General features: G+C 38.0%; 6 protein-coding genes across 6 annotated transcripts; all 6 read right to left on the bottom strand.

The window, feature by feature from the left end:
• Positions 1–2,024: 2,024 nt before the first annotated feature.
• Positions 2,025–6,858, bottom strand: LOC146392316 (uncharacterized). Its single transcript, XM_084945248.1, has 6 exons — positions 6,681–6,858; positions 3,856–4,173; positions 3,430–3,687; positions 3,172–3,321; positions 2,930–3,043; positions 2,025–2,566 (listed from the first exon to the last, which is right to left on the bottom strand). The coding sequence occupies exons 1-6, from the start codon at positions 6,727–6,729 to the stop codon at positions 2,391–2,393; spliced, it is 1,065 nt and encodes a 354-aa protein (XP_084801374.1). The 5' UTR covers positions 6,730–6,858; the 3' UTR covers positions 2,025–2,390.
• A 6,427-nt stretch (positions 6,859–13,285) lies between these two features.
• On the bottom strand, positions 13,286–21,982 carry LOC146392317 (uncharacterized). Its single transcript, XM_084945312.1, has 4 exons — positions 19,939–21,982; positions 15,729–16,049; positions 14,910–15,167; positions 13,286–14,821 (listed from the first exon to the last, which is right to left on the bottom strand). Exons 1-4 carry the CDS (start codon positions 19,958–19,960, stop codon positions 14,676–14,678), a joined length of 747 nt encoding a protein of 248 aa, XP_084801438.1. The 5' UTR covers positions 19,961–21,982; the 3' UTR covers positions 13,286–14,675.
• Positions 21,983–28,496: 6,514 nt separating this feature from the next.
• On the bottom strand, positions 28,497–37,796 carry LOC146392318 (T-cell surface antigen CD2-like). The gene is made up of 6 exons (XM_084945281.1): positions 37,751–37,796; positions 35,849–36,163; positions 35,439–35,696; positions 29,211–29,360; positions 29,026–29,139; positions 28,497–28,860 (listed from the first exon to the last, which is right to left on the bottom strand). Exons 1-6 carry the CDS (start codon positions 37,794–37,796, stop codon positions 28,745–28,747), a joined length of 999 nt encoding a protein of 332 aa, XP_084801407.1. The 3' UTR covers positions 28,497–28,744.
• Positions 37,797–44,126: 6,330 nt separating this feature from the next.
• On the bottom strand, positions 44,127–47,404 carry LOC146392319 (pregnancy-specific glycoprotein 22-like). Its single transcript, XM_084945197.1, has 5 exons — positions 47,275–47,404; positions 46,560–46,880; positions 45,907–46,227; positions 45,058–45,378; positions 44,127–44,860 (listed from the first exon to the last, which is right to left on the bottom strand). The coding sequence occupies exons 1-5, from the start codon at positions 47,321–47,323 to the stop codon at positions 44,595–44,597; spliced, it is 1,278 nt and encodes a 425-aa protein (XP_084801323.1). The 5' UTR covers positions 47,324–47,404; the 3' UTR covers positions 44,127–44,594.
• Positions 47,405–52,855: 5,451 nt separating this feature from the next.
• Positions 52,856–58,211, bottom strand: LOC146392320 (uncharacterized). The gene is made up of 7 exons (XM_084948311.1): positions 58,163–58,211; positions 57,709–58,074; positions 56,296–56,616; positions 55,692–55,949; positions 55,102–55,221; positions 54,544–54,684; positions 52,856–52,863 (listed from the first exon to the last, which is right to left on the bottom strand). The coding sequence occupies exons 1-7, from the start codon at positions 58,206–58,208 to the stop codon at positions 52,856–52,858; spliced, it is 1,260 nt and encodes a 419-aa protein (XP_084804437.1). The 5' UTR covers positions 58,209–58,211.
• Positions 58,212–63,789: 5,578 nt separating this feature from the next.
• Positions 63,790–70,905, bottom strand: LOC146392321 (uncharacterized). Its single transcript, XM_084945301.1, has 5 exons — positions 70,607–70,905; positions 67,910–67,917; positions 64,471–64,760; positions 64,263–64,388; positions 63,790–64,043 (listed from the first exon to the last, which is right to left on the bottom strand). Exons 1-5 carry the CDS (start codon positions 70,871–70,873, stop codon positions 63,862–63,864), a joined length of 873 nt encoding a protein of 290 aa, XP_084801427.1. The 5' UTR covers positions 70,874–70,905; the 3' UTR covers positions 63,790–63,861.
• Between the last annotated feature and the right edge of the window lie 320 nt (positions 70,906–71,225).

Below are 71,225 nucleotides of genomic sequence, written 5' to 3' on the forward strand. Positions count from 1 at the left end.
ATGTTAGTGCTGACTAGGTTATATTACATTAGTTGACCATAATGCTTAGTATTGTCATTGCTTTATCATGACTAGATCGCACAAATCATAGAAAAAGAACTAGAATATTATTAAAAACGTCTTTCTTCCTTTATGTTTTTGCATTTGCGGGGGATGCTGTGATGTCTGCCTTTTGCAACAGGGGGTGCTACAGCACCTGCAGCAATGTGAAGTAGACTAAACTTTTGACACTGGTCTAAAACTCATGCTTTTACGCTTTTCCTTCTCTGAAGCAAAACCTGAATTTATCATTACCATTATTATTTTTTAAAAATGTGCACTTTTTTAAACTAGACGTTTTACTGAATACTAAATATCTTTAAGCTACAACATCCAGTGAATCAGGAAGGGAAACTTCATGCACCCTCTTTTTGATGACAAGGCTGAAATGTATGCTTACTTTCCAGTGGGGAGTATTTTTGTATTCATGTGTGTGTGGGTGTGTGTGTGTGTGTGTGGGTTTGTGAGTGTGTGTTTGGGAGTTTCCCACTAAGTTAATAGAAACAGAAGTAGGTCACATGGTGATGTTGGCCATGTCAAAAGCAGTTGTCACTTTTTCACCCCCCCTCCCTTCAGATTGTTTTAAGTAAGCAAATACAATGCTTCACATTAATACATGTTTAAAACCTGTGAAGAATTCCGAGTCCCCACCATAACAAACAGGAGAGGGCTGATCCACTGCATCATGCCCTAAAAGAAGACAGGACAAGACCTTGAGGAGGAGTGTGTATGAGGGGATTACTAGTTAGATGATATTCTTTTGTTGGTTGAAGATAGGAACAGTGGCCCTACAGTGTCTCTTTTTCATTAGTAGTGTAAGTTGTATTAGTGGTAGTGACACAGCAGGCCATGATGCTGTCACATGAAGCTAAACAGGTAAATAAAACTGAATTAATTTAATTGACTTTTTTCCAGTTATAATATTTAGCTGTTCTTTAGTGTTGTTAGCTGAACCCTAAATGTGTTTCAGACACAGACTTGCATAAAGCACCTTTGCATAGCATGGACTAAGACAGATGGGTGCAACCAAATGCTTTTTTCTGTTTTTGGTTAACATTTACAAATTGTGGTCAGAGTCCTTCTGGTTGGGACTGAAAACTCAAAATAGTGATGTTTGCAGGTGAGGAAACCTTTTGTGAAGGCAGGGTGCACTATAAAGCTTTGGGGTGATCTGTGGCAATTTAAGTAATTTATTTAGATAGCATATTTAGATTCTAGCTGTTAAAGGATCAATCAAAAGTACTCACTGGAAAAAAGAATAAGGTTCTACTTTATAACATAGAAACGGGTTTCTGGTCCCACTAATGCAATGATTAGGATCAATAACCTGAGAAGGACAGCTAGTGGTGAATATATCACTAAAAGCTTTTGTTCAAGTGGACACATATCAGGCAAGCGGACTCCACACCCTAATACCCACTGCCATGTGTCAACTGCTATAAACCACCATCTTAATAGATCTTAATAGGTCTTTAAATGTCCCACAAGTTTTTCACACAGGGCTATGTAGGTTTGGATTTTTTCCCCCTATTTTCTGTTTATTTGTGTTATCATTGTCTTTTATTTAAATTTGTTTGATGATCTGATCTTTGCTGTTCCTAGGACTGTGCTCTTCTGGACACAGATCTCGGATGTTGTTCATGGAATCTCTGAGCCGCTTGCCCATTTTGGGAGTCACAGCCTCAAGTGTTTTGATTACCACTGGGACCACTGCTGGCCTAACCTTCCAAATCTTCTCTAGCTCCCCTCTCACCCCTAGGTATTTCTTAAGCTTCCTGTGTTCCTTCTTCCAGATGTTGCTATCACTTTGTATAGCCACATCTGTCACTACAGTCTTTCTCTTCTGCTTGTCCACCACCACTATGCACTCACTCTCGGGGGCATATCCCATTTATATTCTACAAGTACACTGTTATAGTGTATCTGTGCAAAAGCAAAAATATATGAAAAGCTACAGTTTTTTTCACATAACAAGTGTGGTACAAAAGACGCTTTATTTACAGTCATAAATAAACGTTAAAATGCTTTCTCTTTATCATGTTTCCATTTACATGTTGGTTGAACCTTTACCAAGTGAAGAACTAGTCAAAGGCTTCCATAGAGTACAGATGCAGAAAACACTCAGTGTTTGTAATTAAATCAAGAGGTCATGTAACAATAGTTGTGTTAATCACCTGATATATTACAAAAGTGACAGTTAGTTAGTCCAATACATTAACACTTATAAGCTATGGTTTGTATTTTATACGGGGAATTTACATTAAATGAAGGACCTTTAGGCATCTTAACATCAGCTCCTCACTCCAGCTACTTTCAGTGGAGCTGTCTGTCCAAAAGCACTGAGCACTTCTTCACCTGACTCTATGGACGTTAGCATACACGCAATCAGTTCCTGTTGGTTCAGGCCTCCGAGGTCGCTTTGCAGACTTGACTTGGCCGTACTCCACAGCCGCTTTTTTCTCAGCGTGGTTTGCCTGCCTTTTGACAAACTTGACATCAGCAAAGACTTCCTGGTCATCTTCTTCCTCTGCAAAGTAGCAAGAAGGGATGGTTCAAATATAGTATTAAAATAAGTGAATGGTTAAAGGAATACAAAGACAGTAGATAACATAAAATGAGTCACACAAAACATGACTTTTAAAATGGGTTCTTTAGCGAGCTTTAGAGTTTATAGTTTGTGGATTTTGCTTCGTTTAGACAGAGCTGTTTTACAGGTTTTTGTGTTAATTGTAGCAGGATAGCAGTATCTGCATATTTAACTGATATATGACAGAGTTATCAATAAACTCTTGACAAGAAATCAAAAATGTATTTAAAAAGCTTACTATTCTGTATATCCTAAAAAACAAAAAAGCAATCTGAGCAAAATAAGTGATGAAATAAAGTGTACCCTTTTTTGTAGGTTTGCTGTTTTGCTTTTTCCTCCAAGCACATATGACTGCTACACCAACAACCAAGAAAATTACCAGCGCTGAGAGAACACTACCGATCAGTGGCAAATTTCCTGTTTCAAAAATAAAAGGCACAAACAGATAGCAGGTTGAATCAGAAAACATGTTGGTTTCTTATCAAGACAGAGAATGAGCAAAGGAGAAAATTACATCAATGGATCTGAAGTTACTTTTTACTTACTAATGTACCATGGCTCATCACTGATGGTAGTTCCATAATCCGTACCCACAGAAGTCTGTTTTGGTGGAGTACACAGGGTGTTATTAGCTTTATACACCCACCGTGATATCTGTGTCCCATTGACTGAAGTACAGTTAATGAAAATAAAGCCTATGAGCAAAAAAACACATAATTCGTTAAAGATGTGCAAAGTTACCGTATTAAATAATGAATTAGTAATTATCATATATATATCAGATTATTTATATTCTCACTCACCACAGGTAGATATTCTCTCCTCTTTGGAGACATTACTGACATTATTACTGACTGAGCAGACCAGATGTCCTGAGACGTGCTGTTTCAGAGTGATGATGTTACTCTCATGATTTCCAGAAAGGAGCTCAGTATCTGTCAGTGTGCGTCCATCCAGAGTCCAGCTGTACTGAGGACTGTCCCCTCCCTCAGAGGAGCAGGACACCCTCATCTCTCCCTGGGACAGACACTCAGAGAGCAGCACCACAGAGGACACAGGAGCTGAGAGAAACACACACACAGATCAGTTTTTTAAAATGGTATTTGGTCATTCTTTATAGTCTCTAATGAAAAACAGGGAACGCACAAAACACATGTATCTGAAATTTTGTGAGATGTATTATATGGATTACCAAAAATCTATTAATGGCTTAATTTGCCAACATTTACCTTGAATGAACAACTGTAAAGTCCACCCGCCTGATGATCTTCCATCTGAGTCAAAGGTTTGAAGGGTATATTTACCACTGTCTGTGCTGCTCAGGTTATTGATCCTAAATGTTCCTCTACTGGGAAAAAGAGCTCCCACTCTTATGGTATTAGAAATAACCTTATTATTTCTCACATCTAATATTTTTGATGCATTTTTTAACAAATGGTATCTATTAATTTCTGAAGTGTTGTCCATCAGCTGGATTTTCACAGTTCCTCCCAAAGGTCCATAACACTGAGCTCCGTCCCGTCTGCCATCACAGTGAGTTTCCACACCTGCAAACAAAAAAGGAAACACAGTTTGTTTGTTTGTTTGTTTGTTTGTTTTTAAGTTACAAATTTGAGTTTGGCAAAATCTGCAAATGTCTACCTAAACCAAAAATGACGGTTTTGTGCCCGCTGTCTGTCACAGATGAACATTATACAGGTCTGTGAATCACAATTAAGGTTCAGCTAGCAGCACTATTTTCCCTGTGCTGATGAACAGTTACAAACTAAAACTAGAAAATTACAAATTCATATTATACAATTATACATTATACTTTATTAGATATAAAGCAGAGTTCAGCTTCTACACCTTTTTTCAACAGATAGCTCTCCTTCTTCTGCTCTTTTCAGATTCCACTACACGGCATTCACACTGCATTTTCGCAGGAAATGCAACTTTTTCTAGTTGAATATGATTTAGCTGCTGTAGCTTTAGGGTTTTGTTGATGAAACATGTTGCCTTATTGTTATACCATCATAGTCTTATTTCATTTTTATTGCTATAGATAGCCGGAGCTTTTTTTTTTTCTTTTTCTTTTTTTTTGCCTGTCCTGTCTGGCAGTGTAGCAATCAGAACTGATGTTAAAAGGACAAAAGAAAATGCCCAACACATTTATTTTTCCAAGTGTATCATTACAGCTTTTGCTATACTGGTACACTTGTCATATTTTATTAGGATTTTGGGGGGTTACTACAATCAGATTGGACAAGACTGGGACAGGAAAGAAGAAAGAAAGAGAAGTTGGCGATAAAGTTAACAGAAGAAGAGAAAGAGAAAAATAGAGAAGAAGAGGGCTAGAGAGAGAGGGAGACAGAGAGATAAAAACACTGAAAATCTGCTTCACCACCTGCTGAAAAAAAACAAGCATAAAGGAGGGAACCCACAGCAACAACCAACATTATCATAAGTAGCAGTAAATAATAAATATTACTGAGCAGCACACAGTATTAATGATACATGACATGTTTAGAGGCAGCAGCCGACCAAGAAAATTGTGCATTTCTGAGTACCTGTTTGGACACCTGTGTACCCTGTGCTTTTCTACAAAAATGGAAATATGCCACCTGTGAAATATGATAATTTTGACATTTTTGTCTTTAAACCACATTAAAATGGATTCAAGTTTTTCACTGAAGAGAGGAACGTGGAAAAGGACAGATCTTTCAACCTAATTTATTTATTTTTCACACATTTAATGAAATGACCTGTTATAGCTGACTCAGTTGAAGGTAAAGACTTATGGATGTTTAAAAGACTGATAGCTAATCTGGAAGATGTGGCCCAACATAAGGCCATTCTTATTTAAGAGCATAAATGGAATGATACAGAAAGCCTCCACAAAGCCAGCAAACTTATTTGGCATGTGGGATGCCCTGACACTTATGTGAACATGAAAAAGTATGCTTTTGTAGTTCTGCATATCTTTAGTGCTCTGAACAGGAGAAGCTCTCCAGTGAAGTTCAGAAACAGAAATTACACTAAAAAAGGGAGAACAGTATGATTAAATGTGTTTTTTTTAATTAACTTATGATGAGAGCTGAAGGAGCTTACTACTGTGAAAAAGAAAAAGTAAATTGTGTAATAGGAGGACAAATGACTTTTCCCCCCACTGAATATGGCATTAAAATAAAAATGAGAAACTAATTTAGGTCCAATATAACCCCCAGATCAAACTAAATAGAATACCTTCATCATGTCACAAGATGTGTCTTCCACAGTAGTATATAGCACATGTAAATAAAGGAAAGTTTCTTCATGCTCTGCAACCACTGCACAGACGTGTTTGCATACAGTAGATGCACCTATCAGTTGTACTTGGTAAGAATTCATCTATGATAAATTAAAACATTTAAGAAAAGAAAAAACATTTAGTACCTGAAAATAAAACCTAAGAAAACAGTTCTCTGGAGCAGTCAGAACAGACCCCTTGTTGAAGTGGGTGGGCCCAGGACACTAAGGCTTGTAATTAAGTGCAGTTTAGTTCATCTTGAAGCAGATGTGTCGTAGTAAGTTTAGAGTACTTGAAGTTCATACAATAGAGCTTCACTCCCTACATCTGATTTCACCAAATAAACCAAAAAACTGTCACAATCAAAACTTCATATTAAATGCACACCTGTGTCAATATAACCTCTAATATTACAAAACAAATATTTCTTCAAAAGTAAATATGCTTAATGTAGCTTGTTGATCATACTCATACCTCAGTAATATAGTTTCCATATAGGTATAGCCTATATGGCCTGTTAATGAAGGTATAGCCTTCATTAACAGGCCACTCAAATGAGTATGTTTTGTCACAAATATCAATAGTATTGATACCAGCACTGTTATTGGTATTGGATCGATACTAGTACGACAGGATCTATAGTTTGTGTTCAACATATGTTGAACAAAATATCTTAAGCTAAATATAGCTTTTTCTTCTCTCTCTCCTTTTTAATCATGGCTGGAAACATATTATCGATTATGAAATTAATAAGTAGAGATGACATGACAAAAATAAGTTACTCACCATGAGAGACTCTAAGCAACACCAGCAACAGTCCAACTGCAGCTTCCATGTCTGTTCAGCCTGTGTTGATCAAGTCAGCAGCTTTTGCATCAAAAACAAAGGTGGGTGTGGTGCTCTGAACGGACTCCAATGTGTTAGTAAGCAGCCTCAGAGGCGAGTGAAGGTTTTGAGGCGTCCGGTTTTGAAGTTGTACTTGTATATTCATGCACTGAGGGGATAAAAGGAAGTGGTGTCGGTTTTCCTTCCTCTTTTAGCTTTCAAGAAAAAAGATTCATGTGAGATGGATTGCGAGGAAGGGAGGGGAAGCATTTATTATTTATTACTAAGTGATGTTTTGAGCATGCCTAAAATATAAATTGGCCCATAAAAAAATAATCTATTCATCTATAAACACTGTAAAAAACAAACAAACAGGTCAACCAGCACATTTTGTGTTTACACACACTGTGTAGTATAGCAGTTAATTCCATGTTTAAAATCTAAGATTACTGAATAAAATATACAGTTCTAAAATGTATTCTTGAAATTAAATAATGGTTCATTCATTCATCTTTAAAGCTGAACAAGGGGTCATTTCAGATTTTATAATCCACCAAAATACGTCACCCATATACTGTAACAACTGCAATGAAGTTGGATTTCAGTTTTTATGATTTCATTTTAAAACCTGAACGCTGAAGGAATAACACGACAACTGTTCTTTCATTTAATGGCACTCTCTCCTGGAACAGAATAATAATACTGCTTCAAACTTTTCATTGCCTAGTTACACCTTTGTTTCCATGAACACTGACAACAATTAGTTATGTGAGATTCTTTTTTCTTTCTTTTGTCCATGCCCTCTGTCCATGCTAAATTATATTTGGGCATTTTTACACTGGTTAACATAGTGATGATAATAATATTGATATTATTCTGTTATTATTCTCTCAATCTGAGAACCCCTTATTACCTAGTATATTATACTTGATACATACAGGTTTTTTTTTTAGTTTTTTCTAAAATTCTATATCATCTGTGTGATTTTTTTCCTGTGAAACCCCTAAATAAATTGCACAATACACTTTTAAGCAACTGAAACTCTCAACTTTCAAACAATTAGAATTTTCTGGCACTTATCTCATGGTTCAGTTTTTAAAGGGTTAACATTTTGTCAGCTCTCTTGTGTTGACTTCTTGTACTGACCCGTTTGTATATGATGGCTTCACAGTGGTCAGATGCACTGAGATGTATTACAATCAGTGTCAGATCCCATCACAATGTCATTCTGTTTAGTTAAAGCAAGGGCATAGATTTGGTTTTGGCATTGGTGGGGACCGAACCCTGCCCTGTTTCTTTTTTTTTGTCCTTTTTGTCTTTGCTTCTTGATTAAAAAAAAAAAAAGGAGAAATATACTTGCCTACATATGCTATTCTGCATGCTTTTAAACCATTTAAAATTACAATTCATAGTTTTATATGTGAATTATATAATGTTAAATTACTATTAAACAAATGACTGACTAAGTATGTTAGGCTTTAGTTTACTTCAGCCATAATCCATATAAATCAGGTATCATACAAATATAAAAATGGCTTCAAATACAGTCATGACAATAAAAGAATATGACTGTGAGGACTTAACAGCATTACTTCAGTTATAGTACACCAACATCTCTGATACATTAGCACTAAGGCAACACTGAATGACCTGGTGGTTTTTGTCCATAAAACTACTCATCTAAGATTACCACAAAGTAAAAGATCTCTCAGCAAAATTAGCAACATTTTAGGCACTATTGCTCCTATCAAATCACTGAGCTGGTATGTTTTACTCTAAACATGAACTACTGTTACAGCAACAGACATGGACTACTGGTGCCCCACACAACAACTCAATGTCCACTATGTGAAGGAGCCAAACACATGCCTGCTCCTCTCGTTAACTGAGATAAACTGCTGGCATATTTGTTTTACATCTATGCTGTCCAGTCTCTGCTGGTGGACCTTAGCCATCTTTTTAGTCTTCTGAGAGCACTGAAGCTTCTTTCAGCCTCAGTACATGCATTTTATCCTCAGATTAAAATTATTATTCTGTGCCTGATGTGCCTCACCTTTAGCCCTGGCTCTTCCCCTCTGACTGCACTAGGACATATTGCCACCTGATAAAATAACACATGGATTCGTGCCATATAAAAAGTGAGACATGTCAATTCAGATTCTTTGTCAAATATACTCTAATGAATCAATTTACATCAGCAGCCTAACAATTGTCATGATAATAAATACTAGTTAATCTATCATCAGTCAGTCACCGGTGACCTCGCCTCTTCACCTCTGTCCGAGCTACAACATGGCAGAGCTGCCTCTGTCACCTGATAAATAACAGTGAGACAATCCAAATACATGCAGTCACACATGTGCTTCAAATACAGTAATGAACCAACAAGTCATCATCCAATTTCACCTGTGATCTTGTGTCACCATTACTCTCTGAGCTTTGTGTTGGTTCTTCTGTCACCTGACAAATAGGACATACATGACAATAAGAATAAAATGAGTAGCTGCTTCAGTGTTTCTGTCAATTTGTGCAGATCTTGACTCATCAGTAATGTTTGTAGGGTGAGTGCATTTTTAAAACAATTTGTGCAAACTGCACTGCAAGGTGGAATATTTGCAAAATCATGACTACCTCATGATATTTTGTCTCAAAAATGAACCCTATGAATACGTCAGTGCCATTAGGATGAAATTATTGTGTCACCAACATTTTAACGTTAGACATATAATTTTAACAGCCTCTGTAAACTAATATCCTGGCTTGCTCAAAGCTGCCGTTTTCTCTGACAGTTTCAATCAAAATTAGAAATGCTACTCTGGGAGACTGAGATAACTAATACTGCTTCCTGTTGTGCAGTTAGTTTCCAAAACACGTTATTCATGGTTACATACAATTTTAGACTGATGTGGGCCAAAGCCTAGCATAGCCTGTAACATTATTATGACGGACACATTTTATGAGTGAACTTGACTTTAAGTGACTAACAGGTTTCTTTGAAAAACACTTTCTTATATCCAGGTTCTTCCTCTTTGCTGCCGTCCTCCTCTCCTCCTGGCAGCACAGGTTTGCCGCTGCTAAAACTAAACAGAGCTCACTGAAAGGCACAGCCAATCACACTGGCCATATTTGTCACATGAGGTAGGACTACAGAGAACGTAATTTAACTCTTTCTGCACCGCTGGGTGAATGAGACATTGACAGATCGTTTATTTTTCTTTCTATCGGGTTGTTTTTCTTTACTCGAAGAGATCAAATTATTGGTGGGGACAATTCAATAATCGCTGAATATTGGTGGTGACATGTCCCTTCCGTACATGCCAAATCTACGCCCTTGAGTTAAAGACTCGAGTTTCACAATGTTTTGTTACTGAAGATGCTTGTCATAATGTTCACAGCAATGCAAAGGAAGTACACATAATGTACAAGCTGATAAAATATGTGCAGCCACACTGTGCTATTCACACTTTTCTAAGCATGCTTTTTCACTGTAATGTTCCTGTTCTCAAGCTAACTTAAGTTTCTCATGTTATCATGGTCACTTGGAAAAAAAAGTGAAAAAAACTTAGAGCAAATGTATTTAATTGGTGTCTAGATATTTCTGAAGTGCTGTGCATCACTTGGTAGACCACAGTTAGTGCACTAATTTATTCAAGCTTTCTTCAAGCAGTTATCTAAGTTATCTCTAAAATTATAAACACACAGTGAGCTCACTAACACTGTCAGAGAAAAGTTAAGGGCTTCTCTCTTTACCTGACAGAGGATAAATTATCACCAGTCAGCCCTTCAGAGTCCACAGCCTGTGATCAGAACACAGTTAATGCTATCTGTAAGTCTTCCATTACTTATGTCAATGGATCCCAGAGGAAAGCCAAGAAAGCTGATGCTACACTTGCTAAATGTTTTATAGAAGTAACAGAAACAACAAGTGAGAAAAAAGGCATCTTCTTGAAAGATGACCTGTTTATGCACAAATGGCCCTAAGTTAAAGCAGGAAAATCAAGATGAGGACTAGGGTGTGGTATGGCAGATGGTAGTTCCCAAGGGGTACAGCCAAGGTGTGTTGCAGCTAGCCCACGAACATTCACAGTCTGGTCATTTAGAAGTTAAAAAAACACGACCGCATCCATCTCCAGAGCATATCTCCACCACTCCAGACATTATTCCACAATGTGTTTCTACACCAATCTGCATTTAATTATTAGTTATTGTTAATCTCTGGCTCTCTTCTACAGTGTGTTTTTGTCCTGTCTTCATCTGCTCGCCCTCAACTGGTTGCGGCAGATGGCCGCCCCTCTCTAAGCCTTAATCTGCTGGTTTCTTCCAGTTAACTTAACACAAATCTAACCAACCAACATGACAGTAGACATGATTACGATTACCTGCTGAAGTTCAAACTGAGCATTCGAATACGGAAGAAAGATGATTTTGTGATTGTGAACGTGGCATGGTTGTTGGAATTTTCAGAAACTGACGATCTACTGGGATTTTCCCAAACAATCATCTTTAGGGTTTACAGAGTATGGTCCAAAAAACAGAGAATGCCCATTGAGTTCATTAGGTGAAAATTACTTGTTCATGTAAAGAGTCAGACAGATACATCAAACTTGTAAGAAGATGGACTGGAGCAGCAGGAGACCACTTCTCTCAGCTAAAAACAGGAAACCGAGGCTTAATTTCACAGGTGGCTCATCAAAATCGGACAACAGAGTGCACTCAAATGGCCTCCACAGTGACAAGATGTCAGTCCAATAGAGCACCTTTGGGACGTAGTGAAAACAGGTGATTCTCATCATGGATGTATAAGCTCTTGATATGGACTACAATCTCTGAGGCATATTTCGAGTACGTGGTTTTGCCATGAAAAATTAAGGCAGTTCTAAAGTCCCACTGGTTTCAAATCTAGCACTAGCAAAGTGTGTCTAACAAAGTGTCAAGTGATTGGAGAGCTGAATATTGCTGCAAAGTTGTTAAGCACAGAACCTTCACCTGATATACTGGGATGCAAAACCCAGCCAAAACCTATCATTCACATATTTTCACCCCTTTTAAGCATGCATATGCTCTTGTGGTCACAGTAAATGCATCAAGTGACTTTCCGCACTGTAGCCCAAGAAACTGAAGGAGTTTCCTATTGTAAAAATAAAAAATAAGCAATGAACAGTGAGCAATTCTCACAACAACTGACCTTTTACACTGTTAAAACCGGTGAAAACACACATGAGAAAGTCATGCAGGTTCAGTATAAGCAAATCCCCAGATAAAACTAAATAAAACATCATGCTCCTGTCACAAGGTGTGGCTTTCATGGTAGTATATAGTATATGCAAATATCAAAAGTTTCTTCATGCTCTGCTGAACAACAACTGCATGTTTTTGACAAAGAGTAATAACAACCATAGAATCAAACACAAGTCACGGTCACAGAACATTAAACACAAAAGATAACTAGAACAGGCAAGTTATCAATAAAGTAAACTTTGTTTCACCACTTGTCCTGACAACCCAAGAGAGTGAACATTATTGCCACAAACTGTCACCTTCAAGCATGAGCTCTGTGGTATGTGTTTCTCCTGTGCCTCCACCCAGACCCCCCACACCATTGTTGTCAGGTGTGCTAGGCTATGCAAGAAAGGTTGGAGTTGGCTTAGGTTTCTCATTACTCAGCTTGTTGCTTGTGAAACCTCCAATGGTGAATGTGCTGTGGTTGATAAGTCACTAAAAATCCTCCATTACCACGTTCCCTCCATCTTATCTTCATTTTATTCCTGTACAGGTGGCGTGGGCACCCGCAATTAGGTTGTACATGTACAATCACAATAAAGGTCTACTCTATTCCATTTTATTGTACTACAAACTTTTCAAAAACATTTAAAGGAATAAATGTAAACAAATTGAGTACAATACTATTCCTTTCAAAGTAAATGTCTTAGTAGAGGTTTGCATACTCTGAGTGCTTCTCGTTTCATTTTAAGACCTGAACATTGAAGGCATAACACCAACACAACTATTGTAAATATCTCGCATAATGGCTCCCTCCATTGACACATAAATAATGCTGCTTTCATTGTTTTTCTTGGCCATTTAAAGCTTTGTCTGACCATATTCTGTTTAAAGTGATTTTATTGAATCTAGTTTTTATTGCACTACCTCAAAGGCCCTAAAGGTATTAGAGGAACCCAAAATAAACAGCTCTCTGATCTATTTAATAGTTAACAGTTTTACAGTAGTCATCTAAGTTTGAAATCTATTGCAGTGTCTGACCTCATCACAGTATCAGTCCATGTATCCATTTAAAAACAAAGGTTTTGAGATGTTTTGTTTACAAAATTGCTGGTTGAATTTAACAAAACATGGCTAAGCAAGTGGACAGATCTGCTTATAAGCAGAAGCTCTCAAACTGTACATCTTGATAAAATATGGACAGTCACACTGTGCTACTGTTTCACACTCTAAACATCATTCTTCCTGTGTCACATGTCACTGGCTGTGTAGCAGGAAGGTTAGGACGCAAAGACAGAAGTTAAACTCAAAACAGCTTTATTGCTAAATGAACAAAAACTAAAATACAGAATACAAAATAATTTAAGGTGGAAACAGGAACTAATGAACTAGGTTTACTTGGTAGGACACATGAACCGCAGAACACACAGCAAGAGGCACACTGTCTAGAGGAAGAACAGAACGAAAAACTAAATGAGACTGAGGCCATACATGAACATATAGGAAGATGAGGGAACAGGCAAGAGGTGGGAGTACAGCTGACACTTATCCCAGGCTAATGAAAAAAGAGAAACAAAACAGAACACAAAGCACAAGGGACGACAGAATATCAAATTAAAACAGGAAATGACTAACATTGATACCTAGACTACGACATATGAGCTTGACACAAAGACAGAAAGGTAAACAAACACAGAAAAGGCAGAACCAGACAGATACACAAGGGAAGCAAGAAAACACAGCAATAAACAAACCAGACTGAAATGCTACCAAAAGAACTGATGAAACAAGAACACAAAACACTAAGAAAAACCTTAGGTAAACCCCTCACAACGTGGAAATGAAACCAATGCAGAATAATGTAACAAAGATTTTCAAAAAATGCAAAGCTAAAGAGAACTTAAAAACCTTGGGGACCATGATACCTTTTACATTATTCAGTTATGATTGACTACATTATTCAATCATCTTTTAGTCACAACTGTTATTGAGTCGTGTGACTGTCTGTAATTCATCTAATACACACTATTAATATTAACATGTCCTACAAATATATTGTTACAGTGTAGCAATAACAAAAGAAAAGTACACAGTATGAATCAGTGCTGTTGATTTCAACCACTTGCAACAGTGCTCAAATTCAGTTTAGTACAAACAGTAGTTTCTGGTGGGTTGATTATTTCTATTTGCAATTATGTAATATGTATTTGATTTTAGGCCACCATAAGCTTGACAAAAAATGTCTCAGATTAAAAGACTACTTACAGTTACAACATTTGTTATATTAGTTTACACAGAATACAAATGCATAAGATACTCAGACCTTCTCATGGTAATTCAGTGTAAGCTGTGTAAATGTAAAACATGATTAGTGAATAAAAACAAGCTATGTGTCATCTAAGTGTTATTTTCACACGCACAGAGATGTGAAATGTCAGTAGATCAAAGTTGACACTACACATTGCAAGAAGTAGAACTTCTCATTTCAACCATCAGAACAGAGTTGTCTGGGTAGTCCGTCGTTTGTGGGACAGCAGAGACTTCAGCTTTTTCAGTTTTCTTTTTCTTCCAAGCAAAGTAGATGAAAATCCCAATTAATAAGAGAATTCCCATCACTGCTCTCAAACCACATAAAAGTAAGGAGTTCTGTTCAGAGACACAAATATCACATTAAATTAGAGCTTTGACCAGGTTCACTTATGTATAACTGAGTTACCATTGGAGTAAGTGATACTACTAGAGGATTGATTCCTTACCTAGAGGAGTGTCAGAGATTGTTATAGGGCCCATTGTTGGTTTAATACACAGGGTATTTTTGGTTGCAAGAACCCACTTTGTAATGTGTGTCCCATCAGATAAAGTGCAGTTAATGAATATGAATCCTGAGGAATTCATTTGCTGTTTCAATAATTTATGACAAATGTAAAGCTCATAACTCTTAAGATATTTTTGCATCATGTTCTCACTCACCACAAGTACATATCCTTTGTTCTTTGGAGACACTATTGACATGATTTTTCACTGAGCAGACCAGGTGTCCTGAGACGTGCTGTTTCAGAATAATGTTGTTACTCTTATTATTTCCAGAAAGGAGCTCAGCATCTGTCAGTGTGCGTCCATCCAGAGTCCAGCTGTACTGAGGACTGTCCCCTCCCTGAGAGGAGCAGGACACCCTCATCTCTCCCTGGGACAGACACTCAGAGACCAACAGGACAGAGGACACAGGAGCTGAGAGAAACACACACAGATGAGTTTTGATATTATATGTCAGAACTGTTCATTCTTAATAGTATATAAGGAAGAGAATTGTAGCCACAAAATACAGTTAAATTTAGAATTTTCAATTAAATATTCAAATTCAATCTAATCTAATCTAATTTTATTAATAGCAACAAATCACAACAACAGCTGCCTCAAGCTGTTTATGTTGTAAAGTAAAGGACCATCTATACCACACAGAATATGAGATATATTATATAAGATGATATGTTATGTAGATTACCCAAAATAATGTTACATTTACAGGGCTTAACACATTTATTAGGCTACCATCTAATGCAACGTTTATACCACACCTGCCTTAAATAAACATTATTGATGATTAGCAAATATATTTTTTATGTTTCTATGATTTTTCATGCACCAATATTTATTAGCCCTTTAATCCAAATTATATTTTAAACACTATAAAGTATTTATCTATAAAGTTTAAAATGTTTGGTGTTTTTATACATTTGTTAAGCACTATATATAATAATTGTAGTCATTTCTTGAAATGGAAAAAATTACCTTGAAAGATCAACTTGAAAGTCCACTCATCTGATGTTCTTCCATCTGAATCAAAGGTTTGAAGGGTATATTTACCATGGTCATTCCTGTTTAGGCTACTGATCCTAAATGTTACATTACTAGGAAAAAACAGAAATTTGTTCTCTGTGGTATCATGGAAACTCTTATTGTGTTTCACATCCAATATTTTTAATGAATCCTTTAACAAGTGGTATCTAGGTATTTCTGAGGTGCTGTCCATCAGCTTGATGTCCACAGTTCCTCCCAAAGCTCCATAACACTGAGCTCCATCCTGTCTGCCATCACAGTAAGTTTCCACACCTGCAAATTCAAAAAATATTTTTGTGAAAACAACAACAACAACAAAAAGATATTAAGCAGCACTGAAGCAATTAAAAAAATAATTCTGAATATTTCACTCAGTGGGTTAATTGGTAATAACGTGTAAAAACAAGGTATTATACCTGGCCTTGTGTCTTATATGTCACAGGTAATAGAGGCTCCAGGACACTGTCACCGCAAACATGGTCACTACAAACTTTGCAACAAACTTGCAAAGTTACAGTAGTAAAGTCCAAAATTTAGAGATATCTTAACTAAATATACCATATTTTCAGATCATAAGGCACACTGGATTATAAGGTGCACTGTCCATGAACGGGTCTGTTTTCATACATAAGGCAGATAAGCGTCAGATAAGTCAATTTTGCTCAACTCATTCTTCTTGCTTCTTCCATTTCTGTACCATTGATTCATGAATGTTGAATCTTCTTGCAGCTGCTCTATTCCTGTGTTGTTGCAGTATATTAATGACTAACCTTTATTGTGGATGAGTTATCTCAGTTGTTCTCCTGACTGAAGTTTGGTCTGTTTATAGCATCCTGCCATGCGATTGCATTTGTCCGAAGACCATCGGGAACCCTCACGTTAACTTTTATTGAGTGGAAAAAAGTTAGCATTCGTCCTCTAGCTTCACTGTGTTTATGTTATGCTAACATAGCTGTGTCACTAGCGATCATGTAGCAAATCATTATATACCAGCTAGCCCAACTTCAGAAACCCTACAAAAGTCACTGCTGTTTAGTTTTCTGTCTTCATCTATGTTGGAAGTGAGAGCAGTCCCTAGTTTTATACTTGAAAGGTTTCACATCATTACTCTTTGTAATAATAGCAGCGACAGGCCTACATCTGAAATTAGAGTCATATAAGACACACTATGAGTTTATAATAGTGTCAAATTGAAGGCTTCAACTTGATAGCTATGTTCATGTTTCGTCTTTTTATTACTGCTATTTGCAATTCATTTTATTTTTTTATAAAATTTTTGTCCCTAGTTTTATACTTTGAATTTTGATTTATTGTATTATTTCATTATTTGATCAATTCATGGAGTCCTTTAAAGCTTTGCATTATTTCACAAATGTTTGTAAAAGTGGGCTGCATGGCTAGGTGCTTGATTTAATATGCCTGTGGCAATGTAACTGAAAACACCTGAATTCAAATATTAAGAGATGCCTTTGTCTATATACCCCACGTATATAGTGTACATTACAAACGTCACTGCTGTTTAGTTTCTCTCTTCATTTATGTCAGAAGTGATAGCAGAGTTCATGTTTAGGTGGACTCCCTGCTAACTTAATTAATTAAGTTTAATTAATAAACTGGAACGGTACGGGATTAGGGGGGGTTGTACTGCAATGAGTGAAAAATTATTTAAGTGACAGGAAACAATTTGTGAAGATGGGTGTCCATTCCTCATCATGCTTGGACATTGCTTGTGGTGTTCCACAAGGCTCTGTACTGGGTCCAAAATTATTTATTATTTATATAAATGATATTTGTAAGGCATCTGATATATTAAAATTAGTATTATTTGCAGATGACACAAATATTTTTTGTTCTGGGGGGAATCTAAAGGAGCTGCTGGATACAATTACTTCAGAAATGTGCAAAATTAAAAAATGGTTTAACAGGAACAAATTATCGCTAAATCCAAGTAAAACTAAAATTATTTTATTTGGGAATTCCCTTAGAAATGCACAAGTGCAGATTCATTTAGATGGTGTGGAAATTGAAAGAGTACTTGAACATAAGTTTCTTGGTGTGATTATAGATGATAAATTAAACTGGAAGTCTCATATAAATCATATACATAACAAAATTTCAAGAAGTGTCTCAATCTTGAGTAAAGTAAAACACATTCTGGACCACAAATCACTCCACATTCTCTATTGTTCCCTGATTGCACCGTATTTGAATTACTGTGCAGAGGTTTGGGGCAATACTTACAAATGTTCGCTATCATCAATCTTTATATTACAAAAAAGGGCCATAAGGATAATCCATAAAACTGGTTACAGAGATCATACAAATCCACTATTCTTAAAATCAAAAATTCTAAAATTCACAGATCTGGTTCATTTTCTCACTGCACAAATTATATATAAAGCAATAAATAACCTGCTTCCTGACAATATTCTAAAAATGTTTTCTAAAAGGGAACGGGGATACAATTTGAGGGGGGAATTAAATTTAAAACATCCTCGTATCCGTACAACATTAAAAAGTTTTTGCATCTCTGTGTGTGGAGTGAAGCTGTGGAACAGACTAAGTAAAGATATGAAGCAATGTCCAAGCATGGCGCAGTTTAAAAAGCGGTTTAAGGATATGATTTTTTACAGGGTACAGGGAAAAGGTAGAGGTTTGATAGGGTGTTCTTGTCTAATATTTTCATGTGTGTGCGGGTGCACGGGTATGTTGGTATCTATATCTATATCTATCTATATCTATATATATATATATATTTGTAGGTTGTGTATCCTTGAGGTGTTAATGGGGTTATTGAAAATGTGTATATGTGCGTGTGTATATACGTATGTATGGATAGAAACATATATGTATATATATAAAAAAAAAAAATACACATGACATATAATGTAATTGCAAGGAGGTATTTCTGTAGTCTATTGATACTAGATAGTGGAAAAGGGGTGGGATTAAATAAGCTTATGCTTCTTCCTGCTCCTTTTTGAACATGAACGTTATTTGGAGTTGTGGTTGCTCGTTTTTCTTTTGTTTTGCTTTGTTCATTTGTCTCTTTTAATTCTATTTTGTTGTACTTTTTCAACATGTTCAAAATAAAGAATCAATCAAACTTCTAACTCCATTAAATTTAGTAAATTCTGTTTTCATGGATGCCTGGATTTTGAACTTAATTGTTACACCTGGTAAAGCAGCAATGCTGATCATTATATTAAAGATGAAAGCATTTAGAAGGTTTTTAACTCCCAGTGATGCGCCAGTGTTCATTTATCTTTAGGACCTGAAACAGACGTTTTGGACCCAGATTACTCCGTGAGGCTCCTGACTATGTTATCCATAATGCTCCGACAACACTGCGGCTTCGTAGCTTACCAAAGTCGTACTAAAAAACTTTTTGACAGATTTTTGAGCATGGTTTATCACATAAAATTGGTTCGAGGTCAGTAAGCACAACCAGAATTCATACATAAGGCGCACCGGATTATAAAGCGCACTGCTGATTTTGAGAAAATGTAAGAAATATAAATGTGCCTTATAGTGCAGAAAATAGAGTACTACTAAAGCAATTTGGTAAGTAAACAGTGTATAATATGTCACCTATGACAACTACAACTACGAAATCATGGCAATAAAATTTTGAATAAACCAAGCTACTTTTTGTACCTTACGAAATTTTAATTTAAAGTTTTAACATTTAGTTGGAAAAGTAAACATCCTTAGATGTGGGGAAAAGAAAATAGGTAAAAAGATTCCATTATGAGGTAATTCCATTTCAACCACAAAAACTACAAGAAGAAGAAGAAGTTGGTTTTGTGCCGCAAGGATGAACAAAAACCGCCTAAATTCTAAAAAGTAATGCACAAAGTAAAGAATTTCTCCATTTATCTGCAGCTTTATTTTTTCCAGTTAAAAACTTTAAAAAAATATATCACTCAACACCAGTGTTGGGTAAGTTACTTTAAATTAGTAACTTAGTTACATTACTGGTTACTTCCATCAAAACTCAGTTACTTCAAGTTACTCGTTACTTTCCCTAGTAACTAGTTACTTTGAAAGTAACTTTGGTTTTACTCAGACTTCTCTTGTTAATGTGTTGCTAACTGGATACCCAGCAAGAGTGCCAGTCTTCTAGCTTGCTTACTTGCCACAAGTGCACTGTGCCACCTACCAAAGGAAAAAATAATGTGCATATTTCCACGAGAGAAATCCCACGCCTGGACCGTCGTTGACCGCCGCCATGATTCTAGCCTACGTCACAGCATCATGTGCGCTTTTTACATCCAACACAAAAACTGCAGTCGTGGTGCTTTCGATTGTACTCAGAACTCAGAAATTCTGCCATCCAAATAGGAAGATGTAGGTAACACCAGGCTGCAGATGAGCTGCATACAGGGCTGGACTGGGACAAAAAAAATCAGCCCGGGCATTTTGACTAGAGACCGGCCCGCCATTATAGCAAATATCATAAAGGCTTTGAATGAAAACAAACACTGTTGTGACAGTGATGTACACTGTCTTGATGGTATATATGTATCAATCTATCAATCGTTTGTTGTAAGACTCAGATAATTATTTATTAAAAGCTAGACATTTGAAATGAGAATAAGAAAGTATTTCTTTGTGCCCCCCTTTCCCTGTTAATGCCCTACTTGGCCCCCTGGCAACACTTTGCTGCACAGTTACCAGCTGTCAGCTACATAGAAAAGGATCCTGGTGTTATTTGTCTCTCAGAAACAGTTCATAACTTCCCTTCAACTCATTCATGTCACCTAAAAGGTAAACCTGTTTCTCCATCACCTGTTCAGCTCTGATGATTCAGTAAGGACATCTGGTTTCATCTGGTTTCCCACTCACCAGATATACAAAACGATATCATGACCAGCAGGTTTACAGCTGTGGCTCCAGCAAACATCAGCTGATACTAGAAATTAATATTAAATAAATTCTAACAACAGCTGATCAAACGTGCTGCTGTTGTTTAACGCGACATCCGGTGGTTTCCTCTTTCTGGCGCAAAGTGGACGATAAATAAACAAGAGGGAAAAGCCGATCAGCTGATCATTGATCAGTTTCATGATTAAAGTAGCAACAGGAGAGGGAGGGGAGAGAATGAGAGAAGAGGCGGCAGCTGTGCAGCAAAGACAAAGAATAACTCCAGTTTTGTGTCTTTTTCATTGTAGCTGAAGTCCGGGACAAACTGTTCCTTTTCACCTCAATACGAAACGCGTAATAATTTCTCTGAATACGAGACGATTCCGTTTTTTAGGGAACGGTTGGCAACTAACCGTATGAACAAAAATAAAGTTCAACATCATTAACATCATAGCACCCACCCAGCTGTATAGAAACCCCGTCATGCTAGCTAGCACGCAGTACGAAAAAGTCAGCACAACGAAAATAAACTCCAACTAAACTTGGTTTATATCTGACCCAGATAGACTGCAGGTCATAACGTCTTACCTGAAGTTCAGTTCACCTGACACTCGGCCGCTTCGGGTCTCTCCTCCTCCTGCGTCCCCTTTCTGTCGTCCACCTGCTGGCCTCCACCACTTGCTAATGTTACTGAATCTGTGGAAGCTCCGCGATAGCCACCACACGAAGTAACGAATAACGAGCCTATCTAAATCCCAGTAACGAGTAACGCGTTCCTGATTTTGGCATAACTACTTACCGTGCTCGTTACCACAATAATAACGTAGTTACTGTAACGCATTACTTAATAACGCGTTAGTCCCAACACTGCTCAACGCTACTGCATCATACCACTACTGTAACTGATGAACACGTTAGTCATGTTGGAAATCTGTATTTGCCAACATGACTATAACTCAGCACTGCTTGTTTTGACCTTAAGTGCATACTGTAAATAAGCTGAACTTATAAACAAATAAAAGACGAGATCCTTTGGCTGTTTTCAAGTATTCAAATGTACTAACACATGCCATGGCTTCAAAACACACTGTTGATATATAAGATTTTGACATTATAAAAGTGTTGCATCTAAAAAGCTGAAAAACTCACCCTGAGCAACTCCCAGTAGAATAATCATCAATCCAAGCACAGCTTCCATCTTTCCTCACTGTTCAGTGTGTGCTGGTACAGTTTTCAGCTGTCCGAGTGATTCCTTACATGTGATAAGTGTAAATAGTAATCATCCACAAACATCAGTGGAAATTGTAGCAAAGAAAGCTTTCATTTAATATCCAGGCAACTGTAAATCCAAGGAAAACTTATAATGAATTTTATTTTTGTAAAAATTTATCGTAAGTGTAGCTCAACCTTTAATCTGCAGAACACTAAGGATAATATCAACATCAATTCAGTGACAACACTTATTACCCCAGCTGCTGCATATTTCAAACAATTAAATATAGCTCACCACAGATATGATGCAATAATAGCATCATCAGTAATATAAAATAATAATAGCATCACCTACACAAACACAGCTTCTGTGTTTCTTCTCCGTTCAGCCTATTCAGCAGGCAGCTTTCAGACAAACTCTTCTACTTTACCAAGATGTAAAAAGGCACAACCTACACTGACCATGTTTCCTGTTAGTGATAATCATCTTCATATAAGAACGTGAACACTGACCAGGCAGGGTGTGACTACAATAGAGCTGCAAAGAGAGAAAAGTTGCCTACCAATTTAATGAAAAACAGTCAATTATTTTTACCTGTCAAACCTTGAAACACTTTCACAGGCATTAATGATTGTTGTGTTTTTCAGTGGTTTTGAAATGTACCAAATTTCTGTGTGTCGAGGTCTCATGTTAGGTCTCACCATAAAAGGAGACATCAATGTCACTGCACACAGAAAGAAGTGAAACACAAAAAAGTGTCACCATTCAAACCACAAATATGCATGTAGCTTTTATTACACAGAGCCTCTCAATAACTCTTCTTGGTTATATTGTGCTCCTGCTCTATGTTTATGTCTATGTTTAAAATGTAGACTAATGAGCACAGGGTACACAATGCTTTTTGATGTTTTATTTTTTGCTTTTAATAAAAATAGTTTAGGCAATGTGGGTGCATTCAAACTATTACCTCTGTATATGATACAGTATGTGGAGGAAAATAGATACTGAAAGAAGAAATCCAAAGCAGAATATGTGTGTGACGATTAAAATGTAATCTCTGATATTATATATTAGTTGCCTGGGCAGATCAGGAAAACCACAGCTTTTTCGTCTTCTTTTGTTTGCTCCTTCTAGAGGTTGCCACGGTAGATTATCTACTTCTGCAGGCTTTCTCTTTTCCTCCTGCCTGACAGCTCGCTATTCAGCACCCTAGATTACACCTCTCCAGTATTTAAAAACCTCACCACATGTCTAAATCCTCTCAGACTTGCTTCTCTAACTTTGTCTTCAAAATCCTCAACCTGAGCTGTTCCCTCTGATACTTATTTCGAGTCTTGTACGTTCGGGTTACTCCCATTGAAGATCTTAACCTCCAGATCCAAACCATAAATCATAGCATGTCTCGCTCTTCTTGCTATCCTTCTGTCACCCCTGACTCACTCAACAAAAACATAGTTAAGCCAAACTGGGATTGAAATGTAACATTTGATTTTAAAACCTGAACACTGAATTCATAACAGAAACACTATCAGCTCAGTAGTTTTTACATAATGGTGCCCTCTAGTGATTAAGAATTATACTGTCACGAACACGGTGGCAGACGTGTGGAATTGGAGATAGGACCCAAAATGCGGCAACTCGGGTGCAGATGAGTATTTATTTAACAAAAGAAAATACAAACAGCAATGGCGTGGGTGAAGGTGAAGCAGGAAAACCTAAACTGGGTAAAACTAACAAAACAAACCAGAAACGAAGATGCAGGAAGGTCCGGGGAAATACATACGGAGAGACGCAGGGAGACCGAGGGGAACCAACACAGAATGACGGAGGGGAATAACGCAGACGAACCAGCAACGACTAAGACAGAAGACAAGACTTAAAAACACTCAGAGAACACAGGGAGATCACACACAGGTGGGGGACACAGCTGGGGGTGATTAACGTGACGAGACCAGGGAGGCAAACTGAAAACACTCACATAAGACGCAGACCTTCAAAATAAAACAGGAAACGCATACACCCAATGACACAACGCAAAAACTTCACACAGACTGGGGAACACATAGGAACATGAAAACAAAACCCAAAATAATAATAACTACTAAAACATAAACACGGAGTCACAAACTCCGGATCATGACATATACAGCTTCAAAGCATTTTTGCACTGATGTTTACAGGAATATCATAAAAAATAATGCTTTCCTATATTCTGTCATCAATCTGAAATTTGGAAATTACACTTATTAAGTTTTGCCAGATTATTTGTTCTGAATTATTGCAGTGACATATTTGTAGGTGGCATCTTCACAGGGGTCAGGTAGGTTTGAAGTGTGTGTCATCAGTTATTGATTTCATCACAATGTCAAGCCAAATAACAGAGAAAAAGATGTTTGATATTTTTTTGTTTATGCTAAAGTGCTGTTTTGAATGAGTGTTGTTAAATTATTTATAACAGCTATGAAAAAATCTCACTGTAAGAACAGCTATTTCAGATGCTGGAATCTCTGAGGTGTTTCTGTACTTGATTCCTGACAAAACATAACAGCTTAACTAAATTGATATTACAGTTTTTATTGATTGCATTTGCACAATTCTCACAGCAGAAATGTTATTCTCACTACTCTTAATAGTTCTGAAATCAGTAACACATTAATCATTCTCATCATTTTCACACACTGCTGTTGTTTCTACACATACTTCACCTCTAAGATATTTGTTACTGTTCTGTTACAGGTTGCTGTTAACACGGCCCCTGACACAAGTGATATGTGTTTGACATATTACCATATTTGACATGGTAAAGATTTTACACCTGATGTCCTTCATGATCAGTGTTGGGGAGTAACGGAATACATGTACCGCCGTTACGTATTTAAAATACAAAATATGAGTAACTGTATTCCGTTACAGTTACCGTTTAAAAAGGTGGTATTCAGAATACAGTTACTTTGTTGAAATAAATGGATTACACTGCGGTACTTTCCTGTTTCATTTTGTCGCGGGTCAGGACTGTTTGGGTTTTGTTTGACAGCTACGTTCTGTTGTTCCAGGCGGCAGCGTTACGGTTGCCATGGTTACAGGGCGACGCTCTCTCTCTCTCTGCGACTGTGTGTTTCCTGGGTGAGAGAGCGCCTTTTCGTTGTTGTTGTTGTTGTTGTGCTAAGCTAACAGGCAGAATGCTACAAGCATAGCTCTAAAGAATGTAGCATCATGGGCAGTGTAGTCCGTGTTGCAGGGAGAATGGACTGCCATACACGTTATGGGTCTGTGAGCGCGAGGAGGGAGAAAAAGGGGAGTGGAAAGGTACGAGTTGTCATCGAGCAAAAACGGGAGCTGGAAGCATGTAAATATAATAATAACCACTGTAGCCAAGAAGAGAGCCTGACGAGCCCAGCTGTAAGTAAGCTATTAAGACTCGACTGTACACTGTGTTCGTGTTTTCCTCCGAAAACAATAAGTTCCGTTGCAGCAGTCTTTCAACGCCTCTCTCTGTCTCTCGCAAGAAAAGTTGACCCACACAACAAAGTAAAGCTATTTTTCGGCTACGAGCCGACAGGGACCCCGCCGTATTAGTCAGAGGTCCCTTTACTACAGTTCGGAGTCGCGGACCTTCAGTAATAGTAATAAATCACACAGCAATAGTACATTCACGTTGTTGTAAAAAGCATGATAATATATTAAGTATTCCAAAGTATTCAGAATACGTTACTGTCATGGAGTAACGTAACGGAATACGTTACAGAATACATTTTGGGGCATGTATTCTGTATTCTGTAATGGAATACATTTTAAAAGTAACCTTCCCAACACTGTTCATGATGCAACGTTCACCATTTATCCAGATTTGTGACTGGCACCAGCCACCCCAACCCTAACCTGCCTGTGGGATGTGTGTGTGAACTTCCCCATCAAGCAAACAGAAACTAAACAAAGGCCGGTCACAGAGTAAGTCTGGTCATGTCTGCAGTTCTTATCACTTACTTTTTCCTTTCCCTCACATCATCTTAAGTAACAAATACAATGCATCACATTATTAGGATAAGCTAATTAGGTAAGTTCAATTAAACTAATATTTAGATGTTCTTTAGTGTTGTTGTCAGATCTCTGTGTTTTACTCACAGATTTATATAAACTTTTGCATATAATTTATTTACTTTGACTGATACAAACAGATCCAGAAAAAATATGTTTGTTTTAAGTAAATATTTAAATTATTTTTGTTTTTGTTTTGCTTCCTTCTGGAGCAACTGTGTACCTTGAACTGATGGGCAGCAGCTCAGAAATATTTAGATACCAGATGTTAAAGGATCAATTCAAAGTATTCAGTATTAGGAAAAACAAAACAGTTTTTCTTAATATGATAAAAACTGAGCTCTCTTTATTCCCAATAATACAAGGCAGCTTTATTGTGCTGTACAAACTCGGGTGTCAAAACAGGGAAACAACATATAAGGAACATATAAACTGGGACGGACGGAGTAATCTGACTAATCAGGAAATGGGAGAGAAGGGAAACACAGCTGGTACTAATCACACAGACCAGAAGGGGAACAGAGGCTGAACATAGAACAGAACTGTCACAATAAAACAGAAAGTACACGACAGACACAGAGACCCACACTAGATACTGAACAGAGGGAACACTGAGTACAACCTGAAAACTAGAATTAACAGAGCAAAGAAGGACTAGAGTGCTTAAACAGAAACTAAAATACTAGTAATCATAAACCATGAAGTCACAGATTAATAATAATAATAATAAAATAAATCCAAACTCTGGGTCACTGACCCATGGACCGTGACAGTCATGGTTTGGCCTCCCCAAAACTTGCAACTCACCATTATTTAAGCAGTGTGGGCTCATCTTGAAAGAACAGCAGAAATCACAGCCAACCTTCAAAGAAGAGCGACGGAATGTCCTTGAAGAACCCTGGATAACTATTCCTGAAATCTACTTAGGTAAATCTTCTTGTAATTTCTTTAACAGAGTTCAGATTGTGTTGAAGAATAATGGTGGTCATATCTGATATTAAGCTGCTAGAATTGTACTAAAAAAAGAGCCAGAGAGAACGAGGGAGGGATTCAATAAAGATTTTTCAGTCCAGAGTATATTATTTGATATATTCTACAAATGAACAAATGTTGCAGTGTAGCTGTACATAAAGAAAAATATATGAAAGCCTGTATTTTCACATAACATCTTTGGTAGAGAAAGAAGCGTTATTTGCTTTGTTGCGATAGTGGTTCAAGAGTTGGGAGTTTGTCTCGTAACTGGAAGGTTGCCGGTTCGAGCCGCGGCTCGGACAGTCTTGGTCGTTATGTCCTTGGGCAAGACACTTCACCCGTTGCCTACTGGTGGTGGTCAGAGGGTCCGGTGGCGCCAGTGTTTGGCAGCCTCGCCTCTGTCAGTGCGCCCCAAGGTGGCTGTGGCTGCTATGTAGCTTGCCATCACCAGTGTGTGAATGTGTGGATGACTGAACGTGTAAAGCGCTTTGGAGTCCTTAGGGACCAAGTAAAGTGCTATACAAATACAGACCATTTATCATTTTACTTCGTGATATTATTATAAAGTTCTCTTTAAGAACACTATTTACACATTAATTCCTAAACTCGATATGCTCTATATCAGGTTAACAGTTTAATTTTTATATATAAATATGCCACAGATGTTTTCTGATGACAAGCAGAAAAAAGGAGAGACTACACCACTCTAACCATGCTGACAGTTTCTTTGTATCTAGTTTTTCATCTTCAGCTTCAACATGACTGTAGAAGCAGAGTTAAGCTGCATAAATCTTATTTTGAGTTTCTGTATTTTGATGATATTTGAATTGAGACTGAGCTTGTAATACAGTGTCAAAGATCTTCTTACCTAAAGGGTTCTGGGGTAAACTGGCTCTGAGCTAATTGAAAATACAATTAAGTTGACAAGATGCAGATCACGTAACTTCCCTAAATGACAGAATATAATCAATATTGTTATTGTGATCTCTATAATAAAAAATCAAATCTGACAGTCTGACATTCAAATATATAATACTGGCAGGTTTTATTGTGTAATGTTTCTTGAGATGACATACATTATGAATTAATGTTACATAAATTTGAACTAAACTGTTGTAAACATACCACAGCAGATTTGATGATTCATACATGAACATGCTTTTCAGCATACTTTATTGACACTTTTATTCTCTCACGGTTGCTGTCACAAACACATGGCTGCAGCTCTACAGCTGCCAGCCACACACATCACCACCAACAGCAATGACAACAGTTAGAACACAGGCTTTAAGCTGGTGAAGGGTGATTGCGGATGCTGTTCAGGTGCTCCCTCCCCTGCAGTGACACCGCTTACCACGGCCCACCACAAACGTACTTAAATAAGTTAGGAAATTATTTTTGTTTCGACTGTAAAATGTATTGTGCAGATATCAAAGAAAAAATACAACCACAAAACTTTAATATAATGTGTTCTCTTCTTCTGTGACTGAAAAGTCAGCTGTGGGCATTCGGATCTTTTATCAATGACCAAAAGTTTTTCTGCACTGAATTTTTTACAAAATGTAATGATTTAAATTATTTTAAATTTAATTATTTAAAAATTTTGTGGAAAACAGTCACAGTAGTAGTGTAGCAGTAAATGTGGAGGTTCCCTAACAACAGAACCATTTTGTACAATACAGTAAAAATAAGATAAATTAATAAATCAATAAGTATGATCCTTGATGGGAAATCGCATTAACTGAAAGACCTCTAGGCATCTTGGCATCATCTCCTTCCTCCATGGTTCTTGAGTGATACAGTCTATGTAAAAGTAGTGACCGCTTAAATTACCGTGCGTTTTTTAATGATGTTAGCATACACAAAACTATCTCCTGTTGTTTCAGTCTGGCAAGTTCATTTTGAAAACTTGATTAACTCCAGCTCTGCTATTTTCTCCCTTTGCTTCACCTGCCACAACACCAACATTAGCATAGACTTCTTGGCCATCTTCATTCTCTGCAGAGCAGCAAATAGAGTCAGTGAATGATTAAAGAAATATTTTCATGTTCTATGAAACTGTTTGCTAATAGTCAAAGAAATGTCACTGTTAGGAAAAAAAATGCAAAAAAAAAGAGCGATCTGAGTAATGGGAGAAAGGAAAAAAAAAAAGATGTTTGTTACCGTTTTGTTTTAAGCGTTTGTCGTTTTGCTTTTTCTTTGAGCAGATGATAACTGCACCCACAGCTATGAAAATTACCAGAGCTGAGAGTCCACCACCAATCAATGACAAATTGCCTGTTTCAAAGATAAAAGACAACAAAAGATGAAAAAACTGATTTCATTGGATCTACTTAGTTTTCACTTACTAATCCACCATGATTCATCACTGATGGCAGTTTCTTTTTCCTTACCCACAGAACTCTGTGCTGGTTCAGTACACACAGTGTTATTAGTTTTATGCACACACTCTGATATCTGTGTCCCGATGACTGAAGTGCAGTTAATGAAAATAAAGCCTATGAGCAAAAAACCCCACGAAAGCATATCAATTGCTGAGTGATTATCAGATATTATTTACAAAGACCTCACTTACCACAGGTAGATATCCTCTCTTCTTTGAAGACATCACTGACGTTATTACTGACTGAGCAGACCAGACGTCCTGAGATGTGCTGCTTCAGAGTGATGATGTTACTCTCATTATTTACAGAAAGGAGCTCAGCATCTGTCAGTGTGCGTCCATTTAGAGTCCAGCTGTACTGAGGACTGTCCCCTCCCTCAGAGGAGCAGGACACCCTCATCTCTCCCTGGGACAGACACTCAGAGACCAGCAGGACAGAGGACACAGGAGCTGAGAGAAACACACAGATCAATTCTGATACTGTGACAGGATTTTGGTCTCCAATGAATAACTGGGAAAGCAAAAAAATATATGTATCTGAAAATTGTCCACGGGAACTTGTGGATTTTAGTTTGTAGTCCCTGCCAGAAGGACTGTGGTTACATTTTCTGATGATTGTCTGTTTAAGTCCAAACAATGTAAAGCTTTTATTTGTGAACAGATACGTATTATACAGGTCTGTGATTGAAACATAGTTTGGGGTAAGTTAGCAGCTCTAGTTTCCTTGTGCAGATATTCATCAAGATGAAAATTTACAAAACCTAGCTGGAAAATTGCAATTTTCCAAACGACAAAACAAATGTCTGAATTGTATTTAGCTGCTGTAGCTTTTAGACTCTGCAGCTGTGCATGTTGCCTTACCACACCATCATCAAATGTTTTAAGTAGCCTGTACTGTTCTACAAGAAAAAAAGTAAAAATGTCTGGTGTGAAATAGAACAGTTGTTTAATGAGGTAATCTGTCATAGTTGTATTTACTTATATGTGTTTACTGCATATTCAATGATCTCAGAATGGCACGTTAATGTTTAAAGAAAAGCAGGCCAAGCAAGCTGGAAAAATTTGTCTTTTGTTGTTGTTGTTCTTTTTGTTCCAAACTTATTTTATGGACTGAACTAGATTCCGTGGCTGCAAAACATCTCATTGTTATAAGATTAGGTATTAAGCAAGAAGTTTTGTAGCTCACCATGAGAAACTCCGAACAACATCAACAACAGTCCAGCTACAGCTTCCATGTCTGCTCAGTGTTCAGCCTTTGTTGATACAGTCTGCAGCTTTCAAAGTTTTTTCCTCGAAAACAGGCGTGTTTGTGCTGGTCTGAACAGGCTCCAGTGTGCCCTGTTAGCGATTACCCTCAGAGGAGAATTCTTGAAAATTCAGGTTTCATTGATGTACTTAACAACTTCTTTTCTTTTGTTTGTTTTTTTCTTTTTGCCCCACAAACACAAATAAATATGGACATATAGGGGGAAAAGATTGCGGAATTATTTATAAAGGTTTCATTTTCGCTTCATATCACTGGTTGCACTGGATTACTTTTTGATAATCAACACATTTTTAAATAGTCTGACTTTATGTCTGCACTGAGGCGACACGGTTACGCAACTTATTTATAACTGACTGCATTCATGTTATATTTTCGCTTTCTGTTCATGATGTTGAAAATACTTGTTTAAAACCAAAAGTATTTTATGTTCAATATCAGAAGTACTGTACTGTATATTAGTGTGAAATGTGGGGCACATCTGAGGGGCTCATGTAGGGCAGCCCACACTTAGGCCACATCCACACTAATACGTTTTCATTTGAAAATGCATCTTTTTTCTCTCCGTTTTGGCCTTCTGTCCAAACTGAGATGGGGTCAAGCAAAACAGAGCGTTTTGAAAACGCTCTCCAAAGTGGATATGTTTTAAAACAACGTTTTTGCTTCGAGTGTGGACAGCAAACCCAGAGCCTTTTCAAAAACGATGACACGTTTTAGTCATGTGATCAAGTCATGTGACCAATTAAACTAAGATAGCGGAGACAGCAATTGTTTTGTTTGCACTCAATTTTGACAGCCCTATTAAAGATTTTCTTTAATAGGGCTTTTCTTCAAATTCTTTAATTCTCAATCGCTTTTGCAACTTTGTACTTTTGTGTTATTTGCAGCAACAACTCCACCTCATTGTTAGTCCATTTAAAAAACTGTGCTTTTTCTCGACATTTTGCCGCGACATTTCACAGAGCCGGAAAGTAAATAAACGGCAGACAGAAATGGGTCAGGTTGAATCGTCTTGCGTTTCACGCATGCGCAGTACTGAAACGTAAACGTTTTCAGCCATTTCAATGTGGACGCACAACTCTGTGAAAACGATTGAAAATGCCATTTTCAAATTTATCGGGGCTAGTGTGGACGTAGCCTTAGAGTGTGGAAATACTACTATATATACAATTGGCCCCACTGTGGAAACCTCTCTGCTTAGTATGGGCAGCCCACACTACGTGCTGCCCAACTGGGGCCCATATTTCTTCATAATTCAGGAAAAAATGGAGGACCCGGCCCATGACTGCGAAGGCCGGGTCCTCAGGTGGATGCAGCTTCGGAATTTGGACACCCCCGGCCTGTTTCCGGCCGGACAATAATAACAGTGACATTTAACTTATTTTATTCGATAAATAAACCCTGTAAGATTCAAGTTTTTTGTGTATATGTATAGCACTCCCACCCCCCAACCCCCAACAGCCCTTTTGAATGTCTCCCTAATTCTGAGGTCTCAAAGTTGGTAAGTATGTGCTAGGCTTGGCCCACATCAGTCTAAAATTGTATGTAACCATGAAAAACCTGTCCACCAGGAGAGACTGGACAGTATAGATGTAAAACAAATATGCCAGAAGTTTATCTCAGCTAACGAAAGGAGAAGGCATGTGTTTGGCTGCTTCACATAGTGGACATTGAGTTGTTGTGTGGGGCACCAGTAGTCCATGTCTGTTGCTGTAACAGTAGTTCATGTTTAGAATAAAAAATCCCAGTTCACTGATTTGATAGAGGCAGTAGTAAAATGTTGCATAATGTTGCTGAGAGATCTTTTACTTTGTGGTAATCTTATATGAGTAGTTTTGTATAAGAGATGTTGGTGTACTATAATATGAAGTAATGTTGTTAAGTCCTTAAAGTCATATTCCTTTATTGTCATGATTGTATTTGAAACTATTTTTATTTTTGTATGATACCTGATTTATATGGAATATGGCCGAGGTAAACTAAAGTCTAAAATACTTAGTCATTTGTTTAATAGTAATTTAACATTATAAAATTCACATATAAAACTATGAATTGTGATTTTAAATGGTTTAAAAGCACATAGAATAGCATATGTAAGCAAGTATATTTCTCCTCTTTGTATTAAGAAGCAAAGACAAAAAGGGAAAAAAAAGAAACATGGCAGGGTTCGGAGGCTGAATCATCCGTCCCCACCAATGCCAAAACCAAATCTTCGCCCTTGCGCTGATATATAACATGTAAATATATATTAATGATATGCCACATGTAAAAAGCTGAAAAAACTGCATGAATGAGGAAAGGAGAATGATGAAGAGTGCAGTGGACACTGATTAGCCCAAAGAAGGTGAGTAAGAAGATGATTGGACTAGAGTAAAGATGACAGTATTGAGACTGACAGCGTGGGAAAGTGGCAGTGATGAAGAGAACAGAGAAGCAGGCTGAGCAGGCAGCTTTTAAGTAAACTTTGTACTTTACTAAGATGCAAACAGGCAAAACCTCTGACCATGTTTCCTGTTTTAGTGATCAGCTTCTAAATAAGAATGTGTGAACTCAGACCAGGCAGGATGTGACTACAATACAACTGCAGAGACTGAGAAGACAGACTGCAGTCATTAATTTAGTAATACTAAAACTCTAAAACTCCTAAACCAATTTTGTAATTTTATTCAAGATTCAATTCAGGATTTTTCACGTACATAGTTATACAAGTATAACACGTAGTGAAATGTGACCTGATACGCTCCTCGACTGTGCAAAATATATAGAGAAAAACATATACAGTAAGTAAATAGATATATACAAAGAGGACATTATGTGCAATATTGTCCAACTTATTATGCTTTTTCATCGACACGATATTTACAGCTAAATTAAATTAACAAGTTAAAGGGGTTTTTAAGCACTTTGAAGTTGGTTTACACAGAAATTACAAAAAAAGTGTGTAATTAAGCCATAATTGTTTTTAATTTAAGAAATGTAAATAACAGATTCCGTCAAACCTTGAAACACCTTCACAGACATTATTGCTTGTTGTTTTGCTCAGTTTTGAAGTGTTGTCTGAAGTTCTGTTCGTTGATGTTATATGTCAGGTAAAACCGTCATTGTGCACAGAAGGAAGCACAGTGAAGCAATAGTAAGTGCTACTGCACAAACCACAAGCACACATGCAGGTTTTAAAATGAAAAGCCTCATTTTTATTCTTTTATTTATTTTTGTTATATTCTACTGTGTCACTACATTTAAATCTGGATGAACACAGACTGCAGCACATATTTTAATGAATTCATTTTTTAATAAAAGCAGTTTGTACAATGTTTGTAACCTGTGTTCATGATTACATTTATATACAATAGCAGCAGTCTGTCTTCCTATCCCTAGTATCCTCTCCTATCATATCAGCTTTCTGCATGTCCAACATGACAACCATGTTGTCTCCAAACTGCTCAACCTGAGCTGTGCCTCTAATATACTAATTTCTACTCTTGTCCATCCTGGTTACTCCCAATGAAAAGGAACTAACATCATAAACGAAACCATGAACTAAAAATATAGATCTATAGATGACACTCAAAGGTAAACAGAAGGTAGAATGTGAACAGAAGATTATTGAGCTTGAACACCAAACTCACCATTACCCACAATGAACCTAAAGCCCCATTAAAACAAAATTAATTTGAAAAATGAGTAAAACCCCAAAACATCATAAAACTCACAACCCTGGGTAAATCACGTGAGTGACTTGGGATTACTCTGTCTCCACCTCTATCTCCCCTCTTTGACAATTTGCTTTCCTTGCTGTTGTATGAGACTGACATCAGTAAACATTATTGCCTGGTCATCTTCTTCCTCGGCAGAGAAGCAAGAAGAATAAAGTAACATTAGTGAGTCATTAAAATAATCGTTTGAGGTCTAAACAGAAGTTTACCATCATTTCTTCAGCAGACTGAAAATTGTGAAATGGTTTCACTGATTCTGACCAAAATGCACACAAAAAAAAATGACTTTTAATTTTGCTCACTTCTGGCTTTTTAGATGTATCAACAAACTTTTGGCAAAGAATAAACATTGTTTATTTAAAAAACAGCAAACAGAAAAATTGTTAAATGTAATTATAAAAAGAACAAAGTTTTTTTTTACCTTCCTGCTTTGTAGGTTTGTTTTTTTTCTCCGAGAACAGATGACTGCTACACCCACAACTAAGAAAATTATCAGTGCTAAGAGAACACCACCCATCAGTGTTAAAATTCCTGCTCCTAAAATAAATGAAATTAAAAAAACAAAAAAAACAAGTCAACATGTGTTTTTATGGCAAAACACAAGGAGACAATAGAGACAATTACATCAATAAATTCACTGCATTAAAGTTTTAATTTATTAATGTGCCATCAGTTATTATTAGTGTCCAACTGATTAATATGCAATCAATAAAAACAAAGCTTATAGCCCATAGATAAATGATTTATGAAAGGTGTCCAAATTGACCATTTTGGTCACTAACCTCCCAAGGGCAAGTCAGAGCAGAGACATATTCACACTACACTTTTCTCAGTGCATTGATCAACAATGTATAGTTGTTAGGTTGCAGAGTAAATATACAGTCATATATGATAGCATTTGCTCAGTTAGATAATTTATGGAATACTTTAATAACTTAGGATTAATAAAAAAAACACATGAAAAACTATTATTTAATTCTGCAGAGATCACTACTAAATGACAGGAATGTGTCCTTGTTTAGATCTTTCAGTATAGGCCGACTTCAGCTCTGGGTACCTTGTGTAGCAGAATGCAGTACAAATATCTAAAAAAGACCAGTTTCTGTCTTTTGTCAAGCTCTCGAGACTATTACCATGAGCTGGATGTCTGGGAACCTACACTGACTGAATTGCTGATTCAGTATTAGATATTATTTACAAAGACCTCACTCACCACAGGTAGATATCCTCTCTTCTTTGGAGACATTACTGACGTTGTTCTTGACTGAGCAGACCAGATGTCCTGAGACGTGCTGTTTCAGAGTGATGATGTTACTCTCATTATTTACAGAAAGGAGCTCAGAATCTGTCAGTGTGCGTCCATCCAGAGTCCAGCTGTACTGAGGACTGTCCCCTCCCTCAAAGGAGCAGGACACCCTCATCTCTCCCTGGGACAGACACTCAGAGACCAGCAGGACAGAGGACACAGGAGCTGAGAGAAAAACACACAGATGAGTTTAGATGTTAAATCAGAATCTCTGTCATGTTCTATAGTCTCTAAAAAGAAACAAGGAAAGAACAAAATACATGTATTTGATATTTTGTGATATATTATTTAGTTTGCCAACAGAACAGAAAAAATACCTTGAATAAACAACTGTAAAATACGCTCGTCTAATCTTCTTCCATCTGAATCAAAGGCTTGAAGAGTATAATTATCACTGTCACTCCTGCTCAAGTTATTGATCCTAAATGTCCCATTACTGAGGAAAAGATACCTATGTTCTGTGGTTTTAAAACTAATCATATTCTTTTTCACATTAAATATTTTTAATGAATCCTTCAACAATTGGTATTCAAGTATTTCCGAGATGCTGCCCAGATGGATGTCCACAGTTCCTCCCAAAGCTCCATAGCACTTAGTTTCATCCTGGCTGCCATCACAGTAAGTTCCCATACCTGCCAATGCAAAGTAAACGGAAGCAAAATTGACACAATTTCGAGTGTTTAGTACCTACAAGAACTACAGTTTTTCTTTTCATTTAGCATTTGCGCATGTTTAACAAAAACAGAAATTGCAGTTTTCTGTTTACTGTTTGCTAAAGTGTACACTACGCAATCAAGCATTTACGAGAGGACCCAAGTACAGAGGCTTGGCGATAGTAACAATAACAACCAAGAAATCATGAACAATTAACTTTAACTTTACAATAGCTTAAAAAATATACAATAAAGAATAAGTTACAATAACTTGCCTTCAACTTTTCCATTGTCTTTAACATCAAGGGTGAAATGAATGTTTTTCTCTTGGACTCCATTTGAATTAAAGACCTCAATGCTGTATTGACCTGAATCATTCCTCCTCAGGTTTGTGATTTTGAGTGTCCCGTTCTTGATTATAAATGTTAGTCTGTTGTTAAATTCCTTGTCTGTTGTTATTTTTTCTTTCTTTATATTGAACACAGTTATGTTCACCTTGGGAAGCACCTTCAAACACTTCATTTCACGGCCACTAGCATCAGTCATCACTTGGATATACACAGTTCCTTTAAGAAGAGGAAAGCATGGACACGTGTTCGTCCTGAGGTCACATGTAGTCTCATCAACTGGAACGAGAGCTGGAAAAACACATTTAATAGAACATGAGGTGAAATTATTCAGACAACAAATGGAAATGATTGGCTTTGTTCCTGGCAAATTTTCTGCAATAATATTTCTTCTTCACTGCCTAAAGTACTCATTTAGTGCAGCTAACACTAATCAGTGACCATGTTTAAAATTTCAGTGTCCCTTTAAACTTTAAAGTTAAAGATTAAATAAGGAATGTGGATACCAGCCCATGTGTAGTGAAAAGAACTGGAAATACCAATAGATAGACAAATTCAAAATCAAGAAATATCCCATTTGTTGTCTTCAAGAATTTGGAAAAATTAAGCAACATGAAACATTTGCATCTGTCTGTGTAGTTTTTTTTTGTTTTCATCTTCTACCCTTTGTTGCACAGGGGTTGTGTACTGTGTTTTTCAGTTTTACTCCAACAAGATGGTTATATTTCTGATTAACTTTATAATAACTTCAAAAATATACAATAAAGAATAAGTTATATAACTTGCCTTTAACATCCAGCGTGGAATGAATGTTTTTCTCTTGGACTCCATTTGAATTAAAGACCTCAATGCTGTATTGACCTGAATCATTCCTCCTCACGTTTGTGATCTTGAGTGTCCCGTTCTTGATTATAAATGTTAGTCTGTTGTTAAATTCCTTGTCTGTCGTTATTTTTTCTTTCTTTATATTGAACACAGTTATGTTCACCATGGGAAGCACCTTCAAACACTTCATTTCACGGCCACTAGCATCAGTCATCACTTGGATATACACAGTTCCTTTAAGAAGAGGAGAGCATGGACATGTGTTCTTGGTAAGATCACATGTAGTCTCATCAACTGAAACGTGAGCTGGGAAAGATGCATTCACATGAACATGAGCTGAAATTATTCACACTACAAATACTAATGCTTGGCTTCTTTATGAAGATGATCTTACCATGAATTCCCCCTGCCACAAGCACAATGATAAGAAACTGCTCCATCCTCTTCATTAAGCCACGTTGTGATTTTAATCTTTAAAAATTACTGTAGACAATGATGAACAAAGCTGGGTATAAATCAGTATAAAGTATATACTATTGTTTACTGTTTTAGACAGTATTTTTTAAAAAGTCAGCATACATTTACATACATATCTTACTTTTCTATCGCTGCTCTAATTACATCGGCAAAACTGAGTCTCTAGACAACACTGTAGGGTGACACTTTCACAGCATATCAATGCAAGTATAAAAAAGTATATGCCACGTATTCTTGACATATCCTTTTGAGAAAGAACAGGCAACATGTGCGGTGACAAGTTAATTCACAAATAGTTCAGAACTTCCTGTGGGGAGAGCTGTACTGCTTAGCACTCTTTACAGGGTGTGCAGGAGTGATGCCTTTTTATGTTTGTAGGTTTGGATGAGTTTTCTTTCTGAAAGGAAAGGAGATAAAGAGTATAGAACAAATAAAATGTAAATAACCAAGGAAAAAACAGCTTGTTAAAATGCTGCAAATCATTGCCACAAAATGGAACTATGAAGTAATGTTTTCCAGAAAATATTAAAACATTGAATCCTCATATCTATCAAAGCAGGCTGAATTCAATACAAACATTTAGCTGCATGACTCACAAGTAATCAAACTTGCCTACAGTATTTGTGTAAAGAAGACAAATTTAGGTAATCTAAATGTATGCATCTGTAATATGCCTTGAATCTTGTATTGTAAACGTAATTAAATTAAAAATTGCAGACAAGTTAAAGCAAACATTACAATTTTGTAATTACTTTTAATTTTTAATTGAAAAATAGGTTGAATATTTTGTACTTTATTAAAAAAATAAAAACATTTATTGTCTTACTTACGTCAGTAAACAGTTGGAGTGATGGTTAAACATTAACAGAAGAAGAATTACCATCAAGGAAATAAGGATAAACATGATTCACTTCCAAATTAATGAATGCCCACATCAGCACAGGCTGAGGCAGTAACCCACTTACGAGCACTCAACTGGAACCGGGCACAACTCATCTGTGAGAAAAGACACCCACGCATGGGTACTTCCTGCATCACAGAGCAGAGATAGAAGCTAGCACTCTGAGAGTGGTACAGGGCTACTTTGAACTAACAGACCAGTCATACAAATATATATATATATATATATATATATATATATATATATATATATATATATATATATATATTCCTGCCTGGGGCGTCTGTATCCAGTAAGGGTCCTAAGGCTAGACCCCCTATGCTAAGCAAGCCTACCGCAGACATGAGCGAGACAGATAAATATGAAGGCATGCCGGCTCGGACGTCGCCCGGATCAACAAGGTCCGCGTCAGGTGTTGAGGAACCAGGGCACCCTGACGACAAGTGGGCTACTGGAACAAGAAGGCATCGGTGGGCAAGAGACGAAAACAGGGCGTTGTTGGAATGCTACTACACAAGTAACCCTGGCAGAAGGGGCTACATGAATAGGATGAGGGACCTATGGATTCTTCAATACCCAACATCCACAATGACGGCGAAACAACTAGTAGCTCAGTGTTCCAACATTCGAAAGAAGGGACTGCTATCACAGCTAGAGATTGACGAGGTACAACATAAATGCTACGGCAAGGAGGAGTCAGGACGCCAGGTCAGGGGGGAGATATCATCACCCCCACCCGAGATTGGGTACATAGCCCCAAGTGCGATAGGAGAAGGATCGTTGAGTGCGAGAGGAACTGACCTGAGAAATAGGATCATGGCCAAGCTTGAAACCTGGATCCCCCGTAGCCGGTTACCAAGATTACGTGAAGTACCCTCAGAAGGTCTGCTAGATGATGTTAATGCAGCACTACGGACGATACCTACAACCACGATTACCGACACTAACAAACTGATCTACAATACGGCAGCAGTGATCAGTGAGATGCTTGGCTACAAGCTGAACAGCCACAAGGGGCAGTACCCTCCATGGAGAAGGAGGCTAGAGAGCAAGATCAAAGCAGCACGGAGGGAGGTTAGCCAACTAACGGAGTTGCAGAAAGGTGCGGCAAAGAAGGTGCATAAGAAATACAGCAAACTGTCCATACCTGAGGCCTTGGAAACTGCCAAGCAAAGACTCACAGCCTTGGCCAGCCGCTTGAGGAGGTACACCAGAGAGATAGAAGGCAGGAGAATAAACCAGCTGTTCTCCACAGAACCAGCAAAGGTGTACTCTCAGTGGCAAGGGAACAATAAGAGAACAGCACCACCAAGGCTGGAGACGGAGCAATACTGGAAGAGCATATGGGAGAAGGACGCAAACCATAACGGCAATGCTCAGTGGCTAGTGGATCTGAGGGCAGACCATAGCGACCTCCCTGAACAGGGACCAGTAACCATCACAGTGGCAGATATCCAAGAAAGGGTCTCCAGTATGAAGAGTTGGACAGCACCAGGGCCCGACATGGTTCACGCCTACTGGCTGAAGAAGCTGACTGCACTCCACGAGCGTCTGGCAGCACAAATGAACCAGCTGCTAGTTAACGAGAGACACCCGGAATGGCTAACCGAAGGTCGAACGGTCCTGATCCCCAAGGACCCCAAGAAGGGACCGGACCCATCCAACTACCGACCAATAACCTGCCTCAGTACTACATGGAAGCTCCTGTCAGGCATCATATCGGCTAAGATGAACAGGCACATGGGTCAATACATGAGTGGGGCACAGAAAGGGATTGGCAAGAATACCAGAGGTGCAAAACACCAGCTACTGGTAGACAGAACAGTCAGCCGAGACTGCAAGACCAGACTGACCAACCTGTGCACTGCCTGGATTGATTACAAGAAGGCCTATGACTCAATGCCCCACAGCTGGATCCTGGAATGCTTAGAATTGTACAAGATCAACAGGACCCTAAGAGCCTTCATCAGGAACTCAATGGGGATGTGGCGTACAACACTAGAGGCCAACTCCAAGCCCATAGCACAAGTCACCATCAAGTGCGGGATCTACCAAGGAGATGCTCTGTCCCCACTGCTGTTCTGCATAGGCCTGAACCCCCTCAGTGAGATCATTAACAAGACTGGCTACGGATACCGACTACGGAACGGGGCAGTTGTCAGCCACCTCCTGTACATGGATGACATCAAGCTGTATGCCAAGAGTGAACGAGACATCGATTCACTGATCCACACTACCAGGCTATACAGCAATGACATTGGAATGTCATTCGGACTGGAGAAGTGTAGTCGAATGGTAACGAAGAGAGGGAAGGTAGTCAGAACTGAGGGGATTGAACTACCAGAAGGCAACATTGCAGACATAGAGGACAGTTACAAGTACCTGGGGATCCCGCATGCGAATGGGAACCATGAAGAGGCCGCTAGGAAAGCTGCAACCACCAAGTACCTGCAGAGGGTCAGGCAAGTCCTGAGGAGTCAGCTGAACGGTAAGAACAAGATCCGGGCCATCAACACCTACGCCCTGCCCGTGATCAGGTACCCTGCTGGGGTAATAGGCTGGCCAAAGGAGGAGATAGAAGCCACTGACATAAAGACAAGAAAGCTCCTTACCATGCATGGAGGGTTTCACCCCAAGTCCAGCACCCTGAGGCTGTACGCTAAGCGGAAGGAAGGGGGCCGGGGACTGGTGAGTGTCAGCACCACAGTCCAGGATGAGACAACGAACATCCAAGAATACATTGGGAAGATGGCCCCAACTGACCGAGTGCTCAGTGAATACCTCAGGCAGCAGAAACCCAAGAAAGAGGAGGGAGACGAGGAACCATCATGGAAGGACAGGCCCCTGCACGGTATGTACCACCGGCAGATAGAGGAGGTGGCTGACATCCAGAAATCCTACCAGTGGCTGGACAAAGCTGGACTGAAAGACAGCACAGAGGCACTAATCATGGCAGCACAAGAACAAGCTCTGAGTACAAGATCCATAGAGGCTGGGGTCTATCACACCAGGCAAGACCCCAGGTGCAGGCTGTGTAAAGATGCTCCAGAGACAATCCAGCACATAACAGCAGGGTGCAAGATGCTAGCAGGCAAGGCATACATGGAACGCCATAACCAAGTGGCCGGCATAGTGTACAGGAACATCTGTGCCGAGTATAACCTGGAAGTCCCGAGGTCAAAATGGGAGATGCCCCCAAGGGTGGTGGAGAATGACCGAGCTAAGATCCTGTGGGACTTCCAGATACAGACGGACAAAATGGTGGTGGCTAACCAACCGGACATAGTGGTGGTAGACAAACAGAAGAAGACGGCCGTAGTGATCGATGTAGCGGTTCCGAATGACAGCAATATCAGGAAGAAGGAACACGAGAAGCTGGAGAAATACCAAGGGCTCAGAGAAGAGCTCGAGAGGATGTGGAGGGTGAAGGTGACGGTGGTCCCCGTGGTAATCGGAGCACTAGGTGCGGTAACTCCCAAGCTAGGCGAGTGGCTCCAGCAGATCCCGGGAACAACATCGGAGATCTCTGTCCAGAAGAGCGCAGTCCTAGGAACAGCTAAGATACTGCGCAGGACCCTCAAGCTCCCAGGCCTCTGGTAGAGGACCCGAGCTTGAAGGATAAACTGCCCGCAGGGGCGAGATGGGTGTTTTTATATATATATATATATATATATATATATATATATATATATATATATATATATATATATATATACATATATATGTACCGTCTGCGCTCGACGGTGCAGCCTAGGCTGCAAAATCTGACACCTTTTGATGCATTTATTTCTATTTTTTTTTCTCTTTCTTTCTTAGCTTTTCAGCTCCACTTTTTCGCTTTTTGCAAGAGCTTGGTTCCATCTTTATTCTCTACTCCTACCTCATTAAACTGTGTTCAGCATAGTGCATGAATGCACATGGAAGGGACTGGTTGCATTAGGATATTTGATTGGGTATTGCATTTGCTCATGAAAATAATGCACAGCAGCCCTTAATGACAGCTGTAGCCTGTATAATTACATCAACACAGAGAAAAAATTATTGACCCATTGGCCCACAAGTGCATCAGCCCACCTGGAAAATGCCTGGTATGTCTGTCATGGTCCTGGATCTTTGACCCAGGGTTTAAGGTTTGCTTGACGTTATTCATTAATGGAACTATGAGATACGTATGTTTACTTTCTAAGGACTTCGAGTTTTGCATGCTTATGTTTCAGGTTTTCAGTTCGTTTCCTTTTATATCTGATCTCTTTCTTATGTCCAGTCTGTCTTTGTCTCATCTGTGTTATATCTTCAGCGTCTCCTGTTTGTTTGATCTCCCTGTGTTTTGTCACTTGTCTCCATGTTTGTTTATTCCCTTGACTAATGGGTTGGGACATGGGACAAAAAAAAGTCTCCTTTGCCTTATTTGGCAAATAACAAACTAATGTCACATTTTTATATCCAAATTTGAGCCAGTTCCCCTGAGAAGTCAGATACTGATCAAGCATAACATTCAATTTCTATACAGAAAAGTAAATAAGGGCAATTTGCATCTGAAAACAGCAAGCAAATTATTTTTTCTTTAACTCTGTTTATGTGTGAGTGTTTGTGCAAGTATGTCTAAGTAGTGAAAGGCACATCTTCAGTGGGTTCCCAGGTAGATCGTTGGGTATTTCCACCGGACAAAAATGGAATATAATGATTTGACACAAATGACACAGAAACAGGATGATTTACCATCATCATCTCAGTTCAGTAATTCAGACTGACTGCAGTAAAACACAAATTCCTGTTTCATGTGGAAATGCTTTTTAAAAAAATTTCCATATGAAAAAGAATTGTTGCTATATGTTATCACATAACAACCTGTTAAACTTGCTATAGAAAATACAAAAAAAATGATTAAAACCTAATACAACACAATAAAATTATAAAATGAATATAGGTGTGGTATGAGATGGTAAAGATTTTTGGTGTTAATGTAGCTGAAACATTTATCGGAGAAAGCGTTTAGCTGCATGTGGTGCAGAGGATGTTGAGCATCCATGTATTATCCACAGCCACAATTCTCTGACGGAGGAATCAAAATAGTGTGTTGATTCAAACTGAAACCAAAAAGTTTGAGTACACTCAAAAGTAGGTATTGCCCAAAGATTTCCTTCCAATGATGTGAGGTCTAGTAGGAATGTCTGTGAAGGTCTAGTAGAAATGTGCTCAGAAAATTTAGTTAAGAGGTATTTTGATCTTTAAAGAAGCAGCAGTGCTTCCAAATGTTTTCTGTGGCTAATTGACTCATATAAAGTCCCAGGTGTGAGAAATGCTGCATGTGAAAGATATGTTGAAATGCTGGTGGTATACAAGTCTGGCCTAAATCTACTGTCAGAAAGACTGAAGCAATCCAGGAGTTCAATTAACTGTCTTTAATAAATTCATACAGACAAAATAAACAACATTGTGTCTCTGTTTCTTGCCAGCCTTAATTTGATTTTTTTGCAGATAGGAGTGAATGTATGTATGTGATCATTTATGTGTGATTTTCTGAGACACAAACAGATAATTCTATAATTAGTAAAGTTATAAATACTGGCCTGAATAATGATAATATCGCCTTCTGCTGAGGTAGGACACTCTGCACAAGGCACAAGCAATATCTCACAATGTCTACAAGACGTCTCACACGTGAGGTCAAAATTAGCAACAGTTTTGGAGCTGAACAGTCCTTTTACTTATTCTTAATACAGGCTGTAGCACTTGGGCACCTTGTGTGGCAGAGTGAAGTACAAGTATCTCTAGCTCTCAAGACTACCATGACCTGGATTCCTGTGAAACTACAGTGACTGAATTGCTGATTCATTATTAGATACTGCTTACAATGTTCTCACTCAACACAGGTAGATATCTCCTGTTCTTTGGAGACACTATTGACATTGTTCCTGACTGAGCAGACCAGATGTCCCGAGATGTGCTGTTTCAGAGTGATGATGTTAGTCTCATTGTTTCCAGGAAGGAGTTCAGCATCTGTCAGTGTGCGTCCATCCAGAGTCCAGCTGTACTGAGGACTGTCCCCTCCCTCAGAGGAGCAGGACACCCTCCTCTCTCCCTGGGACAGACACTCAGAAACCAGCAGGACAGAGGACACAGGAGCTGAGAGAAACACACACAGATGAGTTTAGATTTAAAAACCAGAATTGTGAAAATTCTTTACAGTCTCAAATGAAGAACAGGGAAAGCACAAAATACATGTATCTGAACATTTTTTATATTTATTGTATAGATCAGCAAAACATTATTAAATTTATATCTATTAATAGCTTTATTGAGAAGAAAAGGAAAGGAATTACCTTGAATAAGCAACTGTAAAGTCTGCTCGCCTGATGATCTGCCATCTGAATCAAAGGTTATAAGGCTATAATTACCACTGTCTGTCCTGCTTAGATCACTGATTCTAAATGTTCCATTACTGGGTAAGATTAGAGATTTGTGTGCTATGGTATTATAAATAGCCTTATTCCCTCTCACATCTAGTATCTTCAATGAATCCTTTAACAAGTAGTATCTAGGTATTTCAGAGGTGCTGTTCACTAGCTGGATGTCCACGGTTCCTCCCAAAGCTCCATAACACTGAGCTCCATCCTGTCTGCCATCACAGTAAGTTTCCACACCTGCAAATAAAAAATTAGACAAAAGCAAAACTGTCAAACTTTTGAGTGTTAAGTTACTACCAGAAAGACTGCAGTAGCATATGCAAATGTTTACAATGAACAGAAATTTGTAAGCTTCATGATTATTTATGAATATTTTCATATGGTTCCCACAGGTGGGCACAAATTAATGACTGAATTCCATCAACAGAAATAGTGGTTTTGTGGCTACTGTCGTTTTGTTTTAGTAGTAGTTTGTTGTTTACTCAGGCCTGCTGGAAATCAAAAACAGAATATGTATCTAACTGTTATGCAAAACCTCAATTTCTTTGCTGTTCTTAGGGTCTAAAAAACTGACTTTTGCAAGCTGCTCTCATGTGGCAGTTATTCATTGAAAATGAATGCAGGAAGTGAAAATGGAGGAAATTTTAACCCACAAAGAAAAGGTTTGAGTACTCCTGAAACAGGGGACAGTTGTGCAAAAATGCTGCAAATCTTATCAAATGTATGTAAATTAGCAGCATCACTTCCCAACAGGAAAAATGTTACCTTGAATAAACAAATGTAGAGTCCAAACATCTGCTGTCCTGCCATCTGAATCAAAGGTTTCAAGGGTATATTTACCAATGTCAGTCCTGCTCAGGCCATTGATCCTAAATGTCCCATTGCTGGGAAAAATGAGATATCTATGTGCAATGGTATTAGAAATAACCTTATCCCCTTTCACATCTAGTATTTTTAATGAATCCTTTAACAAGTAGTATCGAGGTATTTCTGAGGTGTTGTCCATCAGCTGGATGTCCACAGTTCCTCCCAAAGCTCCATAACACTGAGCTCCATCCTGTCTGCCATCACAGTAAGTTTCCACACCTGTAAAGAAAAACAAAAAAGTAAACTTTTTTTTTTTAACTTTTACTTATTATTTAACAAGTTCACCTCTCATAGCTGTATTTTTCAGCTCCATATTAGTTAAATAGTTAAAAAAAATTAAATATAAAATAAGATAAAAATGTATTTGCTATTATTTTGTTCAAATTCATTTTGATAGTCTCTAAAAAAGAACAGAGAAAGCAGAAAATGCTATATATATATATCTATATATATATATAGATATATATCTATATATCTATATATATATAAAGATTACCCAAAAATCTTATATTTATATAAAGTAGCAGCTTTATTAACCAAAAAAAGATTACCTTGAGTAAACAAATATAGAGTCCGCTCGCCTGATTTTCTTCCATCTGAATCAAAGGTTTCAAGGGTATATTTACCAATGTCATTCCTACTCAGGTCATTGATCCTAAATGTGCCATTACTAGGAAAAATGAGAGACCTATGCTCCATGGCATTAGAAATAACTGTATTATTTCTCCCTGCTAGTATTTTTAATGAATCCTTTAACAACTGGTATCTAGGTATTTCTGAGGTGCTATTGATCAACTGGATGTCCACAGTTCCTCCCAAAGCTACATAACACTGAGCTCCATCCTGTCTGCCATCACAATGAGTGTTCACACCTGCAAAAAAAAGTGAACAAATAAACAAAGTCAAAATCAAACCCAGATGATAAAATCAGTGACTGAATTTAATTTAGTCAAAATGTAAACCCTGAAGGACTCTGAAAATAAGGTTACATGTTATTTAATGAGTTTATATGTCATAGCTATATTTACGCATTTTCACATTAAAATGATCTCAGAATGTGTCGTTAATCTTTAAGGAAATATAAGTAATGGAAGTAAAAATCATTTAAAGTGTTAAAATAAAACTCATAAACTGCAGTTCAACAAATCCTTTGATGAATTCAGCTTAATTTTATTGATGGTGCTAGATCACGTGGCAGCAAAACCTCTTTTTTTTAATTATAAAATTAAGCATTAATGAAGAAGAACAAAAGGTTTAGTAGCTCACCATAAGAGACACCGAGTAACATACACAACAGTCCAATGACAGCTTCCATGTCTGCTCGCTGTACAGCCCCTTATGATCCAGTCAGCAACTTTTCCTTCAATAACAGAAGTGTGTGTGCTGCTCTACACTCTGCTGTCAGCTTGTACTTCACTTTTCATACGCTGAGAGGATGAAAGGAAGTGACATCATATTTGATCCCCGTTTTGCTATCAAGAAAAGAAAAAAAACACTGTCAAAAAAAAAGGTCTTCAAAAGCAACATCTAGTGGTCGAATATAAATTGAATAAATGTGTGAGCAGTGAAATGAACCCTTTCATGGTATTCAGGTCTGACCATTTTCAAATTTTTTAAGTATAATTTTTTTCTGCCTAAAAATGTTTGGGGTAATGTTTATTTTCTGCAACATTGTGTATATTACCGAAAGTAGTCACTCACTCATCCAAATCATTTATGTATTCCAAACAGCTCTTGTCAGATAGCATGTTGGACATTAACTATCCATGCACAGTATTGTACACAATATTCACTAATTGATAGGGGATCACTCAAGGTTTAAACATGGAACTCATCCCCGACCCGGAGTGGGCACTCCACCCTTTTCCAGCTGAGCACCATGGCCTCAGATTTGAAGGTGCTCATCCTCATTCCCGCTGCTTCACATTCGGCTGCGAACCGTTCCAGTGCGACCTGGAGGCCTTCACCCGATGAAGCCAACAGAACCACATCATCCGCGAAAAGCAGAGATGAGATTCTGAGGCCACCGAAGTGAAAGCCCTACGCCACTTGGCTGCGCCTAGAAATCCTATCCATAAAAATTATGAACAGAATCGGTGACAAAGAGCAGCCCTGGCGGAGCCCATCACCCACCGGGAACGAGTCCGACTTATTGCCGGCAATGCGAACCAAGCTCTTGCAACGGTTGTATAGGGATCGAATGGCCCGTAGCAACGGGCCAGACACCCCATACTCCCGCAGCACCTCCCACAGGACACCCCGAGGGACACGGTCGAATGCCTTCTCCAAGTCCACAAAACACATGTAGACTGGTTGGGCAAACTCCCATGCACCCTCAAGTATCCTTGAGAGGATAAAGAGCTGGTCCAGTGTTCCGCGACGAGGACGAAAACCGCATTGTTCCTCCTGTATCCGAGGTTCGACTAGCAGACGACATCTCCTTTCCAGCACCCTGGCATAGACTTTCCCAGGGAGGCTGAGGAGTGTGATCCCCCTGTAGTTGGAACACACCCTCCGGTCCCCCTTCTTAAAGATGGGGACCACCACCCTGGTCTGCCAGTCCAGGGGTACTGCCCCTGATCTCCACGCAACATTGTAGAGGCGTGTCAACCAGGACAGCCTTACAACATCCAGAGCCTTCAGGAACTCGGGGTGGACCTCATCAACACCAGGGGCTCTGCCACCAAGGAGTTGTTTAACTGCCTCAGTGACCTCGCCTCCGGAAATTGGCGGATCATTCCCCTCATCCCTAGACTCTGCTTCCTCCTCGGAAGACATGTCAGTGGGATTAAGGAGGTCCTCGAAGTATTCCTTCCACCGCCTGACAATTTTCTCAGTCGAAGTCAGCAGCGCTCCGCCAGCACTATACACAGTGCCGGTAGAGCACTGCTTTCCACTCCTGAGACGCCTGACGGTTTGCCAGAATCTCTTCGAGGCAGTCCAAAAGTCTTTTTCCATTGCCTCGGGGTCTTGTTCGCGAGTAATGGGAGAAGGGAGCCGGAGATCAACAGACGGATTGGTGCGGCGGCTGCAGTGATGCGGACGCTGCACCGGTCCGTCATGGTGAAGAGGGAGCTGAGTGTAAAAGCGAAGCTCTCAATTTACCGGTTGATCTACATCCCTACCCTCACCTATGGCCACGAGCTGTGGGTAGTGACCGAAAGAACGAGATCGCGGATACAAGCAGCAGAAACGAGCTTCCTCCGAAGGGTGGCTGGCCTCTCCCTTAGAGATAGGGTGAGAAGTTCGGCCATCCAGGAGGGGCACAGAGTAGAGCCACTGCTCCTCCACATCGAAAGGAGCCAGCTGAGGTGGTTCGGGCATCTGACAAAGATGCCTCCTGGGGTTGGTGTTCCGGGCATGTCCCACCGGGAGGAGGCCCCGGGGCAGACCCAGGACACGCTGGAGAGATTATATCTCTCGGCTGGCCTGGGAACGCCTTGGTGTTCCCGCGGATAAGCTGGAGGAGGTGGCTGGGGAGAGGGAGGTCTGGTCTTCTCTGCTTAGGCTGCTGCCCCCACGACCTGGCTCCGGATAAAGCGGATGAAGATGGATGGATGGATGGTTTAAACATTCAGATCTCATAAATCTGTTTTTTGCAATAAAGGCGTACAATCCACAAAAACACTTCATGCAAATTAATAAATACAGTTCTTATTATTTCATTTTATAACTTGAACATAACACAATAACTATCAACCAGCATTTTCATATAAGGGCTCCCTCTAGTGGTACAAAATAATAATACTGCTTCAAACTTTTCTTTGACGGGTTACTCTGGCAATATTCAGTTCAATTTCTTTTTATTCGGTAATTATTATTATTTTAATTTTATCACACCACCTAAAATTACTTTACCCATCAAGTTCAAAGCCTCACAGTATTAGAGAAACCCAACACTAACACCTGTACATAATTAATTGGAAATTGGACATTTTACCCTGGTTATCATAGTGAAAATAATACTGATAATATTCTGTTATCAATCCCATCTGGTGATGACACATGTTAACATTTTGTCAGCTGTCTGCTTGTCTCTTCTCAACTTCTTGTACTGGCTTGTTTATTGCTGATGGCTTCACTGAGGTCAGATGCATTTGGAGTGTATTTTTGTCATATTCAGTGTCAGTTCATGCATCAGTTAGGAGATCAAAATTCATTTTAAATGAATAATTTCTTTAAATAGTAAGTGAATGTAAGACACTCAATAGTTGAGTAGAACTAAAAAAAAAACTTTCTGAAATAAACTTGCAAAAATCAGCTGGATGCTCCAATACTTTTGACTGATGTTTTTTTAATGTACCCCTCTCTCCCCTGCATGCGGTCTGTCCTTCAAGCTCAGGTGTCTACCAGCGGCCTGGAAGCTTGAGGGTCCTGTGTAGTGTCTTAGATGTTCTTAGGACTGCGCTCTTCTGGACAGAGATCTCGGATGTTGTTCCTGGGATCTGCTGGAGCCACTCGCCTAGCTTGGGAGTCGCTGCACCTAGCGGTCCAATTACCACTGGGACCAAGGTTACCTTCACCCTCCACATCTTCTCGAGCTCTTCTCTGAGTCCTTGGCATTTCCCAGGTTTCTCGTTTTCCTTCTTCCTGATTTTGCTGTCATTCGGAACTGCCACATCTATCACTATGGCCGTCTTCTTCTGTTTGTCTATCACCACTATGTCTGGTTGGTTAGCCATCACCATTTTGTCCGTCTGTATCTGGAAGTCTCACATGTAATATGTAATATGTAAGTAATATGACACCATTTACACATTTATGTATTGTCAATGTACTTGCATAAATTTCTCCAGACGTGTGTTAAACTGGTTCATTAGTTAGTTTTAAGTACCAATAACCCGCCAATGTGGTGATTGCATGTCTTCACCAGATGCTCAATGGACGACAGAATATTATCATACTCCCACAGGGCTTAAATCTGGGACTCTCCACCATTTGATCCTAGAACTGAAGAAGCTTCTCGGATGAGAAGTGAAACGTCTTCAAACAACTTAAAGAAGTCCAGATGCTTTTTTTCTTTCCAAGCTCCTTAGATTACGATGACCTGCATGACTGAGAACCCTCACAGACATATTCCCTGTCTGTTCAAAAAAGTTAAATTATACATTAATCTTGCAGATATAAGAGAAAAAGTGCATTTTCAACAGTGAATGTCAGCTTTTCTACATGGTAAAGAAATTCTGGTGTAGTAAATAAGAGAAGTCTAGAGAGAATGTTCTTCCCAGACTGTCCTGTAACTATAAAAAGATTAATTTATTCAAGGATCACTTAAAAAAAAAGAAAGAAAAAAGCACGAATGTGTCTGTCATTTATCTCTTACTTAACTACTTTGATGTAGCCTGAATGGCCATAAGGACCGGTCTTTTCCTGTAAAACTTAGAAAATACAGTTTAAAGTCTAAAATTGGACTCACATTTACCAAAGCTGTTGAGTCTGCGATATTGAAGCCTGTGCTAGTGCAACACCCATGATCTACAGATTTTGAGAAGTGGCTTTCTGGTCATTACTTTGTTGTGTGTGACAGGACATGTGCAGAACAGGAAAATGTAAACTGCATCCTGGGCAGAAAAAACAGCATTGTACTGCCAACACAACTTTTGCTCTTTCCAGAAAACTGCACTAACACCACGCTAATGCAGAGCTAGAAAAGAACCCTCATCAAGTAACAGTAATGAGCAGTTGGGTTTGAAGCACTGGTTCACCAGCTAACCCTTTTCATGTTTTTACAGACGAATCACTGAGGTGATCACTTTAAAGTCACTTTGAGTTGGTTTTCAACTTTGCTTTTGTTCTCAGCTTTGTGTTTATGTATAAAACACCAGGTTTCAAAATGTATTCTGTAGTCTGGTAAATACAGACCATCCAGGATGCGACTGCTTCACAGGTTTTTAATCTTAACTACTGAACACAGGTGTCATTGGTTTCCATTGATCACAACAGGCAGGATGTAGCTATAATAGAACTGCAGAGAGAGAAGAGAGGGAAGTTGTTTATCAATTTAGTGAAACTAAAATTCCAAACCAAGTCATGTCATTTTATTGTCCAACTAATTAATGGACTTTAATATTTACATTTAAATAAAATTAACCAAAAAAAAAGAAGTTTATGAACACTTTGATGCCAGTTTAACATAGACATGACAGTCATTATAATTTATAATTAAGCTATAAATATTTTATTTGACACATTTAAATAACATATTACTTGCTCAAAACACATTTACAGACATTAATGATTGTTGTGTTGCTCAGTGAGTTTTAAAAGTCCAATTTGTTGAGGTTACATGTTTCAACATAAAAGAAAAGTTTGTCACTGTAACCACAAGGAAATGAAGCAGCAGCAAGGGTCACTACACAAACCACAGGTGCAGATGCAGCTTTTAGCATGAAGAGCGTCTCTGTTATTTTTCTTGGTTATATTTTGACCCTTCCCTATAATTAGCGGTCCAACAGTATGTTGCATTCATGTCCATAACAGTCTTACTGCTCTAGAAACCATTACAGCAGTATAATAGGGGTATACTCTCTCACATGTACTCACCTGTTACTTTTCCTTCTCCATAACCAACACTGGTACCAAAAAAAACCCAAAACAAAACAACTTCATGATCTCCCTGCCATGCTTTCCAGGTCCCAGATATCATTGATCTCCATTTTGCAGTTTCTCCCTTGCTCTGTTGCATCTATCCTGCTGTGCTGAACCCCTTGAGTTGGCCTCCTGTATCCATTTTTTCATGATAGGATCGGATTGAAACACAAACATGGTCTGTAATTGCCAATACAACTAACCCTTTAAGTACATGATGAGCTGGCATGTTTAGTTTTACCTGACCTCTGATGTTGCTTCACTTCTCTGTACACAACAGGACACTGTTATCAGGAGCACAGACTGGGATGATGACTGTTTTCAGATTAAAGCAGTTTCTCTCTATTCAAGTGTAGAATTTGGTAACAGTTTAAAAGTAAGTATTATTAAAAAGCTGTAGATACATAGCTGCTTAGGCACACCTCCATTGTTTTTTTTTAAGGTATAGGGTTATTAATAGGACAGATTTAATCTTGAGGTTTTAGTGCTTAAATCTAACAGACTGTCTGCTTTATTATCAGTATCAATAGTAGGCTTGGAGAATATATTCACCACTGTCTATCATGCTTACTTTAATAATCCTAAATGCTCAACACAAAGTAGTTATTAGCCTTTGGAGCCAAAGATTATTGAAAGAGATGTATGATCTGTAATTATAAGGATAGCTCACTGAAACCTTTGTTTTTTGTTTTTGTTTTTTTTATTTTAAAAATGACACAAAAAGTCAACGAGATTAAAGTATTAAATATTTAATAACTTTAGAGCTTTGTTCATCAGTAATGCTGATAGAATGTGGATGTGAAACAGACTCCAAAGAGATCAGTAACACAATAATTATCAACATCATTCAACCATCTCAAAGTTTATGTTAGACAGGCATTTCAGTATTTGTAAATATTTCTGTAAATTACCAAATGCACAATAATACATTTTTCAAATATATAAATATATTTCAGATATATTGTTATACAAAAGCAAAACCTATAAAAATCTGGTAATCTTAAACAAAAAAGAATAATGTCACTCTCTCCAAATTTATCTCTACATGTGCATTTTGTTGTTTATCTAATATTGACATTGAATAAAAAAGCAAGACCATAATTATAAAAGCAGAGTTGAGCTGATTAAATGTTATCTTGACTCTGAAGATCTCTTTGATATTCGTGCTGAAGCTTATTGTCAATTTACTGTCCAGTATAAACATATTCAAAGCATTTATAGGTTGTTGTAAGTGAAAAAAGGCTTCCACTGTGTTGCGCATGTGCCCATAGATCCAAAACTGATGCTTATTTTAATCACTATAAAAAGTAGTTTAGCAGTGCACAAATCTACAATACTCTAAGGTTTTACTGTGTGATGTTTCATGAGATGTTATGATTTGGTGGCATATAAAGAAATCTGATCTGATTTGTGTTTAAATTTATAAAGAATGTGTGTTTGTTATACTGCCAGTACTGCTTAGTAGTGATGACACCAAATAACACAATGTGTTTGATTATTCTTTAAAAATAATAATTCTATAAGAGAAGCTGGAATTTGGATGTTTTATCACTGCCCAGAGTGGTTGCACTGCATTCATGCAACAGTTTAATCTGATGATTAATTTCCACAATTACAAAGTCAAAAACTAGTCAATTTCAAATTAAAAGAAAGTCCCTCATTACAATCACAGTCTTTGTTCCATCAGACCTTCAACAAAATACAAATGCAGAAAACACATACAGTGCTTCTGTAATTAAATATAGAGAGAATCTAAGACTGGATGCATTGATGCCCTGTCGTAATTTGGAACTCGAAGTAATGAAAATCAATATTAATGAGCTTTGATGATTAGTCTGATGTGAAATCACATTAAATGAAAAACCTTTAGGTATCTTTCCATCACCTTCTCCCTCCATGGGCTTTCAGTGTTGCAGCCCACCTAAACTCAGCAATCACTTAAATTACCTTTATGGACCTTTGCATACAAGCAATCACCTCCTGTCGGTTTCGTCTGCCTACATCGCTTTTTAGTCTTGACTTGGGCGTATTGTACCTCCACCTCCACCTTCACTGCTGCTCTTTGCTCCACTTGGTCATCTTCTTCCTCTGCAGAGTAACAAGAAGATAAAATAAAACTCAGTAAGTCATTAATACAATAGTTTGACTTATGCAGATTGACCGGAGTTAAAAAGAAACAGAAAATGATAAACATGTTTTAATGTCATTTCAGATTCTGAGCAAAAATCACACACAAACTGACTTAAAATTGTCTTTTTTGTGAGTTCACATGACTTCTTTATCAACATGATCAGAATCAACCTTTTGGGATTTACTTAACTGAATAACTGAGCATGCATCAAGACATTCCTTATCAATATTTAAGAAAGTAAAACGGTTGTTTGTTTGTTTGTTTTTTAAAAAAGCAAGAGCAAATTTTATTCTTTATATATTTAAATGTATTATCAATTTATAAAAAGAGCAATAAACAACCAGAGTGCAGTGAGCACAACAAAAGTTTTGTACCTTCTTGTCTTGCAGATATGTTGTTTTGTTTTTTCTTCTGAAAACAGATGACTGCTATACCCACGACTAAGAAAATCACCAGTGCTGAGAGGACACCAACCATCAATAGCAAAGTTACTGCTGCAAAAATAAATGACATAAAAACAAATAAGTCAACAAATGAAGAAGACAACAAAGAAAATAAACATCAATGAATCCACTTCATAAAACTCCATTTTTATTTGCTAAAGTACCAGTCATCATTGCTGACATTTTGATTTCATGATATTAGTTGGGTTAAGTTAACTGGTTATTGTAAATATCCCATAGGTATGAGTGGAAATGGTCTCTCTGTGTTAGCCCTAAATCAGTCTGGGGACCTGTCAAAGGTGTAGCCTGCCTCTTGCCCTAAAATAGCTGAGATTGACTCCAGCAGCCCTCTCCACCACCCTGATAAGCAGAAGGGAATGGATGGATATGATATTTGTGCCCTGTTGACTAATGTGCAAACAATAGAAATGAGCAAACAATCGAAGGATTTCTGAAAACCTTACAGTGCCCATAATAAACACAAATTGCTTTTAGCTTTTATTAATAATGTGTTCACTCACCACAGATAGATATTTTCTCTTCTTTGAAGACATTACTGACGTTGTTCCTCACTGAGCAGACCAGATGTCCTGAGACGTGCTGTTTCAGAATGATTTTGTAACTCTCATTATCTCCAGAAAGGAGCTCAGCATCTGTCAGTGTGCGTCCATCCAGAGTCCAGCTGTACTGAGGACTGTCCCCTCCCTCAGAGAAGCAGGACACCCTCCTCTCTCCCAGGGACAGACACTCAGGGACCAGCAGGACAGAGGACACAGGAGCTGAGACAAATAAACACAGATGACTATTGATTTTAAGATGCGCGTTATTATTTATATTGTCCAATGAAGAACAGGGAAAATACAAAATACATGAAATTTTGTGAAATATATAAATTACCAAAATACTATTATGTGTGTGTGTTTATATATATATATATATATATATATATATATATATATATATATATATATATATATACAAAAGGTAAAAAAAATATGATTAGATTTTACATCAAAATCTAATTCGTTTTAGTCTCAAATGAAAAATGAATTTCACAATGTTAAATTTCTATCTACAAATTGTCATCATTTCCCAATCGGAGAAAAATTTACTGTCATTATTTACCTTGAATAAACAACTGTAAAGTCTGCTCGCCTGTTGATCTTCCATCTGAATCAAAGGTTTGAAGGGTATAATTACCACTGTCATTCCTGCTCAGGTCACTGAGCCTAAATGTCCCATTACAGGGGAGAATGACTGATCTATCTTGTACTATATTAGAAATAACCTTATTATTTCTGACATCTAGTATTTTTAATGAATTCTTTAACAGTTTGTATCTTGTTATTTTTGAGGTGCTGTCCATCAGCTGGATGTCCACAGTTCCTCCCAAAGCTCCATAACACAGAGCTCCATCCTGTCTGCCATCACAGTAAGTTTCTACACCTGCAAATAAATAGAAAAAATAAACAAAATAAACACAATCAAAACATTGACAATTTTCATTGTTCAATGCCCTCCAAGTAGTAGTTGCTGTCGGTCACTGTAGCTTTACAGTCACATCATCATAAAATAGAAAAAATGTTAAATGTTGTACATAGCCTGTAGCCTTTCTACAAAAAAACAAAAACAAACAAACAAACAAACAAAAAACCTTTTAATGGATTAATATCAGTAATTCAGTGATTTTCCAAAATGGGAAAAACAGAGGACTAAGCAAAGGATAGTTTTAGATTTACTTTTCCATATAATTTGATAACTAAAATTCTCATTGCTATAATTAATTTAACCGCATACTCATGTTGAAGTTATCTCAGAATGAGGTATTATTGTTTTTTTAAACAATAATGCATCTGGCAGGAGTTTTTTTTAAACACAAATACCATTAACTGACCTCAGTACAGGTCTTCAGAACTTTGTTTGTTTCTTTCATCGTTTCTCATTCAAGCTTGTTCTTATTTTTGAATCTTTTTATTCTTTCTGTGCAGAAGCTACTTAAGAATTGTGCTATGTAAAAAAAAAGTACATTATATTGTTATACCTCACCAAACAACACCAGAGATGATAGCTGTTAGACACCCAAAAAAGCTGCATGGAAAACTTGTGTGAAAGCAGCACAATCACAACAACATCTACTATTATACTTGTGCTTGACACTTTAATTTGCTCATTTGGTGCAGCTAATAATGATTGGTGACCAAGTGGAAAGCTTCAGTATGACTTTAAAGCATAAAGTTTAATATTAAATCAGTAATATTAATAGCAGCCCATGTGTAACTAAAATAACTGGTAATACTAATAGATACACAGATATTATATCACACATTCTGTTCATTCACTTCAAGAATCTGGAAACCTTAAACATTAAAGTTGTGTCTGAGTGTGGATATATGTTTTTCCTTTGAAATTCTGTTATATGTTGCACAAGTGATGTACACTGTGCTTTGCAGTTCTACTCAGATGGCGTTTTATATGATTTGTGATAAACTTTACAATAACTTTAAAGCTATAAAATCACAAGTAACTTACATAACTTGCCTTCACCTTTGCCATTGTCTTTAACATCCAGGGTGAAATTAATTTTTTTCTCTTGGACTCCATTGGAATTAAAGACCTCAACAGTATATTGACCTGAATCATTCCTCCACATGTTTGTGATCTTGAGTGTCCTGTTCTCGATTATAAACTGTAGTCTGTTGTTAAATTCCTTGTCTGTTGTTGTTATTTTTTCTTTCTTCAGATTGAACACAGTTATGTTCCCCTTGGGAAGTACCTTCAAAAACTTCATTTCACGGCCACTAGCATTAGTCATCACTTGGATATACACAGTTCCTTCAGTCAGAGGAGTGCACGGGCATGTGTTCTTGGTGAGATTACATGTGGTCTCACCAACTGGAAAGAAAGCTGGAAAAGATGCATTGAAAAGATTGTGAGCTTAAATTATTCACACTCCAAATGTACATTTTTGGCATCATTTTGAGGACAATCTTACCATGAGTTCCTGCTACTACTAGCAAAAGGGTGAGAAACTGCTCCATGATCCTTATTCATCCACGCTGTGGTTTGAATCTTGAAAAGTAAATAAAAAAAAAAGCACTTTAAAAATGAAATGAAATTATGAGCAAATCTGGTTATAATTCTGCTGGGACCTTTAGTTCACACTGAAACAGTAAATGGGTGATGATGTAGACACAGTATTTTTGTAAAAAGAATAAAATAAGCTAAACTGTCTTACTTCTCCTTCTCATTTTCCTCTCCCTGTTTTAATTGTACTTGCAAAACTGAGTCTAGACAACACTGTGTCACTAAAGCGAAACTTTTAAAGGGTGATTATCATACGATATCTCTTGTTTACGACGGTCTTGAGTTTTCTTCCTAGAAAGCACAGGCAACAATTCACAAATAGTGTAGAAGTGTCCTGGGGGGAGAGCGCTGTTGCTTAGCAGTCTTTACAGGCTGTGAGGGAGAGATGCCTTTTTGAGTGCTTAGGTTTGCATGAAAGGAAGGGAAATAAGCAATATAGAAAGAAAAAAGAGATGCAAAGCATTGCAACAGCATTGCAACAGCATGAAACTGTGAAGCAGTATTGTTCAACTTTTGGAATGGCCGGCTGATTCACCAGCTAACCCTGTTCATGTTTTTACAGACGAATCACTGAGGTGATCACTTTAAAGTAGCTTTGAGTTGGTTTTCAACTTTTGTTCTCAGCTTTGTGTTTATGTATAAAACACAGGATATTGAAATGTATTCAGTAACTGTTCTGTCACACTGACTGCAGGTTGTAAATAATTAAACACAGCTCACCTTAAGAGTCTCCTATAGCATCACCTACACTCCAAACATAGCTTCTATGCTTCTTTACTATTCAGCCTCTGTGGACTCAGCAGGCAACTTTCAGATAAGCTCCTTTATTTTACCAAGATGCAAATAGGCCCAGTTTAGAATGGCCATGTTTCCTGTAAGTCAGCTTCAAATAAACTGTACTCAGTTTTCATTGGTTTCCATTGCTTGGTGTTACTGATCAGATTTAGATAAGAATGCATAAACTCAAACCAGGCAGGATGTAACTATAATAGAACTGTAGAGAGAGAAGTTGTGTATCAATTTAGTGACACTTAAACTCCCAAAACCAGTCGTGTCATTTTACTCCAACTAATAATGCAGAGACTGTAATATTTTCTTTTAAATAGATATAACCCAGAAAAAGAAGTTTACAAACAAATTGATGCCAGTTTAACACAGACATGACAGGCATTATAATGTATAATTAAGCTATAAATATTTTATTTGATACATCTGAGCTTAATTGCTCAAAACACATTTACAGACATTAATGATTGTTGTACTGCTCAGTGACTTTTAAAAGTCCTATGTGTTGAGGTTAGATGTTAGGTTTTAACATAAAAGAAAAGATTGTCATTGTAACCACAACAGTAAGGGTCACTACACACACACGACAAGCTCAGATGCAGCTTTTACCACGAAGAGCCTCTGTATGTTTCTTCTTGCTTATATTCTGACCCTTCACCATAGTATACTTTCACACTCTATCTGTAGTTTAGAACGATCTTCACATATACTTTTGAGAAAGAACATGCAACAACTGAAGTAGTACGACAGTAAACACACTGACTTGCGCAATCTCACAGCTGTATATCAAAATGTCAGAGGATCCAGTCAGTTCTCCCTTGAGAGAATGAACATCTTCAGCTACAACTACAACTCGATCTTGTAGCACTTTGGCTTAATAGTGAAAATACGTTTTCATGTGTCCTGACAACAAAAAGAACAACTCTTGATTTTCTAGTCACGCCATAAATTCTATTGATAGTGATTAATGTTGAGTTTCCTGAAAAATGAAAATGATCAGATTGAAATGTATTACTATCACTTCTAGACAAAACACAGTGTTAATCCATGTACCAATTTAAAATAATGTTTTTGAGATTTTTAGTTTGTGAAATTGCTGATTTAATGTTCCTTTATAATTCACAACCTTATGAAATGGCAAAGAAAACACTTCACACCTTCTTAGCAGAAAGGAGAAATATACATGCAAAGTGATCAAATACATACATTCACACTTGTCTAACACCCATGCCTTTGCTTTGTAACTTTTCTGTTACAGAGCTCAACTCACTCGCTCTCTTCTGGTTCAATTCCTTCACCCAACACTGGTTGTCTATGGTTTGAAGACATATTATGCTTTGAATTTCAGTGTTACATAGCTTTGCTTCTGTAGGTATCATTTATTTCAAATACTGGCATGTTATTAACAAAGGGTTTTACTGAGTACAGACATTATGTATAAACAACAGTAACCCCTTGGTAAACCAGTAGAGGGAGACCTCACACCTCTGCATACTGATGATAGGTTTTTGTTCAATGAAACAGCCCACAGTTGAAATGTCAGCAAAGCTTAACAGGATAAGCTGATGACACAGTACAAGGACAGTTAACTGAACAGGAAATAAAATGCTGTCAAAGATTTCATATCATTACTTCTTGAAATATTGATAGAAACAGGCCAAAAATAACCACAAATAATATTTTTGTTAGCAGTTAATTAATAAATTCATATTTTATCAGTAGTATTCTGTCAGGAAAAGCAAAGCAATTTAAAACTAGAAAACAGCAATACCTCTTCTTTGATATCAGAAAGCACTGCCATAAAGCTCCTCGCCCGTCAGTTAATAAGTGCATCTATCCTTGACATTACTGCCACCTTGTGGCTACAGTCATCTGTCAAAGCTGTGCTTATTTCAACTCATAGCAAAGTGTAGCGCAATCTGGTTCCTGTGAACGATAACTGGAGCTGGGCAAACTGAGAGGTCAGTAACGTGTTCCTGGTCGTTTGCGCATGTACTTTGTAGATAAACTTTTGGTCTGCAAACTGATGGTAGATCTGGTAGAAGCTTGCCACACAGGCTTCCAGTGGCTCTGCTTTCACTGTTCTGAGATCAGTTCTGACCTGCACTTCATATGGAAATACTGGTAGCATCAGGAAGTAAACAAGCTTCAGTGATTTATCATGCTACGAATGAGTTTCATCATACAAAACATCTTGGGCATCATGTGTGACGTAGATAAGATACAGTGTGAAAAGTTGTTAATCACTAATTTAGTACAAAGCTCTGACAATCTCAGCAGTACTTGTAGATGAGCTTCTTTGAGTAATCACATTGACTGAATGTAAAACGGTAACCAGATGTTTCGCCAACACTCCACATTCATTTTCCATTAATATTTTAATCCACTTGTAGATGTTGATAGTTAAACATAAACAGCTCAAGACTCTTAATTCAGCTCATTTATTTAATATTATTAATATACTTTAATTTACTTTTTTTTTTGAAAAATCAAGATATAGGCCTGTGTTTCTGAGCTAATAAACAACTGCCACTACAAACACAAAATATGAAGCTTCACATTAAACACATAATAAAGTATTTAAAATTAGCTCAGCCTGTATACACCAAAAATATTAATCAATTTAACACTGATGGGAAACACTTTTATGTAGAATAATAATTATTATTATTGTTATTATTATTATTATTATCATTATTATTATTGATTTAAATTAAGCAATTATCCATCAATTATTTAATTTAATTTTAAAAAAAACCAACAAAAAATGTAATGGTCCTTGGGTCTCTTACCCAGCGTTTAGTTTTGGACTAATGATTCTTTCTGTTAATTTATGACTTAAGTGTTACTTCTTTATAGTTTAGTATTTTTCTAGTGTGTACTTTTAGTATTCATTCTGTTTATCCCCACACATGTCTGTCTGTTAGTCCCTGTTTAATTTTCCTTCTTCTTCTTCTTCTGTCCTTTTTAAGGTTGCATGCTTGCATCCAAAGATGTTGCACTACTGCCATCTCCTGGCTTTTACTCTCACTTCACTTAAAAATCATTGGAGCCTCTTCTTAAAAAACAAAAAAACACAAAAAACAAAAAAAAGTTCCATTCCACCATTCATCTCAACCCTCAGCACTCTCCTTTGACTTACATACTTCCTGCAATTAATAAACACATGTTCAACCGTCTCCGTAGCATTACACCAATCCCATAACCCAGTCGGATGTTTCCCAATCCTAAAAAGAGTACCATTTAGAAAGCAATGACCTGTTCGTATTCTACTTATGATTATCTCCTCCTGCCTATTTAATCGCTCTTAACTTCTACTGCGTTTTGTACACTATATAAATGTGACCCTTTAACTTGATTATCCCATGCCATTTTTCAGGAAATTCTTACTTTGTGTCCAAACTATGCTTTTCCCTTCAGATTTCGACAATGGTGTCTGTCCTGTTTAATTTTGATAGTCTCCTGTTTTCATTTTGCTTCCCCGTTCTCGTCAGTCAGATTAGTGTCAGCTGTGTTCCCACCTGTAGCCTTTTCCCTCGTTATCTTCTTTATGTATATGTTGTCTGCATCAGACTTTGTTGTGTTCTCCCTCACGGTTGTGCCCTTTTTTTTTCTTTTTGATTTTCCTAGTTTTGTAATTTGTGTTTTTTTGAATTTTCATTTTAGTTTAATTAAACTGCCTTTTAGTTACTCCTGTAATCTCTAAGGCTACGTTCACACTGCAGGTCTTAATGCTCAATTCCGATTTTTTGATCAATTTTTTTTGTCTCGTTGTTAAAACTACAAATAAAATGTGACAGCAAACGCGCTCTAGTCTGAACGGTTCACGGCCCTCAAAGCGGCCTGCGTGCGCAAAAGAAGATGTCACAGCTGGGTGACAGCTGGCTGACAGCTGGGTTTGTCGCCCAAAACACGGTCAAGCTCATCATAAAACGGGCAGGTGACTCGACCACATCCGGTTTGTGTTTTCTTTAAACTTGGCTCTGAGGCTCTTCACTTTCCTCTGACACTGTAGCCACGTTCGCCTTTTCCCTCGTTCAACCATTTCTTTGGCAATGCACTCGAACACAGCCCGGTTACGATACGACCCTTCAAATTTAGCATGAAAAGAATTGTCTCCCCATATGGTAATCAAGTCCAAAACCTCAGTTTCTGTCCATTGACTCCCTCCGTCTCCAGTTTCCGCCGCCATGCTTTCTCGTTTGTCTTTGCTGATAATTGGCGTCTGTCTTGTGTTAGTGACGTAAAAGATGGATTTAATGATCATGACCATGAACATGACCATTCAAACAGCAGTCGCTTTCTAAAACATCAGATATCTATCGGACTCAGTACCACATACGAAAGTGACATAGGTCGGATTTGAAAATATCGGATTTGTGCTGTCCACACTGTCATACCATGATCGTATATGGGTTGCATAGGGTCAAAAAAGTCGGATTTAATGCGCTTTCGCCTGCAGTGTGAACGTAGCCTAAGTCTTGTGTCCAACCTCTGCCACCCACACAGCCACCATGACAAAAAAATACTAACATATGTGCTTAATGTCTTTTTGGAATATATTTCAAGTAGACAGATGAAATGCAATTGCAAAATAAATAATACATGAAAGAAGGAGACAAAGATCTTTCTCTGATTTTCCACTTCGATTATATTTTGCTGGATTGCTGTTCTTGAATAATAAAAACACAAAAAACATATTGACATATACTAAAAATATACTAAGCTGTCAATAAAATGTGGAATGAAAACCCCCCCACTAATGCTTATTTACAAGCCTATGAGGACACATGAGAAATGTACAATAGGTGAAAAGTGACACTATGTGTTGGAGTGAGAACTCAATGCAATCATCAAAACAGAGTTATCTGGAGATTCCATCCTTTGTGGGACAGCAGAGCCCTCCAATATTGTTTTTTTCTTCCAAGCGAAATAGAGCGAAATTCCACTTAATGATATAATTACCACAGCGGCTTTCAAACCAAACATGAACCAGGAAGCACCTGTGCAGAAAAACAAAATGTTTATGACAAGTTAGAGCTGTGAAAGAAGAGTCATTGTAGAATTTTGCTTATAGACCATACTTTATAAGACAAAGGGAAAAAAAACATGAATTAATCCCCTTCATCAGAGTTAATCTTCCCTCTTTAATAATACCTTGGGTCATTATTGATGGCAGTTTAATCAAAGAGGATTATTTGACACTATGTTATTCTCCTTACCCACTGCAGTTTGTGTGGCCGTGGTAGGGTCTCCTGTTGGTTCCGGACAAAGGGTATTACTGGACTTATGCACCCACCCTGACATCTGTGTCCCATTAAATAATGAGCAGCTGATGAAAACAAAGCCTATGAGCAGATAAAGAGATAACTTTAAGAAAGAAAATAATTACACTAAGAATCAGCTTTTATCAGTATTGTTCTCACTCACCACAGGTAGATATCCTCTCTTCTTTGAAGGCATTACTGACGTTGTTCCTCACTGAGCAGACCAGATTTCCTGAGACGTGCTGTTTCAGAGTGATGATGTTTGTCTTTTTATTTCCAGAAAGGAGCTCAGCATCTGTCAGTGTGCGTCCATCCAGAGTCCAGCTGTACTGAGGACTGTCCCCTCCCTCAGAGGAGCAGGACACCCTCATCTCTCCCTGGGACAGACACTCCGAGACCAGCAGGACAGAGGACACAGGAGCTGAGAGAAACATACACAGATGAGTTTTGATACTATACAGAGTTGGAAAGTATTTGTACTTTGTTATTGTACTAAAGTAGAATTCTCAAGTATCTGTGCTTTACTTGAATAGTTTTTAAAAAATTTTGTTCTACTCCTTACATTTTCAACACAGGCTTTTTATTATTGGTTTAACACATTTGAGAGGAGTTATTATTTCTCATCAGTACATGCGTTCAAACATCAAACCGATTTGTGCCTAAGCAGTAACGCATGGAATACAATCCTGTTTGTGTGTTAATCACCAGGGGATGTCGCATAAAAAGAGATCAAAGAGGAAAAACTGTGTGCCACAGTCAAGGGTTCAAGTGGCAGAGGAAGAAGAGAGGTTAGATATAAAGTCAAGGACTGCTCAGTGGTATTTACCCAATTTTGCTGTGCAAGAAACTGCACAATGACAATAAAAAGCTCTAAGTCTAAAAAAGCTCTAAGTCTATTTGATCAACTGGAAATTGGAAGTTTACATGCAAGTCCTCATGTTTTTAAATCAGATTTATTAGGTCTTTGTATTATAATGATGATTTAAGTTCAAGTTTATACAGCTTTAGTCTTGTGTTCTTGTTTAGTGAGGCTCCTCTTGTGTCTTTGTCACACCCCTGTGTCGCTTGTGTGAGCCTGTGGTCTTATCTGTCTCCTTGTTTCTTCCCCCGCTCTTCTCCAGGTTTCTGTGTCATGTGTTTGTGTACTTCCTGTTTCATTTTGACAGTTTTTCGTCCCGAGATCAGTGCATTTGGTTTTGCTTCCCATGTGTTTCTTCTTCCCTAAGATAGATAAGTATTTATTGTCATTGTCAGAGAACAATGAAATTGCGTTTGGAGCTTCCGTACAACCCATAAATACAATAATAAAGAAAATAATAAATACCCCTTAAAACCCAAGTCACCCTCATGTATATATTACATCCATTTTCAGTGCATTTGCTTATCCTTCCTTGTGTCTTTGTGTTTCCTTGGTTATTCCAAGCTGTTTTGATGTATTCTCTGTGTTTTAGGTTTTTTGTTTGTTTAGTTTTAGCTTCACAAGTTAAAATTTTGAATGTTCTTCAAGGAGTTGGTGTTACTTTCTTACTTTGAGTACATTTCAAAGCTAGTACTTTTTTAAGCCATTTTAAATGTAGCAGGTTCCCAGTGTTTTTCTACAAGTCAGAACAAGTTTTTACATTTCATCTGTGAACTACATTTTAATGGTTTAATAGAGGTTGTTCAGTTGTTTTCCCAAAGGAAGGTGACTGTGCAAATGGAAGCTCTTTTAATATATTACTTATCTATGAATTTACTATTTATTAACCAATTTACTATAAAGCATTACCTACATTTTTTGGAATTACAAAGGTGCCCATCAAAAATGATGTCACTGAGTTTGCAACACAATATGAAACAGACACTTTTTTATAAGGCTGAAGCATCAGGTTACAAGTGCAAAAAATAATGCATCTGGCACGTTTTCAGCTACCATTGCACAGTTAACATTGTGGCTCAATACTTGATTAACCATTTCAGTTGTCAGGAAATCCAGATTGATACACTCCAAGTTGGTTTCTTCACTGAGCTTTGCTTTTTTATGGTTTCTGATTTATTATTGTGCTTATCTGTTATCCTTTCCAACCCTTTCTGTGAATAACCTTAATAAATGTTAATAAATGTGCCATGTAAATAAAGTTTATTGTTCTTATATACACGGTGTGCCATTTATATGGATACACTGTAATAACATGGGAATGGTTGGTGATATTAAAGTCCTGTCTGTGGCACATTAGTATATGTGAGGGGGCAAACTCCTCAAGATGGGTGGTGACCATGGGGGCCATTTAGAAGTCGGCCATCTTGGATACAACTTTTGTTTTTTCAATAGGAATAGGGCCATGTGACACATCAAACTTATTGATAATGTCACAAGAAAAACAATGGTGTGCTTGGTTTCAACGTAACTTTATTCTTTCATGAGTTATTTACAAGTTTCTCTTTGTTCACAGCCATTGACATGTCGAAGAGGTTAACACGTGAGGAGCAGATCGAAATTGTGTTGATATCTGGTGAACGCAGTAACCGGGTCATTGCAGCAGATTTCAATGCAAGACACCCTACGAGACCACCCATCTCCCATGCTACAGTTAGCAAACTGCTTGCTAAGTTTCATGAAACTTGTTCAGTGTTGGATTTGCCAAAATGTGGACGCAAGAAAACTGTCACTAATGAAGAAACATCAGTGGCTGTCCTAGCTTCATTCAGCAAGATCCCACAGCGTAGCACTCGCCGCATGTCACTGGAGAGTGGCATTAGTTGAACATCCCTTCGGCGGATATTAGCTACTCACAAATGGCACCCTTACAAACTCCAGCTACTGCAGCGTCTCAACGAGGATGACCCAGATCGGTGCACAGAATTTGCAGAATGGGCAAAACAAAAATTGGAATAGGACCCTCAGCTCACGCAGAAGATTTTGTTCAGTGATGAGGCAAACTTTTATGCGAATGGTGAAGTTAACAAACAAAACCACCGCTATTGGTCTGACACTAACCCACATTGGATGGATCTCTCCAAGACTGTTGGAACAACAAAAGTGATGGTTTGGTGTGGTATATGGGGTACAACGATAGTGGGTCCATTCTTCATCAATGGAAATCTCAAGGCCACTGGATATTTGAAATTGCTACATGATGATGTGTTTCCCTCTTTATGCACTGAAGCTGGCACGTTCCCTGAGTTTTTCCAGCAAGATGGTGCACCACCACATTATGGGTGCCAGGTCTGAGCATTCCTAGATGAACAGTTTCCTGGAAAGTGGATTGGTCATCGTGGGCCAGTTGAATGGGCCCCGAGGTCTCCTGATCTGACCCCCTTAGACTTTTATCTTTGGGGTCATCTGAAGGCAATTGTCTATGATGTGAAGATACGAGATGTGCAGCACCTGAAACTATGGATACTGGATGCCTGTGCTGGCATTTCTCCTGCGGTGTTGCTATCATTGTGTGAAGAGTGAGAGAAGAGGGTTGCATTGACAATCCAACACAATGGGCAGCACATTGAACACATTTTATGAGTGGTCAGAAACTTGTAAATAACTCATGAAAGAATAAAGTTACGTTGAAACCAAGCACACCATTGTTTTTCTTGTGACATTACCAATAAGTTTGATGTGTCACATGGCCCTCTTCCTATTGAAAAAACAAAAGTTGTATCCAAGATGGCCGACTTCTAAATGCCCCCCATGGTCACCACCCATCTTGAGGAGTTTGCCCCCTCACATATACTAATGTGCCACAAACAGGACTTTAATATCACCAACCATTCCCATTTTATTATGGTGTATCCATATAAATGGCCCACCCTGTAGATTAAACCTCAGCACACCACCATAGCTGGTAGTGTCAGACACCAATCAAAAAAACACACTGAAAACGTATGATACTTATATAGTTCTGTTTAACTTTATAACAATTTCATAAATATACAATAAAGAGTAAGTTGCATAACTTGCCTTCAACTTTTCCATTGTCTTTAACATCCAGCGTGAAATGAATGTTTTTCCCTTGAACGCCATCTGAATTAAAGACCTCAATGCTGTATCGACCTGAATCATTCCTCTTCACGTTTGTGATCTTGAATGTCCCATTCTTGATTATAAACGTGAGTCTGTTGCTAAAGTCCTTGTCTGTCGTTATTTTTTCTTTCTTCAGATTGAACACAGTTATGTTCCCCCTCGGAAGCACCTTCAAACACTTCATTTCACGGCCACTAGCATCAGTCATCACTTGGATATACACAGTTCCTTCAAGAATAGGAGAGCATGGACATGTGTTCGTCCTGAGGTCACATGTAGTCTCATCACCTGGAATGAGAGCTGGAGAAGACGCATTCAAATGAACGTGAGCTTAAGTTATTCACACTTCAAATGGAAATGATTGGCTCCGTTCCTGGCAAATTTTCTACTATAATACTTCTTCTTCACTGCTTAAAGTACTAATTTAGTACAGCTAACACTAATCAATGACCACGTTTAACAGTCCAATGTCCCTTTAAAGTTAAAGATTAAATTATGAGTATGGATACCATGTGTGGTGAAAATAACTGGAAGTACCAATAGAAAGACAAATACTATATCACAAAATTTTCCATTCATTCTCTTCAAGAATTTGAAAACATTGAGCAGCATGAAACATTTGCCTCTGTCTTTGTAGTTTTTTTCCTCAGATCTTCTGTCATTTGTTGGACAAGTGATGTGTACGATTTTGCAGTTTTACTGCAAGATGATGCTTATATTTCTGATTAACTGTATAATAACTTCAAACTATATAACTTGCCTTCAACGTTGCCATTGTCCTCAACATCCAGGGTGAAATGAATATTTTTCTCTTGAACTCCATTTGAATTAAAGACCTCAATGCTGTATTGACCTGAATCATTCCTCTTCACGTTTGTGATCTTGAGTGTCCCGTTCTTGATTATAAACGTGAGTCTGTTGTTAAATTCCTTGTCTGTTGTTATTTTTTCTTTCTTTATATTGAACACAGTTATGTTTCCCTTGGGAAGCACCTTCAAACACTTCATTTCACTGCCACTAGCATCAGTCATCACTTGGATATACACAGTTCCTTTAAGAATAGGAGAGCATGGGCATGTGTTCATCCTGAGGTCACAAGTAGTCTCATCAACTGAAACCAGAGCTGGAAAAAAGGCATTCAAAAGAACATGAGCTTAAATTATGCATCCTTCAAATGGAAATGATTGGCTTCGTTCCTGGCAAATTTTCTACTATAATACTTCTTCTTCACTGCCTAAAGTACTCATTTAGTGCAGCTAACACTAATCAGTGACCATGTTTAAAAATTCAGTGTCTCTTTACAGTTTAAAGTTAAAGATTACATTATGAAAGTGGATACCAGCCCATGTGTGGTGAAAATAACTGGAAATATCAATAGATAGACAAATACTATATTGCAAAATTTTCCATTCATTCTCTTCAAGAATTTGGAAACATCAAGCATCATGAAACATTTGCATCTGTCTTTGTAGTTTTTTCAGTAGATCTTCTATCATTTGTTGCACAAGTGATGGGTACTGTTTTGCAGTTTTACTGCAGCATGATGCTGTCAGGGTCCCTGTTTCTAACCGGTCGGTTCAGTGTGGCTACATGTATTTTTGTTTAGATTTTTTGCGCCTGCTCTCTCTCTCCCTCCCTCACTGTCCCTCCTTCCTCTTACTGCCTGCGGAGAACTCACCTGTGGGCTCCCGCCCTTGGCCCACGCACCTGTCCGTGATCTCACACCTGTGGCTCATCACTCGACAATGTTCCAGTAACTATATAAGATGGCAGCTCTGTGTTTCTCGTCACTGGACCGTTGCCGACTCTTGTCAGTGTTAACCCCGGCCTTGTTTATTCTCGTATCTCTAGCGATCTTCCCGTAGTAATCTTCTCGTATCTTTGTGAATAGATTTCCCTGGACCTGTCCATGTGTTACCTGTGTGACTGAGTGTGTGAGAATTGGAGCAAGCTTTGTGTTTCTTGTGGATTGGTGGAGAGTGAAGAGGAGCATGTGGCGTGGAGCGTAGATGGAGTGTGGACCTAGGAGCGTGTGTTGGTGCAAGCGTCTTTCCCTGTTCGTGTGGATTCCCGGAATCCGTCTTTTCCCTCACTTTGTAAATAGCTCAACTGGTGTTTCTGTAAATAAACACTCTTTATTTTTCATGACCCAGAGTCTGCGCTTGAGTCCCTTCAGTCCCGTTGTGACAGATGCTTATATTTCTGATTAACTTTATAATAACTTCAAACTATATAACTTGCCTTCAACTTTTCCATTGTCTTTAACATCCAGGGTGAAATGAATATTTTTCTCTTGAACTCCATCTGAATTAAAGACCTCAATGCTGTATTGACCTGAATCATTCCTCCTCATGTTTGTAATCTTGATTGTCCCGTTCTTGATTATAAACGTGAGTCTGTTGTTAAATTCCTTGTCTATCATTATTTTTTCTTTCTTCAGATTGAACACAGTTATGTTCACACTGGGAAGCACCTTCAAATACTTCATTTCACTGCCACTAGCATCAGTCATCACTTGGATATACACAGTTCCTTCAAGAATAGGAGAGCATGGACCTGTGTTCATCCTGAGGTCACAAGTAGTCTCATCAACTTGAACGAGAGCTGGAAAAAAAGCATGAAAAAAAACACAAGTTTAAATTATTCATCCTAAAAATTTATATGTTTGTCATCTTTATGAGGAAGACCTTACCGAGTGTTCCTCCTGCTAACAGAACAATGATAAGAAACTGCTCCATGCTCTTCATTTATCGACTGGAAAATTATGAACAAATCCAGATATAAATCTGCAACAAACCTAAACCCAAACTGACAGGAAAAAGTAAATCGGTGACAAAACATGATGTTTTCACAAAAACAGAAAAGAAACTATCACTTCTACTTGCCAGCACACAGAATACTGATACAGGCTGCTGTAG

Source organism: Perissodus microlepis, chromosome 2 (assembly GCF_051167445.1).
Source record: "Perissodus microlepis isolate ML-2025 ecotype Zambia chromosome 2, ASM5116744v1, whole genome shotgun sequence".
NCBI lineage: Eukaryota > Metazoa > Chordata > Actinopteri > Cichliformes > Cichlidae > Perissodus > Perissodus microlepis.

What these genes read in the sequence shown, in the direction of transcription:
- LOC146392316 (XM_084945248.1), bottom strand. Translation starts at nt 6,729, where the DNA reads ATGGAAGCTGCAGTTGGACTGTTGCTGGTGTTGCTTAGAGTCTCTCAT. An exon ending in TTTACAGTTGTTCATTCAAG is followed by an intron (nt 3,688 to 3,855) that starts GTAAATGTTGGC and finishes TGTTTCTCTCAG; the next exon opens with CTCCTGTGTCCTCTGTGGTG. An exon ending in TGATGAGCCATGGTACATTA is followed by an intron (nt 3,044 to 3,171) that starts GTAAGTAAAAAG and finishes TTTTTGAAACAG; the next exon opens with GAAATTTGCCACTGATCGGT.
- LOC146392317 (XM_084945312.1), bottom strand. Translation starts at nt 19,960, where the DNA reads ATGCACATTATTTTTTCCTTTG. An exon ending in TTTCAAGTTGATCTTTCAAG is followed by an intron (nt 15,168 to 15,728) that starts GTAATTTTTTCC and finishes TGTTTCTCTCAG; the next exon opens with CTCCTGTGTCCTCTGTCCTG. An exon ending in ACAAAGGATATGTACTTGTG is followed by an intron (nt 14,822 to 14,909) that starts GTGAGTGAGAAC and finishes TGAATTCCTCAG; the next exon opens with GATTCATATTCATTAACTGC.
- LOC146392320 (XM_084948311.1), bottom strand. Translation starts at nt 58,208, where the DNA reads ATGGAGCAGTTTCTCACCCTTTTGCTAGTAGTAGCAGGAACTCATG. An exon ending in TTTACAGTTGTTTATTCAAG is followed by an intron (nt 55,950 to 56,295) that starts GTAAATAATGAC and finishes TATTTGTCTCAG; the next exon opens with CTCCTGTGTCCTCTGTCCTG. An exon ending in AGAGAAAATATCTATCTGTG is followed by an intron (nt 55,222 to 55,691) that starts GTGAGTGAACAC and finishes TTATTTTTGCAG; the next exon opens with CAGTAACTTTGCTATTGATG.
- LOC146392319 (XM_084945197.1), bottom strand. Translation starts at nt 47,323, where the DNA reads ATGGAAGCTGTCATTGGACTGTTGTGTATGTTACTCGGTGTCTCTTAT. An exon ending in GTTACTCGGTGTCTCTTATG is followed by an intron (nt 46,881 to 47,274) that starts GTGAGCTACTAA and finishes TTTTTTTTGCAG; the next exon opens with GTGTGAACACTCATTGTGAT. An exon ending in TCTATATTTGTTTACTCAAG is followed by an intron (nt 46,228 to 46,559) that starts GTAATCTTTTTT and finishes TTTTCTTTACAG; the next exon opens with GTGTGGAAACTTACTGTGAT.
- LOC146392321 (XM_084945301.1), bottom strand. Translation starts at nt 70,873, where the DNA reads ATGAACACAGGTCCATGCTCTCCTATTCTTGAAGGAACTGTGTATATC. An exon ending in AGAGAGGATATCTACCTGTG is followed by an intron (nt 64,389 to 64,470) that starts GTGAGTGAGAAC and finishes ATCTGCTCATAG; the next exon opens with GCTTTGTTTTCATCAGCTGC. An exon ending in GGCCACACAAACTGCAGTGG is followed by an intron (nt 64,044 to 64,262) that starts GTAAGGAGAATA and finishes TTTTCTGCACAG; the next exon opens with GTGCTTCCTGGTTCATGTTT.
- LOC146392318 (XM_084945281.1), bottom strand. Translation starts at nt 37,796, where the DNA reads ATGGAGCAGTTTCTTATCATTGTGCTTGTGGCAGGGGGAATTCATG. An exon ending in TGTGGCAGGGGGAATTCATG is followed by an intron (nt 36,164 to 37,750) that starts GTAAGATCATCT and finishes TTGCATTGGCAG; the next exon opens with GTATGGGAACTTACTGTGAT. An exon ending in CAAACGCTTAAAACAAAACG is followed by an intron (nt 28,861 to 29,025) that starts GTAACAAACATC and finishes GCTGCTCTGCAG; the next exon opens with AGAATGAAGATGGCCAAGAA.